Genomic DNA, 72,089 nt, shown 5'->3' with positions numbered 1-72,089 from the left:
CTCTATGCTTCTAATTTGGTTCTGTTTCCTTTAAGCAACTACACTTCTATTAATATTGAGCACTTCTTTATTGTTGATTATAATAAATGAGATATTGCTTTTTTATGAATTGATGTAAGCTTCCTTGAAATATTTTAAACAACGTTTTAATATATGGAGTAATGAAGCAACATATCAAAAGGCAACTCTACAAATATTTTATATATATATTATATATACACATACTATTTTGGTAAAGCAAATACCACTCATCCCAAGAAAATGAATTTTCTTAACACCATGAAGATATAACATTACCATAAAAAAATTCTACATGAGTAGGTTGATTCAAGCAGTAAGCCCAATTAAAATGTTATGCTCTATCACATGGAAGCATTTGCAGCAGTTTCCACACACAGGTTAACATTTCAACTGACTTGTCCGGAAGAATGCTCAACTGAAATCCACGAGCCACATACCTATTCTATGTAGTGGTTACAAAGTAATTGTACTAATCCTACCCAATAATGTCACAATACATTTGAGAAGACTGAATTTAACAACACGTGAAAGAAATTTTGTATTTGACGTGTACAGTGTACATTACACTGAACTTATTAAAACAGATGTTGAAGTCTTAACAGTTACCAACTTAAAAATGACTGCTTCAAAAGATACTAGATTTGATCAGGGAAGTAATCTCTGTAAAAATGTTTTAATATTAGAAAGAGTCGTTGAAATAACAGATATTAAGGGGGAAAGGTAAAATATGGCAAATACCTTCTGTTTGTGCATCAACTGCTTTCCTCCCCTCTGCTTTTACAATTATTCTCAAACCAGTACATTTCCATTTAAAATAATCTGATGAAGGAGGTATAAGGGTCATATCACTTGGCTAAAAATAGGAACAACAGAACCTTTAATTAGTCAGTTTTGTACCAAATGAATCAAATTTGCATAATATATAATTCTGAGTTTTATTTTTGGAGTAAAAAAAATACAGTGTAATTATAGGGTAGGACCTACAAACTAAAGTAATCAGAGCTTCTGTAATTTTCTGAATTCAAAATAGAAATTGGGTTTGTGTTTCTTCTTTCACGCCCATTATTACAAGCATTGATAAACTGTTGAAATAACAATGGATAAAGCAGCTGTGCTGATAACCTTAATCATTTATCCCCACAAAATGATATTTGCATAAGAAGTTTGTCCTTACCAACAGAATGCTGCTGGATGACGAAGAATGATGGACAAACTCCCCATATATGGTTTGCTATTAATCTTTTAGAAACAGATTAAGAAGCTTGAAGTCCTAATCTGTTCTGTTAATGCATTACAGAATGGGATGTAGGCCCTACCATGTTCCGGATGACATTAACAAGAGAGTAATGGCATTCCCTGACTTAGATGGGAACTTTTTTGCCTGTCCCTTCACATTATTTACAGAAGACATGGTGAGCAGGAGAGATCAGGTTTCATACGGGCTTACAACATTGCTATATATATGATGGAGTGTTCAAAATGCATCTTACCATACAATCCTGAAGAGATTTACTCCAGTCTAAACCCATTCATTTCAATGGGCTTAGACTGGAGTAACTCTCTTTAGGAATGCACTGTTAGGGACATAACATTTTGGAGTCTGTGGCTTTGCTATCTACGAAAAGGGGTCAAAAAATGTCCATCTTGGATATGGCATATGAATCCAGAGCTTGTCTGGCTTCTCATCACCACTAGTGAGAATTGCAAATACCAGTGTTCACCGTAATATGAGCAATAAGCTCATGAATTACACTAAGCACATGATTTACTCAACAAAAACAGTTCAGGGCAAATAATGAAATAATTTAATGGCTAATTTTCTCATTCCACTATATAATGCCACAATGGCTGTTTGGCTGTATTCAGCTTGATAGGTAACAAATTATACAGGTCTGACCTAAACAGCCGTGTTATCTAAGCAGTGCAACATTACAAGTGCTGCAGTCTATAAAAGCAGTATTCGCTTATGAAGTGTTGCATAGACTAACACAGCAGAAAAATGTACTTAATAAGCTAAAAATATTTGGGTGACCAAACTTTAATCTAGATGCCAATGGTGTCTGCATCCTACCATTTTAGTTTCAGAAGGACCAAAGTATGCAATCTGTTTTGTTAACGTTGCTATTAATTGGAACCCTGACCTGGATGGCCCAGACTAGCCCAATCTCATCAGATCTTGGAAGCTAAGCAGGGTCAGCCCTGGTTAGTATTTGGATGAGAGATCATTAAGGAATTCCAGGGTCACTGTACACAGGAAGGCAAACCACCTATTGCCCTAAGGGGTCACCATAAGTCGGTTGTGACTTGATCGAACTTTACACACACACATATAAATTGGAAGGAATTCCTCTCCCTCCCGCACACACAAAAAATACCCTGGAGTGTTGTGCTCATATTTCATATAAGGACATCCACAGAATTATTAACTGAACAAGGCTTATAATCCCAGAGACTTACTTTGTCTGGTTTAAATTGTTGTCTTCATTTTTTTAACTATGCGCTGCAGTGTGTTTTATATTGTAAACTGCCATGGACAAATATGTTTTGGAGAGGTAGTATAAAGCGTGTTAAATATTTTCCTATTTTAAAATACAATTCTCTGTTACATATTCAAAGACAAATGAGAATGAGAAATTGAAATGTATTCCAAAAATGCAAAGTTTATATAAGGAAGATAAGCTAAGGAAGCAACACCAAAGACTACCCACTAAGTTTCAAAATGATGCCCAAGGCCACTAAGTTTAAAAGCTGAGCAAGAAATAGAACCTGAGATGGAGGGGGTTGGTTCTATAAGGCAACGTGGCTGGGCTTTTACCAGGATCCCAAGACTGGTAAAAAGCCCACTCTCCAGACAAAAACCATCCTTCTTAGCTTTTATGAAGCATCAAAGGTATAGTGGAAGAGAATTCTTGGTTTGCATTCTGTTCCAGGGTAAGAAATCCACTGGTGATGGCTTCTCACATCAATCCTAACCACTTTCCTAGTGCTTATCAAACTCTTAATACCTGAAGCACAAGTTTTCTTTTTGAGTTAAAATTGGAGGCATACTTGATTTTCTACAACCCCCCAAATAAACACTTCTACTATGAGCTCCTAGAGCAGTTATACCATTTGCAACTCCAGGACAATCTAGTTCTAATCACTCCACAGTGTGCTGAGAACGTTTTGTAAAAACCTGATCCCATAAGCACACAGACTATCATGACCCCCCAGAAACTTCCTGACTGTTGTAAAATTGCGTTGGTTAACAAGGTTTCATCAATAACTTGTCAGCTATTGTACTATTGCAATCACTTGCAACAGGACTGGCTTGTCCACAAAGCTGCCAATGATTACTATAATGCAACAATACCCAATGATGTGTGGATACAACCAAAAGACTGAAGTGGTACCCTACCAAGGCAACATCCTGTTTTCTGTTGCATTGGAAATGGGGTTGGCTAAGGAGGGTCTTGCACCAATAAGTGCCAAACAGAATAATTTCACCACCAATTGAACAATTTATTACTATTTCATTTTATTTGAAATATTTTTAAATGGGATAACCTGTATCAAGCATAATTCTTCCTCTGAAGCAATGCTCTAATGCATTGCCTCAGCTCTGGCAACCCTAAATAGCCATTAAAATGAGAATTCTGTGTTTAGGCTTGAAGAAAGCAGTAAGGTAAACAAACCACCGCTACTGTGTTCCTCTAGTAACACGAGTGGTCCCTATTCCGAACACTCTGACGGGAAACAGAAGGAGCAGCTTATGCAGTCATGGTCTTCCCTAGTTGGATCTGTTATCAGCTACAGTGATTCCTGGCAAAGTACCTTTACACAACTGTCTGGTAGCAAAAAACAAAACAGCAGTCCAAAGGGCACCTTAAAGACTAACAAAATACTATTCCAGCATAAGCTTTAGTTGTCTGGTGTCCACTTCTATGCAAGTTAGAAACTCAACTAGCATGTTTTTGTTTTTCAGTTGCTTGCTTCATTTCTGCTGGCCATGGACATGTCAAAAAGTTGTGCTTACCTAGAAAACTGGCAGCGAGCCTAAGCCCTTTCCAAAACCAAGGGCAACTTTAAACATAAAATACAGGCAGACAAAATTCACATTCCCATCTCAACATAGGGTTACCAGCTCCGTGTTGAGAACTACCTGGAGATTTTTGGGGATGGAGCCTGAAGAGGGTGGGGTTTGGGAAGGGACTTCAGTGGGGTATAATTAGTGTTGCCAGGTCCCCTTTACCACCGATGGGAGGTTTTTGGGGCGGAGCCTGGGGAGAGACTTCAATGCCATAGAGTCCAATTGCCAAATCGGCCATTTTCTCCAGGAGAACTGATCTCTATCGGCTGGAGATCAGTCGTAATAGCAGATCTCCAGCCACCACCTGGAGGTTGGCAACCCTAGGTATAATGCCATAGAGTCCACCTTGCAAAGCGGCCATTTTCTCCAGGGGAACTGATCTCTGTCGCCGGGAGATCAGCCGTAATCCCAGGGGACCTCCAGCCACCACATGGAGGTTAAGGAAAAAATAGCACAGGAGTCTCCAAGTACAAAAGTATCAAAATGCTTATTGGTGTTTAAACATATAACACCTACAGAACACAGTGGGATACATAAACATAATTTTTTGAGAATATATACAATATATGCACGTGTTTGATGCACTATTCCCTAAAAGATGCCTTTTTTCTTGGGGAAAAGGCATCTTTTGGGAAATATTGTACCATCCATGGACTTGTTGAAGATCAATTGAGAGATATATACCCAGAAGATTTCAACACCAATTTGTGTTGCATAGAGAGACTGCATCAAACTCACACGTGTATATATTGTATATATTCTCAAAAAGTTATGTTTATGCATCCCACTGTGTTCTGTAGATGTTATATGTTTAAACACCAATAAGCATTTTGATACTTTTGTACTTGGAGACTCCTGTGCTATTTTTTCCTCAACCTACGGTACTAGCACGGAGGTGCCTTCTTTTTGGACGGCAACCACCTGGAGGTGGGCAACCCTATCTCAGCATAAAAAGACCGCAAGAGAGGCGCTCAAAGTTTCACACAACAAGAGCCCCTTTTCCCCCACCCCCCGTTCCCTCAGGAGAGACTGAAGCTCTTCTCCGCCGTTACCTCAGCTCCCTCCCAACCGTTCCCGCACTGAGGCGCGCGGCCACCGCATCGCTGCAGCCGCTGCTCGGCCATAGCGTTAAGGCAACCGAAGACCCCAGTTTCCGGGCTCCTTTCGCGCTGCGCGGAAGCCCAAGAGAAGGAGGACCCCGGGCCCGCCTCCACTTCCGGAGGTGGGAGGAGCCTGAGCCGGTTGCCGGGGGAACCGAAGCCAAGCGGAAGGCCGAGCTCCGCGCGGCGGCCTTTGCCCTCGGGCAGATCACCCACGGGTTGTGCTTGACTCTGCGCGCCATTGGCCTAGAAATGTATTTCGTTGGGACTAGTCGGTTGTAGAAGGTCATTATTTCTATCGCGCGCCAGTCATCGGGGTGTTCCTGGATGTCCCTTGTCCAGACAATAACAAATTGTCCCAGCGACCATGTGAAATAGTTCCAGGGGGTTACCAGTCTCACAATGCAATCCTGTGCAGAATTACTCCAGTCTAAGGTCATTGAGTGTTACGACTGCCAAATAAAAACAAATCAGTGGGTTCTAGAGCAAATCAAGCCTGAACTGACCCAGAAGCTCAAATGACCAAACTGAGGCTATCGTATTTTGGTCATGCCATGAGACGACAAGAGTCACTGGAAAAGACAGTCAGGCTAGGAAAAGTTGAGGGCAGCAGGAAAAGAGGAAGACCCGACAAGAGATGGATTGACTCAATAAAGGAAGCCACAGCTTTCAATTTGCAAGATCTGAACAAGGCTGTCAAAGACAGGACATTTTGGAGGACTTTCATCCATGAGTCGGAAGCGACTTGACGGCACTTAACACACACACACAAGGTCATTGAAATGAATGGGCTTAGACTGGAGCAACTCCCTTTAGGGTTGTACTGTCAAAGTGAGCATCGGGGTCGTGCCCCAGGTGATCTAGGAGCTTTAACAGAGTGAAACAGAAGTCCAGTGGCATCTTAAACAGTAATAAATACATAAAATTCAGCATAAACTTCATCTGGTGAAGTGAGCACTGATTTGGGGAAGTATGTGCTTTCTGTAGTTGTTAAGGTAGCACTGAACTCTTATTTATCTTTGTTAAAGATTCAATATTCCTGGAATTCTGTCAAGGTGGAACACAAATGTTTTTGGAAAGCGGAGTGACTTTTGGCACCAATTTGTACAAAAACAGGATAACAATTGTTCCTACTTGTCTTCTAGCTAGCAGCTGTAGATTCAAGGGAAATTGGTTGGGATACTTGGGACAGGAATTCAACAGGTGCAGCTTTTTCCATTGCTAAATAAACAGTCATGTAGCATCCTGTGGCATAAACACACCAGATCACAAAAAGTACACAAACTAAATTAGTTTTTAAAGTGCCTCAAGGCTTCAGTGGTGGTCAGGAAGGATCTCAGAACCTGCAGAATGTGCAAAACCATAGTGTTCAACAAGGCATTTTTAGTATCCCTCTTATATCCTGTGATCCAGTCTCTGTATTGTTTATAGTACACCTTGCCTTAGATAGTTTATTGTTGGCATTGTTCTCTTTTTCTGTAATTCCTAGTCCTATTACTTTGTTCATTGTTGTTTTATACTGTTTGATTGCTCTGCTTTATCTTGGTAATCCACCTTAAGCCTCAGCAAGAAATGTTGAATATTAATGAATAAATAAATAAAACTGACATCAGTGAGACTTATTTTTGAGTCCATATGGCAAAGGTTGCACTGTAACTGTAACAGAATTTCAGCAATGCAAATTCCATGTAGGAGTAAAAGAAATAGCATAAAAAAATCAAACAAGTGCATGAAACTCTTTTGAAAGCTAAATAATTCTATGGCATCTCAAAGTATAATGAAATTAATACAGTAGCAACTTTTATGAACCAGAATCTACTTTGCCAGGTGCTTGAGAGCCATTGTGAGAGCCAGCCTGGTATGGTGTAGTTAGCAGTAAGAGCATCAGACTAGGGTCTGGGAGACCCAGGTTCGAATATCCACTCTGCCATGAAATGATGGAAGCTTGCTGGGTGCCCTCATGCCAGTCACACACTCTTTACCTCACAGGGCTGTTGTGAGGATACGGTGAAGAAAGAGAGAAAGTTGTTAAGCCACTTTGGATCCCTTTTGGAGAGAGAGAAAAGGTATAGGTAGTCCCCTGCGCAAGCACCGGGTCATTACTGACTCATGGGGTGACGTCACATCCCGACTTTACTAGGCAGACTTTGTTTATGGGGTGGTTTGCCATTGTCCTCCCCAGTCATCTACACTTTATCCCCAACATGCTGGGTACTTTTGGAGAAAAAAGTGGGTTATAAATGAATATAGTAAGTAAAGTGTTATGTTCTATTGGCAGAGATTTATACCCCAAACAACAGGAGGGGTGGGGATCTCAGGCTCATGAAATGTTATGCCAAATAAATGTGACTTCTTTAAGATGTCACAGGACTCTTCGATACTCAAAGGCTCCTAGTTATTTGGGCTGCACCACACTAACATGGCTACCCCTCTGGGATTTGTCCCAAATATAAACACACTTTGCTTGTGTCCCAAACTAAAGCAGCTTCTCTTTACGGTAACTAATACTTTGAAACGTGAATCTAGATTCAGATGGGTTGTCACACCATTTTCATGGATGGGAGCCCTGCACAACCGACAGACAGAAAATCAAAAGGGTACAGTTTTCTCCAGCACGGCTACGGTGCTGAGATAGGCCGCTATTACTCCGCTGACAAGCTGTTAAAGGCACAAGTCATCTGTCCCTTTTAAAAAAAATAAATGCTTATTTCACAAAGATAATTCACAGTGGGTAGCCGTGTTGGTCTGTCTGCAGTAGTAGAAAAGGGCAAGAGTCCAGTAGCACCTTGAAGACTAACAAAAATATTTTCTGGTAGGGTATGAGCTTTCTGTCTGCAGTAGTAGAAGTCTGTCTGCAGACTTTCTGTTAGTCTGTCTGCAGTAGTAGAAAAGGGCAAGAGTCCAGTAGCACCTTAAAGACTATTGGACATGTTATGGTAAAACCTAAAACCAACGATTCATTATCAGTCACACACAATTTCATTTGCAAACCTAAAGAGTCTTTAAGGTGCTCCTGGACTCTTGCCCTTTTCTGTTATTTCACAAAGGCAGATTTCTCAGCTCTCTTCTGCCGCTTTCGTCATACGGAATGCCAATATTAGAACCCAGGGAATGTTTTGCCAGCATCCAGGGCTGACATCTGTCCTTCATCCCAATCTCTCTTGGGAAGCGCATCTGTGCGTATTTTGGTTCAGGCAGTAAAAGTCAGGCTGCCGCAGGGCGGGCGTCTATTCCCCCCCCCTTTTTTTTCAGGCAGCGACAAAGACAGCCCTGGGGTCCGGAGGAGGAGGAGGAGAAAGATGGCAGCCTCCTTGTGGCTGAGCTGCAGCAGCGGCGGCAGAATGATAAGCCTGCTATTAGGCAGGGGTTTAACGCGGGGGGCTCTTGCTTCTCTGCCTCATGCGGTGGGCTGGAAGTTTCTGCACCAGACCGCGGAGCTCCTGGGTGAGTGTTTGACTCGTGATATAATAGAGTCCCCTGTTAACGACCTATTCCTAGGCGCTGGAATTTGGGCTTCCTACGTGAAGACAATGTCATCGAGGATAATTCACAGTGGGTCGCCGTGTTAGTCTGTCTGCAGTAGTAGAAAAGGGCAAGAGTCCAGGAGCGCCTTCAAGACTAACAAGAATATTTCCTGGCAGGGTGTGAGCTTTCGTGAGCCGCAGCTCACTTCTTCAGATGCAGCTAGAATGTGAGTCCATCTGTCTTTCAGTGCAAGTTTCTTCACGAGGTTGATGGATTTCCATTCTGTACGGCTAAATGTGGTGCCTTCCATGTAGATAATTCACAGTGGGTAGCCGTGTTAGTCTGTCTGCAGTAGTAGAAAAGAGCAAGAGTCCAGTAGCACTTTAAAGACTAACAAAAATATTTTCTGGTAGGGTATGAGCTTTCGTGAGCCACAGCTCATGCTGTGGCTCACGAAAGCTCATACCCTACCAGAAGATATTTTTGTTAGTCTTTAAGGTGCTCCTGGACTCTTGCCCTTTTCTACTATTGAAGATAAATGTTAGCGGGTGGGCCTGTGCGCTTGTGTGAGCGAATGAACAAGCAAGGACTGACAGAGCTGTTAGAAATAGGGTCAGCATTTGATGGCATTAACAAGGGCAAGGAAGCATATAGTTGATTTTTTTTGTGTGTGGCAATGCAGTAGAGGTTTGCAAATGAAATTGTGTGTGACTGATAATGAATTGTTGGTTTTAGGTTTTACCATAACATGTTCAATAGTCTTCGATTAACGTAGATACGATTCTAGCTTTTGATTTAACTGCAGTAGCTGTCAGTGAATGACTTCTAGTCTGGACTCCAGTTCCATGATTGGTAGAAATTTCTATTAGAGCAACCGTTGTAATTAGAGACTGGTAAATGCCCATAAAATCATTAGTTATGTTTTAAAGGTAATGTATACTTCAAGCAATCTATTTTATTAATTTATTCCAGCATTAGCTTTTTTCCGTTATACTGGAATAAATGTGGTTAGTCTTAAAGGTGCCACTTGATTTCTGATTTATTTACATACTTTGGGTCTGGGTTGGGTTCGAATACACTTTGCAGAATGACACAGCTGTGGCTTGAAATCAAAGTTGACTAAATATTAATGCTTATCAAGGCAGATAGAGGGTATAAGTTTTGAAAAATTGCTGAAGGAAAAGGAAGGGGTGTTCTTTTTGTCTTTTTTCTTTTGTGTCATTTTCATGAAATGAATGGTTCCAGTATTTAACCTTCTGTAATGTACTAAACTGAACAATAACATTTGCAAAACCAATTTGATAAAGTGCTAGTAACTTGAGGCAAAGTGTTTAAAAGAAATTAAATGGTTTAGATAAGTAATTTACAGCTCATTTCAGAAGGGGGGGCGAAGCTCCTTAGGAGCCGGCATGATCCCACACTTCTGTAGGTGCTGTCTTATCACACAATAAGATGTCACCTACGCTGGCATGAAGGCAAACACGCCAGTGTTCAGGCGCTGCCGGCCCTCACCACCAGTGCAGCCTTGCTGGCAGGCTTTCCCACAAGGGAAAGCCCGTACCGGTGTTTGGGGGGGCATTCCCAGGGTATTCCTGGGGCAGGACCTGCCATTAGGCAGCTTCCTCACCCCTTTTGCCTCCGGGAACGCCCCCTTGTGCTGCAGTGGTGCTGTGCCACCTTTTTTGGTGGCGCAGCCCCGTTGGAGGCAATGGAAGATTCCCCCCTTTTTGTTTGTTTTTTAATTTGCTAAACTTCTTTTTTTGCTTCTGTAGCAGCCAGGAAGCCTCTGAGGAGGCGCCGCAACTGGGCTGCTCCCGGCCACCAGAGATCTGCCTCCCGTTCGTGATTGGGCTGCTCATTCTGACTCTGAAATAATTATAATATCTCCTCTGTTTTATTTATCTAAAACATTTTGATGCCACTTTCCCACCCAAGGCAGAGAACAATCAGAAACACTAGAACTTGCTTTTTATGCATACACACACTAAAAGCAACAAACAAAACACATAAACAGGAAGCCGGACAAAAAGAAAAGTCTTCACCTTCTGGCACACAACACTGAAAGAGGACAGATGAATCTCCCTGGAGAGGGAATCATGTAATTCTGGAACCACGACTGAAAAGGCCTGATCTCAGGCTGGCAACTTTCTAGCTTCAGACTCGTGGCCCCTGAAGATGACTGTAGTGGGAGAGTAGGTTCTTGTGGGAATAGGCTTAAGGTATGCTAGTTGCAAGTCATGTAGGCTTTAAAGGTCAAGACCAGTACTTTGAATTGGGCCTGAAGCAGATTGGAAGCCAATATAGGTGGACCAAGACTGGAGTGATATGATTCCTATGACCTATTCCAGTCAGCATTCTGCGTCAATCTTTCTGCCAACTAGGAGCACATCTATTTTGTTTAAACAGTTGTCAAAGGAGTTGTTAGGTAAAATATATATTGTGACCTAAGTAATTGGACCAAAGTGGTATGAATTAAATGTGTGAATAATATAACATTTCAATTCATTTTATTGTGCCTTTGCTGAATACCATGTAGCAATTTGGTGGTGGGACAAATTTCAGGTTAGGCTTGAGGCGAATCAGCTTCACCACAAGCACAATTTAAGCTGCCATCTTGGCTACGTAAATATGACAAGGGAGGCTCTGGGAAGCTCAGTGACAGATGTGGGTTTGCTCTTGCAAAATGTGTTAAATGATGAGAAAATACCGCCTAGTAGACTGTGTGCCTCCTGATCTGGATAGCCCAGGCTAGCCCGATCTCGTCAGATCTCAGAAGCTAAGCAGGGTCAACCCTGTCAAGTATTTGGGTGGGAAACCTCCAAGGAATACCAGGGCCGTGGCACAGAGGCAGGACATGGCAAACCACCTGTGTACTTCTCTGTCAGGCTTCAGTACCTCGGGCCCCTGTTTCAAACGATGCATGGCAATCTTTGCCTTCTCCCCACTATGGGGATCCTCAAAACGGCGCTGCAACGCAGACATAAATTCCGGCAGGGATTTCAAGACCCTGGGCATAGTCTCTGTCGCCGTTACTGCCCATTCCACCACCTCCTTCTCCAGTAGGCTGATCACGTATCTGACCCAGGCTTCTTCCGAAGGAAAGTTTTCCCCTTGATCCTTCATGAACCTGGACACTTGGAGCAGAAAGTGGGGTAGCTGAGTGCTGGATCCGTCGAAGGACACTTTCAGATCCCTGGTGGTAGGGCGCCTGGGCGAGGGTGCCTCTCTACAGACGGGTGGTTCCGCGGTGGCTCGGGGTTGCTGTGAGGGCTGTCCGAACTCTCTCACTGCCCCCAAAACTGCAGCCAAGTCCTTCCGCAGAGCATCTAGCTGCGCCTGCATGTCCCGGTTCTGTAGAGCCAACGTCTTGTTCTGTCCATGTAGCAGGGCAACTTCCTCCGCGGCGATGGCGACTGGGGTGACCGGAGTGCAAGTGATCAAGGGTCCCTCCACCCCTTCTCCAGGAACGGCCTCCCGGTTTTGCTCTCCCCCTTCACCGTACCAAGCAGTTAGCGGTCCCCGGTAAAATCCGCCCCATGGTTCAGATGCTGCCCGTTCGTTGGTCCTGATTCTCCGTCGTTGCTCGACTTGTGTAGGCAAGGAGGCCCACATCGGCACCTCAGAAAAATCGGCGGGCCCAGCCGGGCGCTGCTCTGGGGTCGCTGTTTCCAGGTCAAAATCAATAAGGGAGGTTGCCCCCCGTCCGTCACTCTGACAGAGGTCTTCCCCCGTTTTGAGCGAGTGTGCGGATTGTGCAGACATACTAGTACTAACTATCTGCTAATACAAAAATAAAAAAGAATGCTAAGGAGATTCTAACCTACTGTCAGGCTTCAGTACCTCGTTGCATTCCAGCAATATAAACGTGAAGTTTATAAACTCCAGACGTTGCAGAGAGTTTAAAGTTTTATTAAGAAAGTGAATGTGTTCAGTAGTCTATACAAACTTAAGGTTAGAATGCCGATGGGAAGGATACAGGCTAACTATATAGAGAGCACACAGTAGAATTGATTGCACGCAATCTTTGAAATGCAAAACATCAGGTTTCTTTCAAGCTTCTGGAGGTGCCAGGGTTCTGGCAGAATTGACACCTTGAGAACAGATAGTTGATTTACTATAGGAAGGCTTTGAAGTGGAATTGTTACTGTCGCCTGCCTTCGTCCCCTCCTCCCAAACTGAAGGGAACTTTCCCACGAGACCGGGGGAGGGGGGAGGACACGGAGCTTGCTCATCCCGGGTCCCACTGGGTGCCCTCGCTGACATTCTCTTGCCTTGAAAACCCCACTAGGGGTTGCTATAAGTAAGATGTGACTTGACGGCAGAGAGAGAGACTGTGCCTAAGCCGAAATCATGTAGTTGGTGTCTACGTAAAATAGGAGATCAACTGCACATTTTTAATTTTACATGTATATACCATGAAACACCCTGACCTGGCTCAGGCTAGCTCAGTCTCATCATATCTTGGAAGCTTAGCAGGGTTGGCCCTGGCCAGTATTTGGAAGGGAGACCACCAAGGAATACTAGGTTTGTGGTGTGGAGGCAGGCAATGGAAAACCAGCTTTATTAACCCCACCAGGAGTCACCATAAGTCCACTTTGACTTGATGGCGTGAAACTAAAACAGAACCTTTAAAATGTGAACTTTATTGGTTCTATATCCTGCCTTTCCACTAGTTTGCTTAAGGTGCCTAACAAAACCACAGTCATTGATTCAATTTGTTTATAACCATTTTATAACCACGAAAACGAGCTTTTAAAACATATTCTAAAACCAGTTAACGACAACAATTAAACAAAACAACTGAACAATTAATGGTTGGTTAATGGTTTTATGAAATGAGTAGAAATTTGAGAGCTACCACTTTCCTGTGCTGGAAGCAGTTTGTGATGTTGAGTGGTTATAGTCGGAATGGCCAGTGCAGCTGGAATGACTATTGTAGCTGGTTGTTAAAGCCTCCTTTTTGCTTCTGGAAGATGTTGTTTTTCGTTGTTAGTATCAGGGATGGCAAATGGAATGTGTTCTCTTCACACATACCCCCTCCACACACACACACGCTGTGACAAATAATGTTCCTGTGCCAGCATCAGGGATGGCAAAGGGAAAATATATTTTGCCCACTCCCTCTCCTCTAGCTGTCAGTATTCTTGTGCCAGAATTGAGCTAAAGCTTAATGTTGACTGAAAGCCTGTTTGTCTATGTAAGAGAAAGAAGGGTGGTGGTGGAGAATCTGACTTTTGAGACACTTATAAATATTACACAAGAGAATCTGACTTTTGAGACATTTATAAATATTACATCATGTGGTAATATGATAAAGGTGGAATAATTATAACTGTCAAACAGCATGAGAACGTTAAGCAATTTTAAGTTGCATTGACTTTAACAGAACCAAAGATTTGTACTTTAGGGTCTCATATTTTTCTGTGTAGCTTACACATGCTTAACTTTGGCTGGGAAGTGCTGTTATTTTTTTTCAGTGTCTAGAGGAAAGCTGTCCTGATCAGTAACTACCAACTTCTGGAATGTTCTAGGCTTTTGGCCATTGTCAGTGTTCTTGCATGTTTACAGAGGCACAAAATCACAACTACCTTCCTTGTCCGTAATTTTGTGGTGTAGAAGGAATGGTGGCTACAAAGCTAAAGATTTTGGATCATGCTATGTGGTTACTGAATTGTGGCTTTATTTTAATTGTAATTACTACTAGTTAGTATGCATTCTTGTTCAGAAAATATATAAGCCGAAATCTGATTTTTAAATCACTCATGAGAGCACTTTCCTAGGAGTAAGCCTCACTGAATAATACTTCAGCGTAAACTGGTTTAGAATTGCTTCCTTGAATTCTTCTTGGTGGTTTAAATCAATCTACTGTGAGCTAATGTTTTGCTCTTGTGGTTGTTTTCACTTTCCAAAAGTTAGACATCATTGAAGATAGAGTAGGCGCTTGTGATAGTTGTGTAACTTACATGTTTTTATTATGTATACATACATACATATATATATAATTAAGTGACTTGTTATTCAGGCTGTAGGGTACCCTCCTCACTAACTACTTTATGTGCTGGGACTAATTTTCTGACAAGTGCTAAAACTGGTTCCAACAGTACCAATAGACCCATAAACAGTAAAAGCAACAGATTAAAAAATTTATTGACCTCACAAGTGCAAAATAGCATAGGCCATCAACTATTACCTTACAAGATAAAAGAAAAATACCTTGGAGTTCTTCAAAGTGCCCTGTGTGTATATTCATATGCTGTCAAGTTGCAACCCAGTGATGGTGACCCCGGCAAGGGGCTTTCAAGGCAAGTGAGAAGCAGAGGTGGTTTGCCATTGCTTTCCTCTGCAGAGCCTCGCTTAGTGGTCTCTTATCCAAGTACTGACCCTGCTTAGCTTCTAAGATCTGACAAGATCAGGCTATACCATGTCACCTTCTCTCATCAATGTGTCCTACAGCACATAAAAACCAAGTTTCTTGCATACATGCACATATGTTGCATTAGGTAGAAGTTTTGTGATTTGGTATGCTGGCGAAACTGTCAAGGGCACTTGGAGATAATAGAGACGTGATCACCCACAAGGAACAGCCTGATTTCACTAGTATTTTTTTTAATCAGAACATATTGTGAAATGTATTTTGGAACATTTCTTCCTTTCTTGCCTAATGTGTAATGATCCATTTTAGTATTTATCTTCTCATGTTGTAACTCTGAGAAATTGCTTCACAGGCATGATACTCAGCTTCATTTTCCTTGACAAATGGGTATAGTTTAAGAAATATTCTCACTACGAATCTACTACAATATAAAAGTAACACCTGAAATAAACCCTTAATGCTTATTAGGTTTTTATGATTACTTACTAATATTATTGACAAGCTGGATTAAATGGGAAGGTCAGATCGGAAGGTGAGAGCCAGTGTGCTGTAGTAGTAGAATGTCGAAGTAGGGTTTCGGAGATCCAGATTCAGATCCTGATTTTGCCATGGAAGCTTGCTGGGAATTCTTGGGCCAGTTGCACTTTTTCAACCTAACCTACTTACAGGGTTGTTGTGAGGATAAAATGGAGGAGAGGAAAACCATATAAGCTGCTTTGGGTTACCTTTATGGAGAAATGCCCGATATAAATGAAGTAAATGAGAGATTCAAAACTGATAAAAGAAAGTATTTCTTCACACAACGCATAGTTAAATTGTGGAACTCCCTGCCCCAGGATATGGTGATGGCTGCCAACTTGGAAGGCTTTAAGAGGGGAGTGGACATCTTTGATGGACCTTGGTCTGATCCAGCATGGCTTTTCTTATGTTCTTAAATAAATAAAACCTCTTAAAGCTGATTCCAGATTTGCCTTAAACAATGCTTTCAAAATGACATTCTCAATAATATTATTGGTAATAATTTGTCATCTGTGATGTTAAGTTTTGGTATTAGTCTTACAGTTTGGTGTTATAGTTCATGTTATCACAATGGATATAGTTATGTTAATAGGGAACATTGGGAAAGGAAACTTTGTAGAGGATTGTTACATGGAATAGCCTTGGCATGTATAATCCCATTGTGTGGCTGCTGACAGTCTTTTATAAAATCAACAGAGTGCTTTGGTTAATCTGTTTAAATGGATGTCAGAGGAGTTGTAAGGAAAAATATATATTGTGGCCTAAGTAATTGGACCAAAGTGGTATAAATTAAACATGAGTGAATAACTTAACATTTCAATTCATTTTATTGTGCCCTTACTGAATACCATGTGGCAATTTTGTGGCAGCACAAATTTCAGGTTAGACTAGAGGTGAATCAGCTATACCACAGGCACAATTTAAGCTGTCATTGTGGCTATACAAATATGACACCTCTGCCATTTAATCCGCATAGGTCCTGAGAAGGAAATTTCACTAAGTTCATTGTAGAGATGTCAACTTCCCGATGGGGCCTGGAGACCTCCCAGAGTTATAACTGGTTTCCACACTGCAAAGATCAGTTCCCCTGGAGAAAAGGGCAGCTTTGAAGGGTAGACTTTATGGCATTCTACTCTACTGATATCCCTTTCCCCCCCCCAACCCTGCCTTCCCTAGGTTCTACCTCCCTAATCTCCAGGAATTTCCCAACCCGGAGTTGACAACCCTAGTTCAGTGGACATTACTCTTGTGCTAGTGTACACAGGATCGTGGCCTAAGGAGGCCTATATCCCATGCATGCTTACATGTAGAAAGTAAGTTTTTAATTGAATGTAGGGGGACTTTTGTCTTCAAAGCCATGCTTATGTTTTATCTGTTCATTACAATGTCACACTAAGATGATGACACAATACTGTTTTCAAGATTTCTTTTTATCTCCAGGTACCCCTGCTGTTAAAATCCTCATGCCTGCACTGTCACCCACCATGGAAGAAGGAAACATAGTGAAATGGCTGAAACAAGAAGGTGAATCTGAGTTGCTTATTTCCACTTGGGAATGCTGAGAATTTCATGTTTTTCACTTTCAATTCAGTCTGTTCCATCATTGTCCATCCCATCAAAAAGGATGACCATAATCACTACATGACCATGTTATTAGGATTTGTATATGCTTAGATTTAACAGGAAAATTGCTAGCAACCTGTTAGTTCTCTGTGATTGTTAGCAGAGCAGATTGATTTTAAACTAGAGCAATTGAAATTGCCGAAAAAAACTGCTGTTAAAATCAGGTTGCCCATTTGTATTTCAGAAGAAACATATGTATATTGGTTGGTATGGCTTTTAAACATATTGATTCCCCATTTTATTTCCAACCAGGCGCTGTATTTCAGGGTCTCGTGTAGGGTTGCCAACTCTGGGTTGTGAAATTACTGGAGATTTTGGGACGGAGCCTGGGGAGGGTGGGGTTTAGGGAGGGGAGGGACCTCAGCAGGATAGCCATAGAGTCCATCTTCCAAAGTAGCCATTTTCTCCAGGGGAACTGATCTCTGTAACCTGAAGACCAGTTGTAATACCGGGAGATCTCTAGCTACCACCTGAAGACTGGCAACTCTCGTTTCATGAGTTTCTTGGTGTTATGTTTGTTAGCAGGGGGAGCTAGAAGTTGAAGAGGCTTAAGAAATCCCAGGCCTTGCTTCTGTCTTACTTGCCCTTTCTTATAGCGGCTAAAGCCGTGCTTTCTAAGATCTAATGGCACAACAAACAAATATCATTTGCAAGCCTAGTTTAAGCGTACTTTCACTTCTGACAGGCAGACTTCTTTTTGGAGTAAGATCTAGATTCACTGGCTCCAGGTGCAGGTCTCTAGCTGTGGAGAGCTCTCAGAGGCCAGAAGTATTATGGCTGCACTCTTGGCCTTTCCAAGCTTCTTCAGGCCTAAGTAGGGTTGCTAGGTCCCTCTTCGCCACTAGCGGGAGGTTTTTGGGGCGGCGCCTGAGGAGGGCAGGGTTTAGGGAGGGGTGGGACTTCAATGCCATAGAGTCCAATTGCCAAAGCAGCCATTTTCTCCAGGTGGACTGATCTCTATCAGCTGGAGATCAGTTGTAATAGCAAGAGATCTCCAGCTAGTACTTGGAGGATGGCAACCCTAGGCCTAAGGCTCTGCTTTGGACTTTTAATGAATATAGTTGTTCTACAAAAGCTGTTTGCAGGGCTGACTGATACTTGGTCTGTGCATGCAGTAGAACAGAATCAGGGAAAGCATCTTGAAACACTAAAGTGGATTGTATTTCTTCAGTATGGAAGTGAGGGGAGCCAGTTTTTTAAATCTTCCTGTGTTAGAAAGTCTCCTTGCAGACAGAAAACAAGCCAGTCAGTGCAAAAGGTTGCATTCTAACCTGCTCCCTGCTGTGCTGGTTTTCGGTATCAGGTTTTCTATGTATGGAAGCACTGAAATGTCATTCCGTGCGCTGAAGTGCTTCTGTCACCACAGGATTTTTCCCCTGCTTCAACACTTCATGCTGCTGAATGTGTAGACCAGATCTCAGTGGCTGAAAGGGGTGCTCTCTAAGAGCAGGGATGAAGAATAGAGTCCAACATAGTTTTTTTTTTAATTTATATCCATAAAAATACAAACATACAATACATAACAACAAAACTTTTCAATTTATATCCATAAAAATACAAACATACAATACATAACAACAAAACATAAACAACATAATACAAACATAATACCTGAAGTATACAAAAATAAGCTTTAACTGGATGAACATACAAAATTTTGTTTCCCTCTTGTAATCTTTCCTGTATTATGCTAGTCTAACTGTATGACACTGAATATACTGCTTTTTATTCCATCATTCCCTCTCGTGGTATATGTACTTTACACTAACATACGGTAATAAAATTATCTGTTACTGAATCATACTAACTCATTTATAATCACTTACAAGCTTATTTATCATCACTAATTTCCATTCTGTACTTTCCCAATATAGCATTATCACTAAGCATTTTCATTTCTGTTTATACATATTTTAGTGAGCCCTGTGGTGCAGAGTGGTAAGCTGCAGTACTGCAGTCAAAAGCTCTGCTCACGACCTGAGTTTGATCCCGATGGAAGTTGGTTTCAGGTAGCCGACCCAAGGTTGACTCAGCCTTCCATTCTTCCGAGGTCGGTAAAATGAGTACCCTGCTTGTTGGGGATAAAGTGTAGACGACTGGGGAAGGCAATGGCAAACCCCCCCCCCCAAAAACATAAGTCTGCCTAGTAAACGTTGGGATGTGACGTCACCCCATGGGGTCAGTAATGACCCGGTGCTTGCACAGGATACTACCTTTACCTTTATTAATATACATTTTACGAGACATATGCATAATATCATTTCCATTTTTTTAACTCTTCACTGGGTATTTTATTCACATAATTTGTCAGCTTGGCCAACACTGCATACTCTGCTAACTTATCTTTTCAGTCTTCTGTGTCTGGACAGTTTTCTGACTTCCACTTTGTGGCAATTTCCACTCTTGCAGCCGTGGTCCTGTATCTCCAATATAGCTTTTGAGAGTTTCTGGGAATTAATACTTTGGACATATTTAAACAGTAGTCTATCAAAAATTCCAGACTGTCACTATTAGTTAATAATTTAATAATACCTATCTTTCGTGCTGATGAGTTCTTTTAAAAATGTATCAGGTTCCTGATGTACTCTCTAAATTAGGAAAGGCATAATTTTTCTTTAAAAATTCCATAATGACTAACTTTCATAAAAAGAAATCGTGGGATATTCGTCATCCACTGCTCTTATGGATTCTTGTCACCCATACAGAAGTGCTCTTTTTATTAAGTCAGTACTGTTCAACTATTTTTTTTAAGGAAAGCTTAATTGAAAAAGGAAAAGAAATATAGTCCAGTGGTCTGAACTCTATACCTGTGGCAGAATGTTCATGACATTATTTTTTAAAAACAAAAAGACAGCATTTTTTAGACAAAGGGATATTGTAATTGCCACTCTGATGTGGAACTAACCAATAGTGCAGTGGGCTTAGAAGGGTGTAAAACTGTTTAGGATTGCACCGTCATTGGCCTACATGGAAGAGAGTTAAATTTGGTTGGAGCAGGTGAATGGACAGCTGTGTCTACCGCATATTATGTATAGTTTTTTGGGGTGCACTACAATTTGTGTCAACAGTTTTCAGCGCCTTTGGATTTTTTTCTTAAATTTAAACAGCATAAGGCAGGGGTCGGCAAACTCATTAGTCAAAAGAGCCAAATATCAACAGTACAACGATTGAGATTTCTTTTGAGAGCCAAATTATTTAAACTATATAGGTAGGTACACTGTTTAAGACTTAAAACTTTAATTAAAGTTTATTAAGTTAATAATTAAACTATAGGTACACTGAATAAAACTTGATATCATACTTAATGTGTGTGTGTGTGTAAAGTGCCGTCAAGTCGCAGCCGACTTATGGCGACCCCTTTTGGGGGTTTTCATGGCAAGAGACTAACAGAGGTGGTTTGCCAGTGCCTTCCTCTGCACAGCAACCCTGGTATTCCTTGGTGGTCTCCCATCCAAATACTAACCAGGGCCGACCCTGCTTAGCTTCTGAGATCTGACGAGATCAGGCTAGCCTGGGCCATCCAGGTCAGGGCATTATACTTAATAGTGATCTTATTTATTGATAAAAATTAAATTGTAAGTCCCTGCCATTTCCCCCTCCCCGTCCGGAGTCCTCGTCTGGAGGCGTGGTCTACCACCATAAAAGCCTATTGGTGGACCCGGCCTCCGGCTGAGTCCCATTGGGAGGCCAGGTCTACCCATTGGCTTTCTTGACAGTAGACCTTGTCTCCGGAGGCCCATAGAAGCCAACTGGTAGACCTGGCCTCTGAAGGGGGACTTTCCCCCCCTCCTCGGAGTCCAGGTCTACCGCCAAGAAAGCCAGTGGGTAGACATAGCCTCCCAATGGGACTCAGCCAGAGGCCAGGTCTACCAAAGGAAGCCCGCCCTGCCCAACAGTTGATAGGTGGGGGGGCCCAGGAACCTCCGAGCCGCCCACCCAGCAAATTCGCGGCTAGAGGGGAGGCTTTAGCCTCCCAACCATTGAGGGCAAGGGAAAGGGGGACCCGGCCATTCTCCACGGCGGGGGGGGGGAGACAGCGCGCCCGCTCTCTCTCTCTCTCTCAGGCGCGCCAGCTCCGCAGCCTGGCTGCCGGCGCGAGCGGGCGCAAGAGCAGGGGCTCTGAACTAAGTTCGGAGAGCTGCACTCAGTGGGCCAAAGAGCCGCATGCGGCTCTAGAGCCGCAGTTTTGAGACCCCTAAGGGATAAGGGAAGTACCTGCTGAATTGTCTTTAATTTTTACAAGTATATTTCCAATCAATATGATTGCTAGGGGAAGATGGTATTGCTAGTGAGGTCTTTCACACAACACAGAATGGAAGATTCCAGTTGTTTGAAGCTGTTTGTTTCACTGATCTGACTAGAATCATTTTGGCATACTTTGTACATTATAGTTCCTATCCCTGAAAAAGAGAACAGATTGCTCTTTCCTAGTTGTAGACCTGTTATTTTAATCTACCGGTAGTCTGTTGTCAAATTCTTACTCCATAAATGTGTACAATGAAAAGCCACAGGCAACATTTTTTTTCCTGAAGAACCGCATGCTCTGGTGCTGGCAAAACTGCTGATATTGTCTTGTCCTCACCCATGTAATTTACAAAAATGCAACAATGCTGAAAGACTGACTGGCTGCTGCTTTCTAAAACGTTACAGCTGTTTTCAAAGCACCATTAACAGAGAGCTTTTCTGGGAAACACTGTTGACCACCAACCTGGATTTCTGTATGCTATTCTTAATCGTTCTTTCCTTTGACACTTAATCAAATTTAACATTTTTTTCAACTAAGAATTTCCTGACTAGTAAGTGTGAAAAAGTGTAAGTCATTATTTTTGCCCAAAAGCCAGCCACGAATACTTGGCGTTTAGATTTTTGCATTACCTAGTTGTATCTCATTGGAACCAGGGCAGCTCATCCACTGGGCGGGGGGGGGGCATCCACTAGCCTGACTGTGGTATCAGGGTCTGTCCAGGAAAGTAGCTGTTCACTATGTGTGGAGGGGTGAGGAGGTGGGTGATGGCCATGTGGGGTGAGAAAAGCTGGCACCAGCCCACTGTTGGTAGATGAGAAGGGCAGGCGGCACACAGCCTGGCAGAGGTGAGGAGGGCAGATATCATCTTGCTACCTCCCTGTTGCATAGTAGGGGAGCTGCTTGGGTGCAGTAGCCGAGGCACCCAAAATTATTGGGCCAGCCCTGGTTGATAAATGGTGATTATCTTCCCAAGTGGGTTTTTTAAAACTGAAAGGTATGTTTGTTTTTCCTTTTTCTGTTTAAGTTGGGTCAGATTCATTTTTCAAATGTTGTAAAGCGCTTAAGGGGACCTTGTAAAAAAAAAGTGGCTTACAAATCCAATAAGTGAAAAATAAATGGAGCCACCTTTTACAAATCTTAAATATATGTTATTTAATATATACTTTTGAACTAGCTGTTATGAAGTTGCTTTAAATAGTTGACTTAAGGGCTGAGAATACCTCTAAATTAAAGAGAGCTGATCCACTTTATTTGTATTTCAAAAAGAAAGGGTACCATGGAGCCATGATATCTGTTCTACTGAGCTTTTACATGCTGCATTAAAGGGCTTCTATTATGATCCAAGAGACCAAATATCTTAGAATTCAGGCAAAGTCTCTGAAATAAAAATATATCTTATCTATCCAGTTCCTTGGGCTTTAATAAAGTAACCCAGGATTTTTCTTACAGGTGCTTATTGGACAGGTAAGTAGCCTTTTATTCATTCTCCTCAAGCGCAATGTTTGCAGAGACCAAATATTGATTTGAAAGGAGTTTGCATGCGGCAGCTGTTTTCCTTGTTGCTAAAGGCAACGAAGTTACATACATCACACTGTCTCTCAGTTTTGTCTATTTGTGGTTGCATAAGCATAATACAGGAAGCGAAGACAAAGCTGTGTGTGTCATTCCAGTGACAGGGTTATTGTATATTGCCATGTTATTGCTCAGTGTTCAAGCGTTCCATAAAGAAAGCAAAAACAAATCCAATTTGGGGCTTAGATAAGTCACTTTGTTTCCTTCCTTTAGGCTAGCCTTTTTCATATTTTAACAAAAAACTGCATTGCATACAAGCCTGCTATATAGGCGAGCCTTTGTCACTTTAGCGCTCTCTAAAGAAAAGGTATTGGATTGCCTTGGCCCCAGAACCATTCAGGAATCTTTCCACTGTAATCCTGTTTTAATGGCAGACATCCAGCCAGTCTTCGCTTGACAAAAGCGGTTGGGTTCATAGGTCTGTTATCGCGAGGCAGCAGATGCGAATTTGATCTTAAAATGGGACAAAAAATGCTTGTAACAATGAATCCACTTTAGAGAGGATGTGCTGTGTATAGAAATTGTTTTCTACCTTATGCAGGTTTTCATTTCCAAAAGAATTCCTTGTTTCAATTGAAGAGATACTAAAAACAAAAGAAGTGAGCTTACAAACATTCCTCAAATTGGTTCTTGTTTGTGAGGGAGTGGGTGGGGGAGGGCTGCTCACCTAGTAACAGATTTTAAAATTAAAGTCCTAGTTATCGGAAAGCTCTTTTTAGAAGCTCCAAACAGTTTATCACATGAATCTTGCTTATGACTGAGTCAGGGCACGTCAGACTGGGCCATCTCTGGGCATTTCTTGTATCCTTTTCTGCCATTCTCTGGTCCTTTGCTGTTCTCAGGCATCTCTGTGGTCTTACTGGTCCAGTCTGAGAATATGTATAATACATAGTTCAATATTACTTTTATATAAATATATATTCATTTTATAGGAGAAACTGTGACTGTTGGAGATGCGTTGTGTGAAATTGAAACAGACAAAGCCATTGTTACCATGGAGTCAAGCGATGACGGCATCTTGGCTAAAATAATGGTAAAAACAACATTCTTTACATGTGTTATGACTTTCTGCCAGATAGCTCACCAAACAATAGAGTTTCTGCTGTATCTCTTTTTGCATTATTTTTCAAAAATATATACATATATGCACATGCAAATTTGTTTTATGAAATACATAAACCCTGCTGCGGTTAATTTATTTTTAACTATCAGGACTGAATTTTCCCTCTTAGAATGTATTGACAAAAGAATTTCCTTTTATATGATCTCCAAATGTACCACATTTTGACTAAGTATATAATAAATTAACAGTGTCTTAGAACAAAAAGCAGCCATTTGATAATACTGGGAAATAACACACCATGGAAATGGACTTACAAGTGGCTTCAGTAATTAAACCAGTGATATGTATCCTAGTATGTGCATCTGTAGGGCCGCAATAAGCAGTCTGGTACATACGCTAGCGAGTGTGGAGAACTTTAACTGAATCATTCAGAAAGGTGATTGTTGATGAGGATGAGAATATGCCTGGTTTCACAATTATTGTTTTCCCTAGTGCAGCTTATCTTTCCCCAATAATTTCAACAGATTGTTGTCAGTCACTGAACAGCTGAGCTACAGGGAGGAGTGAGTATGATTATCATAGAATCATAGAGTTGAATGGGGTCGTACAGGCCATCTAGTCCAACCCCCTGCTCAATGCAAGGTCAGCCTTAAACCATCCCTGGCAAGTGTTCGTCCAACCGCTGCTTGAAGACTGCCAGTGAGAGGGAGCTCACCACCTCCCGAGACAGCCAATTCCACTGCCGAACTACTCTTAATGTTAAAAAAAAAAATTCCTAATGTCCAGCTGGTACCTTTCCAGCTGGTAGCTTTCCACCCATAATTTATACCCATTATTGCGAGTCCTGTCCTCTGCTGCCAACAGGAGCAGTTCCCTGCCCCTTCTCTAATTGATAGCCTTTTAAATTCTTAAAGAGAGCAATTGTGTCCCCCCTTCAACCTCCTCTTTTCCAGGCTGAACATCCCCAAGACCCTCAGCCTTTCCTTGTAGGGATAATCAGGCCCCTGATCATCCTCATTGCTCTCTTCTGCACCTCTTCATTCTGTCCACATGATGATGTGCAGGTTAGAGTAGCCAATGACACGGGAGACATGGGTTCAACTCTTCACTGACCTGTAAGGCCTGCAGGGTGACATTGTTATGGGAGCAACGTATCTGCTGGGTTCAAGGTAGCAAGTCATTCTATTAGAATATTTTATTTTTATTCTGGGGTGCCAGTAAGACCAGTGGCATCAGGATGTAATTGACATGCTGGCCTGGCTCATATTTGCTTTCTTATAGTTGTTATGTAATTCTTTCTGTTACAAAATATCTTATTAGAAGGTGTATATCTTGTAGTATTTGCATTTTCCCACCACATTATTGCTGTTAGGGAAAAATTGACCTTTTTGTATCATAGGTTGTTATAATCTGGTTCAGATTACCGTATATACCCATGTATAAGCCGACCCGCGTATAAGCCGAGGTGCCTAATTTCTCCCCAAAAATGGGGAAAAATTAGGCACCCGCGTATAAGCCGAGGGTCGGCTTATAACCCCCCCCCCCCGCAGGCTTACCTGACAGGGCTCTCCAGCGGCGAGGCCCCAGGCCGCTCCCGGCGGGAGGAAGCGGTGGCGAGGCCCAGGGGGACCCGGAGCAGCCTTCCTGCGGCTGCAGGAGGCTGCCCAAGGCCCCTCCCGCCCGGGAAAGATGGCGGGGGGGGGGAAGGGCCGGGGCAGCCATCCTGCGGCTGCAGGAGGCTGCCCAAGGCCCCTCCCGCCCGGGAAAAATGGCGGGGGGGGGGCGGGAAGGGCCGGGGCAGCCATCCTGCGGCTGCAGGAGGCTGCCCAAGGCCCCTCCCGCCCGGGAAAAATGGCGGGGGGGGGGCGGGAAGGGCCGGGGCAGCCATCCTGCGGCTGCAGAAGGCTGCCCAAGGCCCCTCCCGCCCGGGAAAAATGGCGGCGGGGGCCGGGAAGGACCGGGGCAGCCATCCTGCGGCTGCAGGAGGCTGCCCCAGGCCACTCCCGGCGGCAGGAAGCGGCACGGGCCCGGCGGCGGCGGCGACAGCGGTAAGTTTCCCCCCTCCCTCCTCCCTCCTTCCTCCTCCCTCCCTCCCCCCGTATTGACCTGCGTATAAGCCGAGGCCGGCTTTTTCAGCCCATTTTTGGGGCTGAAAAACTCGGCTTATACGCGAGTATATACGGTAGATGAGCTGTAAAAATGTATTCAGAATAAGGACAGTTGTTTTTTTTAATTTATGGCAACCCCTAGTGGGGTTTTCTGGGCAACAGAAGTTCAGAGGTGGTTTGCCATTGCCTGCCTCCGCAGTATGACCCTGGTATTCCTTGGAGGTCTCCGATCCAAATACTAACCAGGGCCAACCCTGCTTAGCTTCTGAGATCTGTCCGGCTAGCCTGACGATGTCCAGGTCAGAGCATAAGAACAGTAACTTGTGGCTTTATCATTCTTTGTTATAGCCACCTCTTTATGTTGCAGGAGAAGGAAGCTGAGTAGATAACAGCTAACCAAGCAAACCAATGTGCAGAAGCACTTTGTCAGCATATTTTACACTAAGGCTGCCTTTAAAAGTCTATTATGAAGAAAGCTAATGTTGCAAATTAAAATTCCATTAAGGCTGTGTCACGATTTGCAGTCCCTTATGTGTATTCATGTCACATCACTGATCCTGATGTTGAACTTGCTGTCAGCTGATTCTTTACATTTATGCTTTTTTTTTCTTTTTTGCAAATGAGTTCTAAGATACCAGCCTGAGTAGTAAACGAACAAAAAAGTGTAGGAGCAGAAAAAATAAAGGGTCCAGTAGCACCTTCAAGACTAACAACATTTCTGGTAGGTTATGAGCTTTTATGAGTCACAGTTCACTTCTTCAGATACTTTTATTGTATCTCCATTCCTCTATCTGAACTCCCCCAAAGTGTTCTTGGCTTTTGGATCTTAAAGTGGTCAGTTGCTACATTCTTTGACTTCTGACTCTCTTGCCAAAGACCTATTGAAGACAATTATCAGTAAGAACATCCTAAGATCACTTAGTATGCTTTTACACTAGCGAGAGGCTCCGCCTTACCTTCAGCTATTTTACAAGGCAGATTTAAGAAGCTACCAATAACAGAATGGGTATGTCCCTGTAAGTCGGGGGAATTATAGAGCATGTTTTGCTCAGGTGCTTCTTCTACGAGGAAGTTAATCATTCCCCTGCTCAGCCAAATCACAGTCAGCTCAGATGAAGGGAGAATTAAGAGTCTTCTCTGGGAAGGGAATGCCCAGATGGCAAAACAGGTAGCCAAATTTTGTGCAATTGCATATAAAGTTTGACGTCTAATATTGGGAAATTGAAATTAGATTAAATCATAAATTGGTCAATTTTAGTCTATCATAAATTATTTGGAAATTTTAATTAAGAAGGTTTTTGGTTGAACAGATATAATTTTTTTACCTTTTGTATAAAAGATCCATGTGTTTTACTGCCTTTTGCTGTATCAATAAACATGGATCTGAATCTGATCACTTAGTATGTTTAAGTCAGTTCAGCTTGTCTTAGGTTGTTTAAAATAACTTTCTTTCCAGGGTCATTTGTGTCACAGCTTCTGTTGGCTTAAATAATATAGATGGTTAACTTGAGGTGTACAAACAGCCTAGTTTTGGGGGCTATGGGTATAGATTTTGGAATAGTTGTTAAAGAATATCCTCAGCAACTGCCTTCAGCTTTAACTTCAGGAGTAAAACTGAGTACCGTATATACTCGTGTATAAGCCGAGTTTTTCAGCCCAAAAAAAGGGCTGAAAAGCCGAACTCGGCTTATACACGGGTCAATACGGTAGGAGAGGGAAGGGGGGAGGAGGGAGGAGGAGGGAGGGAGGAACTTACCGCTCGCAGCCTCGCCCGGGAGCCTTTCTCCTGCCGGCAGGGGCCTTCCTGGGCCGGCAGAAGGTCCCTGCCGGCCGCTCTGCCGCCGCCCAGGCGGCAGGGAGCCTTTCTCCTGCCGGCAGGGTCCTGGAGGGGCCGGCAGGAGGTCTCTGCCGGCTGCTCCGCCGCCGCCCAGGCGCCTGGGCGCCTTTCTTCTGCCGGCAGGGACCTTCCTGGGCCGGCAGGAGGCCCCTGCCGGCTGCGCCGCCGCCACCCACGCGCCCAAGCGCCTTCTTCCGGCCGGCAGGGGCCTGGAAAGGCCTCCTGCCGGCCCAGGAAGGCCACGCCGCCGATTCGCCGCGTCTCCCGGTAAGTAGGGGGTTCAGGGGCTCTTCCCCCTCCCCCCTTTGGATGGCACTGGGGTTGGGGTGGGGTGGGGTGGGGCGGGAGGGCCTGGGAGGCCGGCGGGAGGGCGACCTGGGGCAGGGGCCCTGTGCTCTAAAATGGCGGCTGCCATTTTAGAGCGCAGCATTGCCGGTAAAGGGAATTTCTTATTGACCCTCGGCTTATACGTGGGTCAATAAGAAATTCCCTTTTCTGGCCTCAAATTTGGGGGGTCGGCTTATATTCGGGTCGGCTTATACCTGAGTATATACGGTATTATCAACAGATGAAATGGTTAAAATCATGTCTGAAGTTCTTACCTCTTTTGACCTAGGCAGCATTATATGTATATATAAATGAATATGATAGCCAGCCTCTCTCTCTCCCCCCCCCCCCGCCCCCGTGATTTAGAAGGAAGAAGGAAGCAAAAATGTACGTCTAGGCACACTCATTGGCCTGCTGGTAGAAGAGGGACAAGACTGGAAGCAAGTTGAAATACCCAGTGACATAGCTGATGCACCTTCCTTGTCTCCACAAGCAGCAGCAGCCCCTTCACCTGCCGTTGTATCACCTGTGCCTAAAAAAACAGAACACCAACCTGGAAAACTACGGTGAGTTTTCAGTATTAATTATGAACCAATGTTTTCAGTCCCATGTAAGACATAATAATTCATATTTGGGTTTTTTTCACTGGAGTAGCTGGCATTGTGAGCCAAATGTTGGAGAAAGGGGGCCCTGGGTTCTGGTGTCAATTTAGTCATGAACCCAATTTGCGTGGCCACAAGCAAGTAATTGTGTCTCCACAACTGCTGAGAATTGTGAAAACTATGCAGTTATTTCCATAATTTAAAATATTTTCATTGAGGTCCCCAACTAGTAATAATTTTGGCTTCTCTCTCACTGCCCGCCCCCCCCCCCCACCAGTAGATCTGGTTACAGCTTACCTTCCATTTGGATTTAAAGTAGATGTTCCAGCGATTTCTGCCATATGAAAACAGAATGCTTGGTTAGTTTACCACTCACTTTAAAGCATTTTTTATTATTTGTGTGTCATGTTATTGGATCTACATACACTGCCAACAACCTGAGAAGTTAAAAGATTTTTTTTTTTTATGAATACATATCTGTGACTTGCTGGAAAAATGTGTTGAGTACATAATCAGACACATAGCTGGTTGGTCCGCAATAGTTTTTTTTTAAAAAATATTGTCAGCATTTCAATTGTCCAAGTGCAATTAAGGAAGATCTGTAAAAAGCATCTTAAATAATTAGGGTGAACAGTGAGATTCCAAAGAATGTTAGAACACAGAGATTGCAACTATAGAACCATTGATGCAAAATGAAGCCAGCCTTGCTGATTATTTTTTTCATTCTCTGTCTTAGGCTGTTTAGATGCAACAATTGCAATTCAGAGGTGATGCAAAATCTGAGTGTATGACAGTCTTGTTCTGGCACAAAAGGCATCTACAAGAAATCCTTGCAAGAGGGAAGCATTCAGTGGAGAATGGGGAAAAGCCTGGCAGGCTTCAGCTACCTTAATAGTTCTTTTGTTATACCTCTTACGTTAACACTTGTGGGGAATTTGCTGTCATTTCCTTCTAAACCTGCTCTGTCACAATTAACTGAATATTGCTGTACCTCTTGATGCTGATGTACTACTTGTTAAAAAGGCAGGCAGGCTTTGGATCTTACGAAGTCTGAATTAACCTGCCCACGTGACAAATTGAATTGCTAGGACTGGTGCAGCAAAGAACGTGGCAAAAGATGCAGCAGTTTCATTTAAGACTTGGATTTCGAATGGAACTCATTTCTCAGGCATCATGTGTTGTTTGGGATTTGAACATAATGGAACTGCTTGATATTGAGTTAGCCCGTTGGTCCATCTTGTTCGTCTAGAGTGTCAGCAGCCCTCCAGATTCCAAGGCAGGAGTTTTACAGGCTTGCTGCTTGAGATCTTTTTAACTCGAGGCATGGGGAAATCACATCTGAGATCTTCTGTAGGCAAGCATTTTGCTGCTAAACAAAGGGCTGTTCCACGCAGATGCGTGTTCATATCATCAGCAGAAAGGTTTAAGCTGTGTTTGCAAGATATAGTCCCGTTCAAAAGAGAGTGACAGTATGCTTGCTGCTTCAAGTATGCTTGCTGCAGTTCTTGATTGGACTGGACACTCTGGATGCTGACTTGGGTCTTTAATGTGTCCTGTGATCCACTTTACCACATTGAGAAATAGGAGATCTAGAGCAATAGAGGCACCTCTAGCTTTTTCTTAATTGTAACTAGAATGTATGCATATGCACAGAATCACAACCAGAGACCCTGCCCTACTGACTTACCTATAGTATGTAAGACATAAACTCCCTTACTGAGCGTGCACATCTTTTCTATGTGTCTTTTTAATTCATTACTTTTGTTTCTTAGGTTCCGCTTAAGCCCTGCTGCCCGCAATATTCTGGAGAAACATGGACTCGATGCAAGTCACAGCACTGCCACAGGCCCTCGAGGAATCTTCACTAAGGAGTATGTCCTCTGTTCACTTCTCTTTCTCATCAAAGTTTCTCAGGAAGGTGTATGAACCTGTGGTCTCTTGCCCTGGCTCTGAGTGCTGAAGCCACAGCTGCTCCAAACTTCAGGCAGGCAAGGCGCACTTCGCTTGATGGATGAGGGCGAGAGCTCTCCCTTTTTCAAAGGCCTGTCTCTCCAGCCTCTTGTTTGTCTCCGGGGGAGTGTACTCACAAGCAAACATTGTTCCACCCATCAGCTTTATAAAATATATTAAAGTTTATTTAAGAGACAGCTAGACAAAACCAAAATACCCTTGAATTAACTACAATCAAAGGAAACATAAAACTTCTTATTCCTTAACTATTGGGAGCCAGCGTGGTGTAGTGGTTTAGGGCAGTGGAGTCTGATCTGGAGAACCGGGTTTGATTCCCCTCTCCTACACACAAAGCCAGCTGGGCGACCTTGGGCAAGTCACTCTCTTTCAGCCTCACCTACCTCACGGTGTCTGTTGTGGGGAGGGGAAGGGAAGGTGAGCTGGTTTGAGTCTCCCTGGTAAGCTGGTTTGAGTCTCCCTGAAGTGGTAGAGAAAGTCGGCATATAAAAACCAACTCTTCTTCAATCTGAACTGAGCCGGCTGAAGCTCTCTAATCAGTTTACAAGGGCCATAATAGCCAACTGGAGCACTCCAGCTTTTTATTTCCATCAAAGAATGGTTATGGAACATTTGGAAAATGACAGAAATGTCTGAAACTGCACAAATCAGGGAGGGAAGGAAGGAAGGACTTTGTTCATTCCTAGTTACTTTTCATCACTGTTGTTAAGCAAAGGTTAGCTTTGATTTAAATAATTTTGGCTGCTCTGTGATACAAAATAACAGGGATGAACATATTCCTCCTGCTTCATCCTGATTAGAATTTATTCTGTCTTTAACCCAGGGGTTCCAATCCAATGATCGCTGTTAAATTTTGCAGAACTTCAAGGAGCAGAACCAAAGCATTAAAGAGGCAATACTCTTACACATTTTTGCACTGTCTGTGCAGACCAGGGGCAAAGGGGAAAAATTTGGGTCCCGTGGCTTCCACAACCCCAAGAATTAAGGTTCCTTGGACAAGAGCACCCATGTGCTGCAGTATAACAGCAAGATTAACAAAATAGCCAAAGCTGCTTCTAAACTAGCTCTTTGCCATTAAATATTAAAACTAAAAATATAAGATTTTTAGTATCCAAGGGGCTAATGAAGTGTATCCCTTTGTTATTTCTGAAGTTCAGAAAACTGCATCTACTCTAATACCAAAGGGGGGGGGGATGAATAAAAATACAGGTTGAGTATCCCTTATCTGGACTCCTTGGGACCAGAAGTGGTCCGTATTTGAGATCTTTCTATATTTTGGAATGTCCGGTCCTCAGCCTGAGGCAGAGGGAGTGAAGCAGCTTTTAGCAGCCGTGCCAGTGGTAGTTTCCTCCTCCCTGGAAGGAAAGCTGGCTTCCCTTTCCCCCCCTCCTCACCCTTTCCCCCCCTCTTTCCTGTCTCTTCTGTTCCCAGAGCACCAAGGAAAGGGGGGGGGTGCTGCACTTTCTCCCTCCAGCTGGCCTGGCTGTCTCTCTTCATTTCCTGCAGGTAAGTGGGTTTCCATGGCTGAAGTCGGGAGAGGCCGGGCGGCACAGATGTGCCTGCATGCTGGCTCAAAAGATCCAGTTTTTGGATCAGTCTGGATATGGGATGTCCAGATAAGGGATACTCAGCCTATAGTAATTTTAGTGCACTGCCCATCTAACTTAGATCCTAGATCTTGGTGATCATGCAAGTTCCAGACCTAGCAATCTGTACAAGTATATCTTGTGAGCTTTAATGCATACATGAAATTGTTGTCTGATGAACCGTTTCTCCTTTTCTTGTCAACGGAATAGGCAATTCTTTGCATTTGCATTCCTTTTTCATGCATGGTCCTACGTCTCCGTTTAAATGATTGAGAAAGCCCTTGCAGGTGGTGGAGCATGGTGCGTGAGTGTGTGTCAGCCTTTGTGCCCATGTGAGATTCTTTGTTTTAAGCAATCATTATGATCTATCCATTTCTGATAATGAAACCTCTCTGTGTAACATAAGGAGTGAAAAATTACAAGGGTTCCTCATGGGAATAGATACTATCCCCTTCTTTAATAAATTGCCTGCCTGTCAATACATGAACACAGTCTGCAGAATTGTTAAGCTTTCCTGATACACTCTGAAACCCTATATTAAGTCAAGGTTTATATTTGAATGGTTCAGTATACATTGTATGTGTGTGGGGGAAGTACAGCTTCTATTTTGTGCACATAGTGGCCTCATTAACAGAAGCTTAGTAATTATTTAAGTTCAGCTGTAATTTATAGTATGTAACTAGTTCATGGCTGCTGGGAACCTTCTGGGTCACTGACAGTGCAATCCTGTGGAGAGTTACTCCAATCTAAGCTAACTGAAATCAATGGGGTAACGCTGCATAGGATTTCTCTGTGAGATATCTAATTGATGCTTCCCTGTAGCCATGGAAATGAACCACAGATTTTGTAAGGAAGAAAAATAGTACAGCTACAGAAAAGCCTTTAAAGAAACCAACATACAAAGCATTTTGGAAAAGGAAACAAATATAATTGAAAAGACAAAAAGTAACCGACTGCTTGGGTTAGAAAGTGTGGAATTATGGAATGACAGTCCCTGTTTCAGTACTTGGCAGGAAGTTACTTGGCTTCTTTAGACAAGCTGCTGTTCTCTCAGCCTCAGTCTCCCACATCTGGATTACGGAGAAAATAATACTGAAGTGTCTTATGGGATGGGTGTCAATATAACTAAAGCTCTTTGAGTGCTCTAAAGTGCTGTATACATATTTGGGGTGTTTCTGCATTCTTAATCTCTTCTGTAGATTAATCAACATATGTCACTACTTTGCATCTTAGTTTTAGGCAAGCAAATGCCTGAAATATTAGAGTTGACCAGAAATGAAACATTGTGGTGCAAAAAAAGAGATCAGTTTGGGGATGGCTAAACCTTTCCACTTACCTTTTCCCATTAATATGATATTTATTTCCTGATGAAGAAGACATTCCGATTAGATTGCTGTCTCCTGATGGCGTTTGTGAGAATCGTTAGTCACCCCAGCAGCGAGTGAAAACAGCAGAGACATCACGTATAAATAAGTGCTCTTTTATTCACAGTGTCAAAGTGCTCCGCAAAGCACCTCCTTCTCTTAACCCACACCAACTATACACATATAGTACACATATATACATATCTGGCACAGTTTCCCAGCCAATGAACTGTTGGCTGCCTAGTTGCCAGGACTATCTTGCTCAGTCCAGTTTTGGCCAGATTTTCTGCTCAGTCATTGAGCGATCATGTGACACCACCTATCACCTGGCTGTCACTCAGATCATTGCAATCTGCTTGCTATGTGCAGTCTTAAATGTCAACATCTCCATGTCCTAAAAAATTAACAGAAGTACTTGTATGTCTCTTCATTTTAAAAAACAGTATGATCGTAGTCTTGTTTTCTTTATATTTTAATGCTTGGTATATTTCATTTTTTAAAAATTCTGTGGTTCTCCTTGCCCTATAAGTCTAGTTTGTGTATTTGTTGCTGCAGCATATTTCTGCTTTAAAGTCTGGTGTTTCCCTGATTCATATATGTTGGAATTAGTTTGTCTATCACCCTGTTAGATATTTGTGCCCCTCCAGTGTTAAAAACAGAAACTTACAAAATAAAGTGCCTAATCTGTAAGATTCTCAGACAGAAATTAATTGTGTTAATGATACAGTTGTGTGTGGGGCAGAAAATCTATTACATTTAAAGTTGTGCTGTTTTCTAATGATAAATTTGGCAATGAAAGAACTAAAATGGCTGTGTTGTGTTTAGTGGGAGAAGGACAACTAGTTATACAGCATTAACCAAATGGTGTTAATGCTGTTTTAACTTTTCACTTCCATCCTTCCGAAGTCGGTAAAATGAGTACCCTGCTTGCTGGGGGTAAAAGGAAGATGACTGGGGAAGGCACTGGCAAACCACCCCGTAAACAAAGTCTGCCTAGGAAACGACGGGATGTGACGTCACCCCATGGGTCCGGAATGACCCGGTACTTGCACAGAGGACCTTTACCTTTTTACTGCTTGTGAACACAGCAGGGTAGCATTCAATTAAAATATAGAGAGGTATCCAAAAAGTTACTTGGGTATGCCTACTAGAATTTTTATTATTATTATTATTTTAAACAGACGATCGTGCCATATGACAAACTGCTTTTTGAAAGGCTTGTTTGGGGGGGGTGCTAGGGGGCAAAGGGAACTGCTGATTGAGAAACCCAGGGTCAAAATCTTCTGGAATATGTAGGATTGATTGCAAAGTTCTATTGAGACCAGCCATACTCATAATACAGGCAACTTTTTTGGGGGTGGGGGATGATTTAACAATGATGCTCTTCAGAAACCTGAAAAGCATGCAGATCTCTAAAATCTTCCTATTTCCATCTGGTTTCTGGTGCCTTGAGTTTGTTCTGCAAGATAAGACGTACCGAGGACTCCACATTTAACGTGTTCACCCAGCAAGTATATCTTCTTTGGCAGCTGCAGCTTACCTACAGATTGTGCCTGGGGGCAGTTCATCTCACTGCAACTGTTTGCCGCCCAACTTGAGCTCCAAACCAGCCATACTTGCAGTTATGCAGTAGCCATGGTCGATAGGTTTCATTTCTTTGTGCTTTTTGCTTGTGCAGTAAGGGAAATCAGTTTTCCCCAAGCTGTGGTTGTGTTGGGCTGTTGAAGTGCAGAGGTTGGTCAGTTTTCTGCCTCTTTGCTCTCAACACAATAGGAAGAAACATTTAAATGATCCGCTGGCTGACTGCTATTGATATGACTGTCAGGCAGACTCAGACAAACACTAGATAGTAGGATACTGATTTCCTCAGAAAAATGTATATATTTATTAACTTTATTTATACCCCACCTTTCTCACTGTGACTCAAGGCAGGTTACAGAATAACAGCAGTGCCTTCCTACAGCTTGACATCCAATGAACTATGCAGTAGTACAGAACTGAATGATCGTATTGTTCCTTTAAACAATTGGAGGCAGTATAGAGTGGGGTGGGGGTGTCCTATTTTGTAACTGACAGGTAGCGGTCTTTCTCAGGCAGGCAGCAGGAGTCAAGGTGAGCAGGCAGGCAACAAGGTAGGAAGGAAGGAAAGAGACAGGGCAGGTACAAGACAGGCAGGAGTAAGGCAGAATAGGCACGAGGTGGAATTTGGAGGCAAGTCTTATGGGAACTGCTGCAGTTGCAAAAATTTCAAGGTTCTGCAGGCTGGGGCCCCCTCCCTTTCTGATGACCTGGCACCTAAAGGTTCCTGTGGGGTGCAGGACTTTCCAGGTGATTCCTGGTCTGTTGGCACACTTGGGGGTGGGGTCCATGACTGGTTGCTTTGGCAGGATGGCAGGGTCTGCCTGCAGAGCACTTAGAGGGACCTGTACCTCCAAGCTCAGGGCCTGAGAGGAACTCCTCGTTGCCTGAAGAGTGGGGCACACTGTGACAGGGGAAATTCACTTCGTGAATAGATGCCTCTGACTGTGCCTGCGCAAACATGGAAAGCAACTCAGCAAATAGGCTCGAACTGTTTCTGAACAACCCAAACTGTCCTTTGAATGATGATGTCTGTGATCATCAAACACAGTCATGATGCGAGCCAAGCCAAGAGTTGCTCAAATATTCCATGTACTATGTAGCTCTTTATATTATTTTTTAAACATTGGAATGGTATGTACGTGTGTTTTGTTTTAAGGTGTTGGACCTAATTTAAAATGTGAAAAATAATAATATGATTTTCACTAAGGCTTTTGGATGAGGAAGGATATAAATCTAACATAAAATCAATGAGCAAAATAGAATGGAGTGAAATTGTCTACCTAGGAAACTATGACCCATTATAGGCACCACTTGGCAGTTCTTCTACATAGCAGTAGCATTCAGCAGGCACATGACAGCCATCTGCCTCCTTCATGCTCTTTACAGAGTCTTTGTGCCAGCATACAGATCTTTTTATGTGATTGGTCATAGCTGCTAAGGAGACTGAAATAGTCCAATTCCATTAATAGCTACATTCCTTACAGACTGTAAATCTATTAGCTGTGGAGGAGCGACTTAAAAATTGCCTTGCGACAGTCCTGTTTTGAGAACTGTACTTCGCCTTTTTATTGCCTGAACTAATAATGACTGTGTGTGTAAAGTGCCATCAAGTCGCAGCCGACTTATGGCGACCCCTTTTGGGGTTTTCATGGCAAGAGACTAACAGAGGTGGTTTGCCAGTGCCTTCCTCTGCACAGCAACCCTGGTATTCCTTGGTGGTCTCCCATCCAAATATTAACCAGGGCCGACCCTGCTTAGCTTCTGAGATCTGACGAGATCAGGCTAGCCTGGGCCATCCAGGTCAGGGCAATAATGACTACAGACCTTCAAAACCATAGCAAAAACGGTTTGTTTTGCATTCAAGTGGAAACTGCTATGTACTCAGTTTGCCAAAACTGCATGTTCATATACCTCTGACAGAGATCCCAACTTCTAGAGGCATGCAGAGAAGTGTGAGCGACGCGTTCCTGATGTCCCAGGCAATCTGCACCTCCTGAACCCAACCAAAGGTCCAAAACTGTTTTAAATAACTCTATGCTGTCCCCATCTGCCCTGGTCTTTCAGACGCTAGCCCCAAACATTTCTTTTTATCCAGAGTTTTAATTAAGGGGTTATCTTTTAGTATCATTTTAATAGTCTGCTTTTAGCCTGGAAAGTGTCTTATGTGACTCATTTTCAGTTTCTCAGTGTTATGAGATGTTTTATACTCTGGCTGTGTTTTTGGTGGTTAACTTTTATTGTGTTACATTTTTAGCATGTTTTTATTTTGTAAGACGCCTTGGAACAGGTTTCCTGGAGAAGTGGCATAGAAATTTTCTAACTAACTAACTAAATCTAACAGCCTTAGGAGGCAGCCTGACCCCGCCGCCAGCGTAAGTGCGTGTAAAACTGTGATTACACACACTTATGTTGGCAGCGACCTGTCTGCCATAGTCCATTGCAGGAATCTGATCTCCCATTAGCAGGATTTTTTAAATCCAAGTGGCAGTATTTTGCTCTGTAGTTTCTCAGTCTGATTCTTTTGAAAACTGCAGGTGGCAGTAAAACACAATTTTCAGTGAAATTGAATTCTCAATAAGGGCATCTTATCCAGCAATGCTTTTTGTTATGTGCTGGAAATGGATCTAGATATGAATGGCAAGTATTCATTTGCTAATAATAACCAGGTCTCTACTAGCGTGGACCTGCTTAGTGATATCAGGTTTTATCTTGATTGAGGATATTGTTTTGTTCATGCATTACCACTGTCTGGAAATGCAATATCCCTCCTGTCCAGAACCTAAAAACAAAATAACCCCTACAAACCCACTAAATTTGAAGCAGAATTGGAACATACATACAGTAATATCTTGGGGTTGGGGGAGAACTGTACATGACATATGTCCAGGACATCTGATGACAAGTACAATGAAAGTGAACAATATTTGTATCCTCAGTTCTAATAGTGCTCTGCAAATTTCCAAATTGCCAGAGTGAGTTTGCATGGCATGTCAAATTGGAAATCTATGGCAAAACCCCTATTGATTTTAATGGTCCAGGTCTGCTTCCATAATTTAACCACAGCAGTGCATGTCACAAATAAATTCATTCTTAACCAGCAGCCCTATATTACCCATGCAAGTCAGAGGGGAAGCTATTAAATTTTATGGCAGACTGTGGCATCTAAAAGAAGATATATACATGCTGTATATGTAATTTTCAGTACATTTAAGCATCCTCAGGGCTGACAAATGGCACATCCTGTTTAACCCTGTTCTTATTTATTACTGTTATTAAGATTTTATATAGAGCTATGAATATGTTAATGATTTGGAAGTTACTAAAGCCAGTAACAGTATAAAAAAAAGTTGCTAACAGTTTATAAGGCTGTAGTTGAAGTAGGTTTTCATAGCATTAAATAATATGTGGATGGGGAAAACACTATTAGTAATGTGGCAAGCATTATAAAATCTTAAACTGTTATTCACAGCTGTCTGTTCTTTTTTGTATATGATTGTTACAGCTTTTTAAACTAACAATTTGAAGACTGTATAATTTTATGACTTCATTATTTTAAATAGCCATGGTTTACATTTACAATTTTCTCTGTGTTTTTGCTTACTTATCAAAACAGTTGTGAATGCACAACTGTCGGTGCTAAATCAAACAAGTTCTATTTATTCTTGGATAATGAATGACATCTGAAGTGAGTGTGTTGTAGAACAAAATAAGGAACCAATATTGCAGTTGGCCTTTCTTGCTGAATCAGACTAAGGCCCATCCTTTTTCTAGCTGCATTCAGTCACGTTCAGGAAACTTTGGTCTATGACACGCACAAATACTGAGTTCTTATTCTCAAAGGCTCCTCTCTATCAGCACATAGAGTATGATTGAAGACTTTCTGATTTCTGAAACTTTGAATCAAGCTGGAACTTGATTCCGACAAGAACCTTGGTTAACGTTAACCATGAGTAAGGTGGATTCTAATGTCTTCCTTAACCACAGTTGAGGTGGAACCACTTACACACTCTTGCACCTTGGACGTCTAACTTCAACCCAGGATTTTTTCCTATATCTTTTAGTAATGTGAGTCCAAAATTAAAGCTGCAGTCAGCTTTTGGTTTGCAAAACTGCAGTGTTGTCTTCAGTGATACCATATCATTTGAAATGTATATTTTGCTAAACCTTTCCAATTCACACATTTGTGTGAGGTGGTTGTCTGCATGCAGTAGTTTTATCTGATCATATTCACATAAGAGGGTTGCCCAAATTGGCCACTTTTCTTTATTGGGGGGAGGGGGGAGATATATTGATAAGTGCCATAACAGAGGACATATTTGAAAAACTTATGCAGTTATTCCTGATGTGGTAGCTTTTCATTGCAGTCCCCAGAACATACACATAACCTGCTTGGTAGTTGAGAATCCATAATAACTTCAATTTTGGGTAGTAGGTTTTGAAAAATAATATTTTATGGGGTAGAAAGTTTCTCTTAATTTGTTGTTCCCTTTTAACACAATGTAATGGCTCTTTTGAATGACAGGGATGCTCTCAAGCTTCTCAGTCAAAAACAGAAGGGGAAGCCCATTGAAGCAAGGCCGCTGGTTTCGTCACACCCTGCACAGCCAACTGTAGTGCCTTTGGCCCCACCATTAGCAAGTGTGCCTTGCCCTGCCGTTCCTCCAGTTTCTGTACCAGGACAACGTGCTTCCATGGTAACAACTATTGACAGTATTAATCTGACTTGTATATGAAACTCGCATGTGAATGTGAATTTAAGTGTTCTGTCAGAAAACGGCAGAGAGATTGCCTGTTGTGTTTTCAATAATACTTGCCTTAAGGCTTCTAAAGCAACAGTTAACCTGCTTTAGAAGATGCAGTTATTTTAGATGTATGACAAAATCTGAAGAGAGGAAAGTTGAAATAAAATTCAGAGTTTGATGTCAGAAAGTATCAAAATGATGATCACCTTTGTTCTCACAGATAGATAGATAGATAGATAATTTGCTGCCCTTGGCCAGATAAAACAAGATACATGGACTAAAATGGTCTTACCGACAAAAGTTTACAGTCCGAGTCTTAAGTCACTTAAAAAATAAAAATAATAAAATAAATAACATCCGAGTTACATCTGCCATTTGGACTAAGACTACTCTGTGGCAACGAATTGTCATTGCAGCCGTACAAAATTTTGCTACCTGAGAGATGATTGAGGGATTATCTCCTTGTAGGAGCTTTTCTAACATTTCTCTTTCCTTGACGGGTCCCATTCTCAGTATGAGGGGCTCAATAAACTTACAACGGGGTATAGTGTAATAGTTTCAGTTCAGGAGCACATGTTCAGTGGTTTCTAAATCCCCGGATTTGCAGGGGCATAGTCTCTGCCCTGAGTATCTTCTTGAGTTTCCCCTCTAACATAGCAGAGGGTAAGGCTGCACACCTAGCCAAGGTAAAAGCCCTCCTATATTTGTTTATCTCTAAGTAACAGAGATAGGCTGCCGGTGCAAGGATAAATTTGGAGTGGGGGGAGCCATAAATATGGGCACTCTTGCTAGATCTACTTGTCGCTTTCTCACTGATTTTTCTTAGGACTTCAACTCATTCTGTTGCCAAGGAGCAAATCCTTTAACCCAACCTTTTTTTGAGCCTGCAGGCCCATTTGGAATTTTGACACAGCATGGTGGTTGCAGCAACAAAATAGATGCCACAAAATAGCTGCAGCAGGAGGCAGAGCCAGCCTCAAAATTATTGCCACAGCTTAACTTGTATTTTTAAAGTTTTAAGTTTTAATAGGGATTTTATTGTTTTAGATTTAGATTTTGTGGTTAATTTTATTATTGATGTAATAATGCTTTTGTATGTTACCCGCCCTGAGCTGGCTTCGGCTGGGGAGGGTGGGCTATAAATCACAAAATTAAATAAATAAATAAACTTCAATAACACAGTGCAGATCCTCATGCTATGGTGGCAGCTGCTGCCAAATCAATGATTTAAAAAACCGCACAGCCAGTCAAAAGCTTTGCTGGGCAAAAGCCCTATCTAGCCCCACCCACTTCCTAAAAACACTTGGTGGGCACCAGAAAAGGTGTTGGCAGGAGCCATGGCGCCCATAGGCACCACATTGGAGACCCCTGCTCTAACGTGACAAAGATTCTGGACAATGATTCAGCTCAACCCAGCCCCTTTCTGACTATATATTACTCTTCCTACACACTTGACACTGAGAGACACTGACCTTCAGTGTTACTCCTCTGAAGATGCCTGCCACAGCTGCTGGTGAAACGTCAGGAAAGAAAATACCAAGACCACGGTTACACAGCCCGGATAACCTACAAGAACCAATGAACTCTGTCCGTGAAAGCCTTTGACAATATTTTGTGACAAAGACTGTTTAATACTCAACAACTGCTGCTTCTAGAGAAAAGCAACTTTGGAAGAAGATGTTTTTAGCAAGTAGATGGAGTGGGGAACTTAAGATTTGCCTAGCCCATAATTTTTCTGCTGCAAATCCCCCCTTTAAACTGCTTTTTTTCCTTGCAAACACATCTAGAAACCTGATAAGTGGCAGGCAAGAGAAGTGCTAGTTACCCATTTCCCTCCTGCCACTTCTTTGCTGAAAATTGCTGCATTCCAAAGCTGCTTTTCATTAGAAGTCAGGGTATAACTCTCAAGTCAACAATCGGGCCTTATTGAATCAGGAGAATGCAATTGGAGTAGTGTCTGTCAGACGAAGCCTGTCCAGACGATCATGTCTTTTGGATCTCACAACAGCTTGATACCTAAGGAACTGCATTCTGCCACTGAGTGTTCCAGCCCAATACTGATGTATCTTTATTTATTGGATTCTTTGTTTCCTGTGTTCTCAGCTGGTCCGAACTGCCCTTCAAGAGCTTGTAGCCTTGTCCTACTATTGAAGCAGTTGGTTTAAGTGTCAGTGCCCAGGTTGTACATTTTCTGTACCATCTTCAGATGAAGATTAGACACAAAGCAAATTGATTGCTCATGGGACAAAACAAGTCAAGCCCCCGCCCCCCAAGAAATTGTCCAAATAGTAAAAAGCAGTATAGCTCATCGAGACTTGAAGAAGACCTAGATGTGAAAGATACTGAAAAGAAGATACAGTTCCAAATTTCAAGGCAGGAAATGCCAAAGAAGCAGTAAAAGCAGTCCATTTTCTATCAGCTGAAAGAAATAAAGACATCTTGCTTTAGAGGGTAGCTATTTTGGTCTGCAATAAGAGAGCTCGGTTTGAGTCCTGTATTTGATGAAAGGAGCTTTGACTCTTGAAAGCTTATACCCTGATAATCTTGTTGATTAGGTGCTACTGGACTCAAATCTAGCTCGTTGTGAATGTCTCCCATGAAGCAGTGCTAGTAACAATGTTAAGGTTGGCTGGGGGAGGGCAGGGTAGCAGTATGAAAATAAATAAATAAAGGTACGAGGTGTCAGTTATTTGCACTAGTAGTGCAGAGTAAAAAGAAAATGTGCATGGAATCTAAACAGCAGGCTACACATTTAAAAATGAGAAGGTAGGTGAGATCAGTGCATCTTTCACCACAGATAACAGTCTAAAGTATATGCAGTGACCATTATTTTCATTAATGTATTTTAGAACAAAAGTTTGTTTATGCTTCTCTAGTTAGTGATTCAGCATGTAAAATGTTATTTTGTTTCAGGGTGCATTCACTGAAGTCTCTGCTAGCAATGTTAGAAGAGCTTTTGCTAAGAAACTAATAGAATCTAAAACTACTATACCTCATGCATATGTTGCTGCTGACTGTGACCTTGGTGCTGTTTTGAAGCTTAAGCAAGAGTTCGCAAAAGGTGAATCTATTAACGTTTTTAATTGCTGGGTATAATGCAGTATACTGCATAAACTGGTAATCACACTCTGTTGTCTGTATATTCCATAGTGATAGATATCAATATATATAATCCTCGAAGTGAACAAATCTGTGGATATTCAAATCTGGAGACTGGAGCCATGAACAGATGGGACAGATCTTTCTGCAAACCTGAAAAACACCCCATGTTTGCAGAAAAATCTGAAATTTAAACAAAAATATACTGGTGGTTTAAAAAAACAACAACCCCAAAATAATAGAAGTAGGACCTGATGCTTTAAGAAATAAATGTCCTCTAAGGCCATTGTAGGCAACACAACAGTATTGCCAGTTGAAGCCTTGGTTTCTGTCAAGAAAAGACAGAGGACAGGCTCTTTCAAGGCTTGGTTTGTCTTTTGAAATAGGATTAGTTGGGGCCAGGCTCATCAGCAACCACTGGCAGCTTGCTGCTATTCAACAGTAGCCACCACACGAAAGCCAGTGTCATACAGTGGTTAGAGTTTCAGAATAGGATCTGGGAGACCCAGTTTCAAATCCCCACTCTGCCATGCAAGCTTACTGGGTGACCTTGGGGCAGTCACATACTCCCAGCCTAATCTGCCTCACAGGGTTGTTATGAGGATAAAATGGAGGACAAGAGAATAATGTAAGCCGTTGCTGGTCAGAGTAGACAATACCGACTTTGATGGACCGAGGGTCTGGTTCAATATAAGGCAGCTTCATGCTTAGGGCCTCCATTGGGGTGAATAACGGGGTATAAATGATGTAAATAAACAATAAATATACCTGAAGATAGCGGCCAGCTAAAAGGCAGATTGGCTAGTGGATGGGAAGGAGAGAAGGAAGCAGGGAAAGGAGGAACATAAGAACATAAGAAAGGCCCTGCTGGATCAGACCAAGGCCCATCAAGTCCAGCAGTCTGTTCACACAGTGGCCAACCAGGTGCCTCTAGGAAGCCACTAACAAGACGAGTGCAGCAGCACCATCCTGCCTGTGTTCCACCACACCCAAAATAATAGGCATGCTCCTCTGATACTAGAGAGAATAGGTATGCAGCATCACTAGTATACATTCTAACTAACAGCCATGAATACCCCTCTATGGGGTATTCATATGAAGGATATGGGGGCTGTGAAGAGGAAGGAAAAGGAAATAGAGGGGAGGGGATACATGGGAAAATGATCCCCCCCACACACACAATTCATTGCAGGTCTTTCACATTATTTTCTATTCCATTGATATCTGACTAGGTATTGATAATACTCCATCTGTGCTGTAGCACACTGAACTGATTAAAGAATCTTGCTTTTATTGCATTTCCATTTAAACATGCTTGATTCCTTGATTCTGTTTCAGTTGTAACAACTCTGGAAATGTAGAGCAGCTTCCTGGTACTACTACATATTTTAAATATAGCAATACAGAATAAAATTGCTTCCTTGACTGATTTATATAAAATGCCCTTTTAAAATGGGCTGAACCTTTTAACTGGAACTAGTTACTTCCAGTGCCTTTCCATGGGGGCATAAATTTAAACTGTTAGAAGAAGTGAATGATTTGTGTTTTTAAAAAAGTGAAAAAACAGATGTATCAGGGTGGCACAACATATTTTCAAATAGCATCTTTTAAAAAAAAGTTAGATTAGGTCAGTGGTTCTCAAATTATGGATTAGGAGCCCAAAGGGATTCTTGACTCTCCTGAAAGTGATTATCAGGGCTTGGAGGAAAGAAGTGGAACAGGATGAACTAAGAGAGGAGTGTCAATGGCAGATCTGGATTATCTTTTGCATAATATTTGAAGTGGTGATGTAATTCATCCTGCGTCTAAAAAATGCTGTATACAAATACGAAACATACAAAACAGAATAAATATGTTCATTGTAACCAGGTGCGAAATTCCTACTCCTATTTAGGTTGTGGAAAGGTAAAGTTGTATGAAGTTATTTTCCAAGTGGATCCTAAATAGTCAAGTAAATTTAGAAGTAGGTCCCAAATGTCATGGCCTCACTTTAAAAAGTTTGAGATCCATTGGATCATGATTATTTTGACAATCAAATATGTATGCTCAAATAGGTTTCTTACAGTACAATCCTAAACAGCATTATATCCTTCTAAGTCCACTGATTTAAATGTATTTGGAAGGGTGTAACTCTATTTAGGATTGCACTGTTAGTTTTGTAGCTGTGGTTGTGAACAATTTCACAGATGGTAACTAGTTTAAACTAGTTTCAGGTGGGTATATGTGCTGGTCTGCAGTAAAAGAGCAAGATTTGAGTCCAGTAGGACCTTAAAGGCCAACAGGATTTCCAGGATATAAGCTTTCACATGAACAAATGAAGCTGCCTTATACCGAATCAGACCCTTGGTCCATCAAAGTCAGTATTGTCTACTCAGACCGGCAGCGGCTCTCCAGGGTCTCAGGCAGAAGGCTTTCACATCACCTACTTGCCTAGTCCCTTTAACTGGAGATGCCGGGGATTGAACCTGGGACCTTCTGCATGCCAAGCAGATGCTCTAACACTGAGTCCAAGTTCCTTCCATCAGATACCATGTAAACTATTTTATAAAAGGGAAGTAGGTTCCCCACCCTCCCAGGTACCTAGTTATTTTCTTGCCAGTTTAATACAAGCTTTTATGTATGTGCGATATGTCAGTCTCTTAGAGTTAAACTAAAAATGTACAAGTAGACTGAGCCCACTTCTCTCTCATCCGGCCCCTGGATAATGAACATGTAGGCTTTAAGAAAGGAGTAGATATGTTCATGGAGGAGAGGGCTATCCATGGCTGCTAGTCAAAATGAATACTACTCATGATGCATACCTATTCTCTCCAGGATCAAAGGAGCATGCCTATTATATTAAATGCTGTGGAACACAGGCCGGATGCTGCTGCAGTCGTCTTGATTGTGGGCTTCCTTAAGGCACCTGGTTGGCCACTGTGTGAACAGACTGCTGGACTTGATGGATCAGTCTGATCCAGCATGGCTTATATTCTTAACGTGTATGTATTTTTCATGCACATGTTCTACCAAGAGCCTGTGTGTGTTCTGAGCCAATCAGTCTGTGATGGGAAGGGCTGGGGAACATATGCAAGAATTGAAGACTGAGGACAGTTGATTTGTGTTGTTCTGTGGTGCGGGTCCAGTGTAGTCCTCAGTAAGGCAGGCTACTTAACAGATTCCCATTGAAATGCAGTACATCTTACAGCAAAGGCTGTTACCATATATGGGACGAGAAATGCCTGATGTTCAGGCTGGTTTCAGAAAAGGAAGGGGCACTAGAGATCATATTGCAAATATACGCTGGTTACTGGAGCGTACGAGAGAATTTCAGAAGAAAATCAGCTTGTGTTTCATAGATTACAGCAAAGCTTTTGACTGTGTGGATCATGAAAAGCTATGGCTGGTTTTAAAGGAAACGGGTGTGCCACTACATCTGATCGTTTTGATGCGCAACCTGTACTCTGGACAAGAGGCCTCAGTTAGAACAGACTATGGAGAAACGGAATGGTTTCCAATTGGCAAAGGTGTCAGACAAGGATGTATTTTATCTCCCTATCTCTTCAATCTATATGCAGAACATATCATTAGGAAAGATGGATTAGATTTAGATGAAGGTGGAGTGAAAATTGGAGGGAGGAACATTAATAATTTGAGATATGCTGATGACACTACATTATTGGCAGAAAATAGTGAAGATTTGAAACGACTATTCCTGAAAGTTAAAAGAGAAAGTGCCAAAGCAGGACTACAGCTGAACATCAAGAAAACAAAAGTAATGACTACAGGAGAATTACACAACTTTAAGGTTGACAATGAGGAAATTGAAATTGTTCAAGACTTTCTATTCCTTGGCTCCACCATCAACCAAAAGGGAGACTGCAGCCAAGAAATTAGAAGGAGATTGAGACTGGGAAGGGCAGCCATGAAGGAGCTAGAAAAGATTTTGAAGTGTAAGGATGTGACTCTGGCCACCAAGACTAGATTAATTCATGCTATCATATTCCCTATTACTATGTATGGGTGTGAAAGCTGGACAGTGAAGAAAGCTGACAGGAAGAAAATAGATTCCTTTGAAATGTGGTGTTGGAGGAGAGTGTTACGGATTCCGTGGACTGCCAAAAAAACAAATCAGTGGGTTATGGATCAAATCAAGCCTGAACTCACCCTAGAAGCTAAAATGACTAAACTGAGGCTGTCGTATTTTGGTCACGTCATGAGACGACAAGAGTCACTGGAAAAGACCGTCATGATAGGAAAAGTTGAGGGCAACAGGAAAAGAGGAAGACCCAACAAGAGATGGATTGACTCAATAAAGGAAGCCACAGCCTTCAATTTGTAAGATCTGAGCAAGGCTGTCAAAGATAGGACATTTTGGAGGACTTTAATTCATAGGGTCGCCATGAGTCGGAAGCGACTTGACGGCACTTAACACACACACACACATCATTACAAAGTTGGGGGGCAGGAACTGGATGCCTTGGATGCAGGTGGGGACCTGTAGGTCAGGCCAAAAGCTAGTGGATGACCTGGAAAGACTGCTGGTAGTACTGGGAAAGGTGTCTCATTGAGGACTCTCTAATTAAGCTGCCTCCTCTGCCCTCACACACTTTTTAAAATGCTTGCAACAAAGGTGGATAATATTCATCATCCCCCCCAAAATATCATAGTACATGAAATATAAATATTTGTTATCTACATGCGTAGAATTTAGGTCACTGTTGGGTGTAGAAGTCCTTGGAATCCTGCTTATCCTATTGTTGCTTAATATTTGTGGTTTAAAGTGTTCTGTTGAATGTTTTCTTTATGACAGCATTAATCTAAATTAGCGCTTTTCAGGTTGGGGAATTAGAATTTTGCTAGGCATCCATCTGCTGGACCTTGGATGTAGCTGGGTAATTTGCTTCTCTTTCCTTTCTGTGTCTGTGTGTGACTACTCTTGCAATCCACTGATTGCGCTGATCTCCATTAAATTGGTTTTGATGACCAAAGGGTCATCCAGATGCCGTGTTAGAGGCAAGGGATTTTGATTTAATGGAAGCTTTGCCTTTGCTGAAGAGCTAAGCTGCTTTGATATTGCCATATTCCCAACAGCAAAAAGAATCAACACAGTCCACCATAAGCTTCCTCACATGAGTGGATTTGCTTGCATAAGTGCCTTTTGGATGAAGAATTCCAAGGTTACCTTTTAATAAGCAACCTTGGCCAGTGCAAAGGCCAAAGTCTGCCATTAGAATTCTAAACAGGTACAGCTTATTCATATGATGATCAAGCCTTTTCAGTGTGAGCCAACCCCATTGGGCTTTGTGTTTTGTTTTTGAACGTCTCTTCACCAGTCATTTAGTCTTGCAATACAAATCAGAAGCTGAAAATGGGGAGCAGGGAGAGAGGGAGAGAATTCTTCACCTTTCAGATTTCTCGGGCTTTTTAATGCCTTATATGAAAACAGAGTTTGATAGCACTGCATTAAAATTAGTTTTCCTTCCCACTAATGTGCCGTCATACTTTATTAGGGAAGATAGGAAGAAAGCAGCTTTTACAAAGTCATAGACTCAAGTTCCTAGAAAGGTGAAAGTTACTATGCAGTTCCTCAGTGTTCCTCCAGTGTTCTTTTTCTTATTCCTAAAAAGTATGGGAAATAGATGGTGATTTGCTCAAGTGTAAGCTTCCTTAGATTCTCTTCTGTTGCTTCTTTAAAAAAAAAAAGATGGTATCTTCATTCCTTTTTGAAACATACTGGCAAATTAATTTTCTTTAATAACTGCTTAAACCTTAACAGTGCAATCTTAAGCCAAGTGACAACATTCTGAGCCTATAGACTGGAGTAAGTCTGTATAGGCTTGCACTGTAAAAGAACAATCCTGATCAGTTACATTGAAGTCAAAGTCGATTTAAATCAGTGGGCTTAGACTGGAGTAACTCTGCGTAGAAATGCACTGTTATTCTTCTTAAGCAAGGCCAGAATGTTTATTTTGACTTAAGGAAGATTCATTGCAGTTCTCCTTATTGCCTATAAAACATATGGCATAGCAGTAATGTGTTCTTAGTTGCTATTCCCATTCTACTTTTGTGTATGCCACAAACTAGGGTTTGTTTATTTGGAGCATTTTTGCCCCACGTTTCTTTCAGTACAGTTTACAAAGGTTAAAATAAGAGAATTCCATTTTAAACATGATTCCAAAATGTTGTCTTTAATCTTTGCAGCATTGGTGGGTGACCATGGGAAATAAAATAACATAAAGGCAAAGTCCCCAACCCAGCCTTTAGATGGTCTCTTTATATCTCACAGTGCACCTGGCAGATATACATATCATCTCCTTCAGAAGATTTTAAAAGTTACTGGAAGAGGGCTTCTCAGTTCTTTAAAGTAGACCCAACAGCTGCTCCACCCTCTGCCACAGTCCTCTGGGGGGGCTGCTAGGGGAGAGGCAATTTGATAAACATCCTCACTGCAGCCCTCCAGGGGTCCTGCTTTTACAGATCGTCTTTTTAGAAGCTTCTGAGAGATATCAGTGGATTTTTAACCATTATTTAATCCTGCTTTAGAATCCTGGGTTAGGGTCAGGAACAAAAACTGGTTCGTTAAAGGGCTCAAATTCAGATTTTGCAATGAACTGGTTAGATCAAACTTTCTATAAACCAGGAGGTCTCCTGTCTGGGTTCCATGCACAAGGAGGAGCATATGAGCCTGAGGATTTCATTCTTGTTCACATTCCAAGAAAGTATTTTTCTTGATGCACTTTACTTTAGAGACCAAGTAACAAACTGCAGTGCAGTAGCAGAATTGGGGAGTTGAGGCTTCTGGAAAACTGAAAAACATCATTGCTAGAGGCATGCACTTGAATATACCCAAAACAAACCCAAACACTCACAAATTCTGGGAGTAATGAAAATTTATCTCTCAGAATTTAAGGAGTGTTTTGCATTTAGGGCCCATGCTTTCTACCTGGCCTCTCTACTGCCCATAAGAAATAATGGTTCCAATATTCACTGTGGATGATAGACCTGGCCTCTCTGCAGTCAATAATTAATAATGGGTCCATTGTTTCATATGTGTGGTAGACCTGGTCTCCAAGGCTAGGGGAAGCTAGGTCAACCTGATAAGCTGGAAGTCCATTTCAGAGGCCAGGTCTTCCCATAGAAAATAATGGCTCTTTAAAATGTAAAGGGAAGGGGATACCACCAAACATCTAAAATATAAACCCTGAAAAAAATCCCGAGACAGTAAGGTAGCCATTGTTCTGGATTGGTAGTAACTATATGGAATTAGTTTCTCTGAATCCATCCATTGTAATAAGCAGAGGCAATTATACTAACTTTAAAAGCAAATTAATTTCCCTCCTCGGCTATATATTTTCAGGCATACCGAGTGGCATAAATCTAACCTGTATTTTGAAACTTTTGCGGTGAATCATTAAAGTCCAATACAGCAGTAGTAAAATATGGAAAGAGTTTCTGGTTATTCGTGTAAAGCAATAAAAAATATCACACGTGCCTTTGGGATGCTCCTACAGGAAGCCTGAAGATACACTGCATTGGTGTCCTGCGTTGTTCCCTCTGAACACATTTTTGTTTGTTTGTTTGACTTTTATCCCACTCTTTCCCAATAGAAGTCAGGCTCAGAGAAGCTAGCAATATTCTGCATCATTAATAAAACAAGATCATACAAACCAATGTAGAATTATAAAAAGCCCAAAGCAATATCTCTGAAATACTTAAAAGATGACGTCCTCAACTGTGCTTTAATAAAGGGTGAGCAAGCAGCAGCAGCAGTCAGTTTCAGTGACATGACAAGGCCCAGCACAGAACCACCCAACAGGGGAAGCACAATTCCTGGAAGGTTCCAGCAGGGAGGTCAACTGCTGTAAACCGTCACTGCCTTCAACCATAGGCCCAATGGAACATCTCTGTGTTACAGGTCTTGCAGAACTGAATCAAGTCCCGCAGGGCCCGGGTCTCACTCAAAGGAGAGTTCTACCAGGCTGCTGCTAGGGCCGAAAAAGCCCTGGCTCTGGTTGAGGACAGCTGGATATGTCTCGCCTTGTATGAATGACTTGTATCCTGTCATTCTAGTTTCCCCTCTAAATGTTCTGATACTTCAGGGTGAGCATAGCCTTTTACCTGCTACTTGAGGGAAGGAGAGTTTCATAATGTCTCAGCAATACTGGGACATTCATTGTTGTATGTGCTGGAAAAATCCAGACCTCTCAAAGTCACTGCATCCCTTCAGGCTAAATAGTTAATTAAGGGATTTTTTTTAAAAAAGGTTTTGCTTAGATGTTTTAGACTTTCCAGTCATGCAGTAAAATTCCTGCCTGCTCTCTGTGATTGTTAGCCCAGTTTCAAAATGTGCAGATGCCGCCACCTCAATAATCTGAACAGCATATCGCCCCAAAGAGCTCTTGTATAGAGGCATGTTTCTTGCACAGAGGCATGCTAAACAGAACAACAACAGAACAACAATACAAAATTATTTAAGTACATGAGGAGTAGGAAACCAGCTAGGGAAGTGGTTGGACCATTGGATGACAATGGGAGTAAAGGAACAATAAGGGAGGATAAAGCGATTGCTGAGAAACGAAATGAATTCTTTTCATCTGTCTTCACTGTTGAAGATATAGGGCAGATACCTTCTCCTGAACAGCTGTTTTGGGGAGGGGAGAATGAGGAACTGGGGCAAATAATGGTAACAAGGCAGGAAGTCCTAGAACATCTAGACAAACTACAAACTAACAAGTCACAGGGACCAGACGGTATTCATCCTAGAGTTCTTCAAAAACTCAAATGGGAAATTGCTGAACTTCTAACAATGAGATGTAACATGTCCCTTAGATCAGCCTCTAAGGGACATTTATAACACCCATTTATAAAAAAAGGTTCCGGTGGGGGCCCCAGGAAATTACAGGCCAGTTAGCTTAATGTCTGTTCCAGGTAAATTGATGGAAACCATTATTAAAGATAGAATTGTCAAGCACATAGAAGGGCAAGCCCTGCTGAGCAAAACCCAACATGGCTTCTGTAAAGGTAGGTACTGTCTCACTAACTTTTTAGAGTTTTTGGAAAGCATGTGGACAGGAATGAGCCGGTAAACACTGTATTTGGATTTCCAAAACTTTTGTCAAAGTCCCCCTCCAAAGACTGCTAAGTCATGGGATAGAAGGACAAGTCCTCTTATGGATTGAGTGCTGGCTGAAAAATAGGAGTAGGAATCAATGGTCAGTTCTCACAATGGAGGGATGTGAGCAGTGGGGTCCCTCAGGGATCTGTGTTGGGACCGGTGCTTTTCAACCTGTTCATCAGTGACCTAGAGTTGGGGGTGAACAGCGAGGTGGCCAAGTTTCAAATGACACCAAATTATTTAGGATGGTTAAAACAAAATCAGACTGTGAAGAGCTCCAAAAGGATCTCTTCAAACTAGAGGGGCATTAAAATGGCAAATGAGATTCAATGTGAGCAAGTGTGTAAAGTGCATATTGGGGCAAAAAATCCCAACTTCACATATACACTGATGTCATCTTTGCTGACAGCGACAGACCAAGAAAGGGATCTTGGGGTAGTAGTGGATAGCTCGATGAAGATGTCAACCCAGTGTGCAGCTGCTGTGAAAAAGGCAAATTTCATGCTGGCCATAATTTGACAAGGAATAGAGAATAAAACTCCTGCTATCATACTGCCCTTATACAAATCTATGGTGATGCCACACTTGGAATACTGTATACAGTTCTGGTCACCACACCTAAAAAGGATATTGCAGAGCTTTAGAAAATGCAGAGGAGAGCAACCAAAATGATCAGGGGGCTAGAGCAGCTGCCCCATAAGAAGCGGTTAAAGCGCTTAGGACTGTTTAGCTTGGAAAGAAGGTGGTTAAGGGGAGAGATGAGAGAGGTCTATAAAATTATTCATGGTCTGGAGAGAGTGGACAGGGAGAAGCTTTTCTCCCTCTCTTATAATACTAGAACGCGAGGTCATCTGCTGAAGTTGGAGGGTGAGAGATTCAAAACAGATAAAAGAATTTGTTCACACAACACATATTTAAATTGTGGAACTCCCTGCCCCAGGATGTGGTAATGACTGTCAACTTGGAGGGCTTTAAGAGGGGAGTGGACATTTTCTTGGAGGATAGGGCTATTCATGGCTACTAGTAAAAATGGATACTAATCATGATGCATACCTATTCTCTCCAGGATCAGGTGAGCATGCCTATTATTTTAGGTGCTGTGGAACACAGGCAGGATAATGCTGCGGTTGTCTTGTTTGTGGGCTTCCTAGAGGCACCTGGTTGGCCACTGTGTGAACAGACTGCTGGACTTGATGGGCCTTGGTCTGATCCAGCATGGCCTTTCTTATGTTTATAGCTGAACTGATATACAAGATAATCGTTTTGAGTCCTTCAGTTCATGCATCATAGGACAATGAAAGAAACAATGCAATTTGTCTTTTGTGTTTATTTGTAAACCTTCATGAGATCTTTATATGACAGTACACCAATACTTAACACAATCAGATTGCCATTTATGCACCGAACATTTTGCGGTATGTGATAAAATTATGGGCACTGTGATGTGCTAGTATTGTTACCACAAACATTCAACATCAGTTTACAGATTTTTGCACTACTCTGTAAACTATATTTTTCCATAAGTTTCTGCTAAATTAAGTTTATTTATTTTATTTTTCTGTAACGCTGCTTTGTAACATCAACTGTGTTTCAACAGGCAGGTGTGTGAAATTATTTATGTACCATAGTTTGTGGGGAACTCTTATCACTTTCATCTAGAAAACTGTTCCATATGGAAAACCATACTTTATAGATTATTTAATACAGTTCGTAGTGTTACAGAATGCCCTGCAGGTCTTCATATATTATTGAAGTAGCTCTGAAGCCTCCAATGTAGTGTTTTTAAAAAGGAAGTGGATTTTAATATATTCACTGTAAATGAAATATTGACAATAAAATTGTTTCTCCTTCTGAATGATTGGCGCCCCCCTCCCCATTTTAAGCCTCAGCAGTATTCTGTGTATTTATCTTGAATAAATTATGTGATAAACTAGCATCTCACTGAAACGGGAACCTTGCCTGCTTGGCAATAATATCTAGCAAGCATATTTGTAGCTTGCTGTTATGACCCAGTGCATCAGCCAGTAAGGCCTCTTGGGTCTTTCTTCTCCTCTTTGGGTCAGAAACGTGGTTGATTAGCTCCACCTATGCGCACTCCATATTCATGCACACTTCAAAGCGGGGTGTGGGTGAGGATATATTAAGGATCTTAGGTGCAGTTTATGGCGCAGGTCAGAGGCAAGCGCAGCTGATATTGGGCTGATGGGCAGGAGTCTAGTGAGCGGTCCAAAGTGCAAAGACCAGACATGAAAAACGCAACCTAAGGAAGGCAGGATAGAATTCCAAGAAGGCAGGCTCGTTTAAGGAATGGAAGCTGAGCTGGGCTCAGTCTGGGACAGGTTCTCACCTTCTGATTAGTTGTCCTGACTTGAGAAGTTAGCTAGCAAGCCTATGGTTTATGGGGTCTGTAATTGGTTCCTTGAGCCATGTGCTACAACCCAGTCAGGCGATCTTAGCCCAGGATACACTGTTGTTTTTTTGCAGCTGCAGCAGCTAGCACTGTGGTGTAGGTTGCAAGAGCTGGGCCCAGGTTGGTGGCAGTCTTGTTTCATGTCCCACCCTTGTGCCTTAAAGTGTAGAAAGGCTAATAGTTCTCATGGTGAGATGAAATTTTGCCTGTCATTGGGACAGGATGGGACTTCATGCCAACATATCAGAGTGGGTCTCAGCTACTACTAGGGATGGAATTCAGTTCACCTTGAATTCCAGTTTAGAGAAATCATGAAAAAGCTTGCTTAATCTGAGCTCTTGGAGAGCTTCGGATTCTCTGGTACAGGCAAGAAGAAGGAAGTTTCTTGTAGTATCTATCTCCACCTCCTGTCAGTGCCTAGAATGGATAGCATTGAGAGCGCCTAGTAATGTTCTTGTTAATGCTACTATAAAAGTATTTGTACTTTAAAGATAATTAATTTAATTTTCTTATGCTTTTAACAGTATAATTCTATAAAAGCACATTCTGCTGTTTGGCTAATGATTTTTTTAAATGCAAGTGTATTAATAATGGAAATATGCAGTTTCACATAATACAAATTGCAACATTTTAACTTCTCTCTCTCCCTCACCCTCCAGATAATATTGAAGTATCAGTAAATGACTTCATTATCAAAGCGACAGCAGCTACCCTCAAAGTAAGTAGCTAACTTTTAATAAAACATTGTAGATTGTACTTTTTCATGGCAAGTAATGGTGTAATGAGTTAAATCTTATCTTAACTGAAAGTAGGCCTTTTCAAATCTGTTCAATGAACACAAAAGTGGTTCATGTATTTTCTGTACTTCTGAAATCACAGTATACTTGAAAGAAGATTTCTTAGCCCCTTAGATATTTTCTGCTGCTTCTGTGGTTTTCCCATGTGCTGGTTAGAAAATGTATATACAGTTTTTATCCACATGGCACCTCCTCATGGTTATTAACATCACAGGTATAACTGCCAAGTGTTCTGATAACCTTAATCATTTAATCTTGGATAGCTGTTGGGTATTGATTTGAGCATATAGCAGCCCCCACACATCAAATGTTTATGTGACTCTATTGTGAGTACATAATATATTTAATTGATCATGACGTCAACATTTATTTGTTTATTTAGGATATTTTTATGCCGCCTCTTCAGAATTCTGCTCAAGGTGGCTACAATTAAAGCATCCCAGTATAAAAAGAAACCATTAAAAAGCAAGCCATGGATAGAAACTGCATTTGAACTATCCACAAAATAGAAGCAGAATATTAAAAAGGCTGGTAAGATAAAACTCCTAAATAAAAGGCTGAGTAAAATTAGACCTGGTGCCTAGTGAGTCTAAAGGGAGAGGATGTTCCACAGGCGAGGGGCCACCATGGAAATAATCCTTTCTCTGGTCACCACCGGCCTCACATCTGAAGGCAGGGGCACAGAGAGCGTGGCTTTAAAGAGTCACCGTACAGCTGCAGTGCGCAAATATATAGCTATAACAACAAAGCAGATACAGTGAAGATATGACTCCCTAACCATTTCTAAATAGGCTATATGTGCTCCAGTTGCTTTATCTATAGAGGCTTATAATTGTTCTGTTGTATTAAATGTTAGTACTTGATTGCATTTTTATAAATCTAGTCACCGAGGGAGGTGGGCAGACTATATAGCAAAATGCTGTAATTTGCTCTGCAGAAAAGCTTTTGCCATCTAAAATTGCTGTACAATAAAGACCTAGGCAAGTCTGTTAACGATAGGTCACTTTGGAGGTCATTAATTCATAGGGTCGCCATAAGTCAGAAGTGGCTTGACAGCACTCAACACACACAAAGGAAAAAACTTTTTGGAACGATTAATATTGCCAATTTATTTTATTTGTGTGTTCACAAATTTTTTAAAAGTGTGTATTTTTGCAACTCTGATGTTTAGATATTATTGGAAGAGTTCACCCATACATTGCAGAAAATAAACCAACAGAACCTCTTCAGAATTATCCCTTTGTAAACTAAACTACATATATAAATTGTTTTCAGAACACAACTAACTTTAAAGATGTCTCTGGTTTGTTTGTTTTTTGTTCCTTTGTGTCTGTGTGACAGAGGAACAACATTGCATTTTATGCAAAATGTGGAAAGGTTTGCTCACATCGAGCTCATGATAGTAATACATATCTGCTTGCTCAGATACCTACAGCTGCTCCTGAAGCAGCAAACAGTAACACTGGCTGTTGCTGGGATGCCACACACAAAACTCTAGACCAGTGGTTCCCAGTCTGGGGTACACGTACCCCCAGGAGTACAAATGAGGATATTTAGGGGTACGCAAAAAAAATTGAATAATGGCAAGAAGAGGCATTTGAAATAACAGCTACTATATTAATTGCAAACATTTTGGTAATATGAGGGGTACAGTTTATGGAAATGGGTTGCCAAGGGGTACGCAAGTGAAAAAAGGGTTGGCAACCACTGCTCTAGACCTCTGGACAGTTTGTCCCAGTGGCCTTTTATTGATGAACAACACACAAGGCAAGATGGATCCTTGTGACATCTGAAGGTTAATGATCATGTGATGGGAATTGTCCCAAACTACCACCTGTGACTTTCCAGTGAGATTAGAACCACTGTAAAGCAGTTCCTCTGACTCACATAGCCAGCCTAGACTAATCTCTCATGTTGAGCCTTCCCAAATGCTGATGCTGAAGGCTGCAGGGCTTAAGTGGACAAAAAGCCATGGGGCCTAGGGAGCTGCAACAAGGAGGGGAAACCTGATTAAATTGGTCTGTTCCATTAGCCCACTGATGATGATGCAAGAATTTCTGTTAGCACAGGAACAATGCCAGCCAGGTTCCTCGGCTTCACTGCAGCTGTCTAGCTGTCTAGCTTTTTGTCCATGCAACTCCCCCCAGCTTCTAAAAGCAGCATTTTGGAGGTCTCAAGAGCCACTGGGGGCGGGGGCACAACTACACATGTGTGCCTTTTAGGATCCAAGTGAATGTCCAAGTCAAAAATCTCAAATTGAACACATGAACGCATGAAGCTGCCTTATACTGAATCAGACCCTTGGTCTATCAAAGTCAGTATTGTCTACTCAGACCGACAGCAGCTCTCCAGGGTCTCAGGCAGAGGTCTTTCACATCACCTACTTGCCTAGTCCTTTAACTGGAGATGCCAGGGACTGAACCTGGGACCTTTTGCATGCCAAGCAGATGCTCTACCACTGAGACACAACCCCTCCCCTATTTTTATCCTATTTTATATTTCTTTGCAAGAATAAACAAGTATAGGCTTCTTTTTGGAGTGTTTTACATCGTTCCCAGTTATAGTTGCTATTAGTATTTAAGGGGGTTAACAAAAATCAAGTAGTATTGCATGTGGCAAGTTAATATTTAGCATTGTTGCATTAAGCCTTATCACAGCTGTGTGATGGAAACATTTCAATCTAATTTTAAAACGTCAAATTTGAAATTAACAAGTCTCACATTTGTCAAAAATTTAGCTCTTCTAAACAGTTATCGTTGACACAGATATATTATGGGTTCCCTCTCCTTTTTAATATTCAGCATTGTTTTTCTCCTATAATTGAAATATGGACAGAAAATCCTTATGGTTGGGGTAAGCTGTCTTAATTCTTAGTTCCTACCGTAGGTATCCAAAGGTGAGAGTTGATATCTGAAGGGATATGCATTCTGTTAATAATTCACCAACAGTTCAGCAACTGTACAGATCTATCTTTCCTTCTGGCTGTCCCCAGCTGTACAGTTTCCATGTTTACAATATACATTCATGCTTTGTGACAAAGTAGGCATGCTTGAATACCATCTAATAAAATAAATCTATTCAAAGATGTGCATGGCAAATCTTTTGTCATTGTTATTAACCTTGTCTTGGTTAAGCTAAACCTTTGCACAGATGTGAATGCCTATCTGCCCATAAATTCTAAAGGGTTTTCCTTATACTTGGTAATTGGTTGCACTATTATTCTTTTAACAGCTGTGTCTCATTCTGTCTCCTTCTTCCAGAAAATGCCAGATGTGAATGTGACCTGGGATGGAGAGGGCCCCCAGCAGCTGCAATCTATAGACATCAGTATTGTTGTGGCAACGGACCAAGGTATCATTACACCAATCATAAAAGATGCTGCAGCCAAGGGACTTCAGGAAATTGCTGCTTCTGCAAAGGTAGGTCACCATTACTTGATAATCTTTAGGAGTTGAATAGCTGGCACAAAGATTTACAACCAAGTATACGGTGTGCCCAAAAAAGCCCCCACAATTCCTTCATGCTTTCAAGCTGTTCTCTGCTGGATATGAAACATCTGTGACGATGTCCCATTCCAAAGGAATTACTGTATCTTATTTTGTTTCCTGGCAAGCATTCAGGGATTTTAATTGAGATTAAAGTCAACAAATACATTTAGTTTTAGTTTCTGCCCTACATTTATTTAAAGTTGCTAAAAGAGAGATTAATTCTGAGTGCCGTTTTCAGCAAAAACACAAAGAGGATAATACTAATTCTCAAAGGCAAAAAAAAAAAAAACCTCCTTTCTGACAAGTACTGACTTTTTTCGTCATTCCTTTGTGTATTTTGTTTACTGCCTTTTAAAAGCATCGCAGTCATTGCAGGCACTGCTGAATATCTGACATGCTAGAGTCCTGCCCAGGCGATAGCCAGTTACCTGCTTTCTCATATATTAATCGATACACACAATTTGAAATTATGACATTATAATAATTGGCAAGTTGTCTTTAAATTGTTTAATGGCCTGTTAATGCATTCTTGACATGGAGCAGAGAAGCTTTTAGAGTTATAGAATCATAGAGTTGGAAGGGACCACCAGGGTCATCTAGTCCAACTCTCTGCACAATGCAGAAAATTCACAACTACCTCCCCCCCCCCCATGAAATGTTTACGCTTATTATTTTATCTAGCTGCCACAAAGGATTATTTTACAGCCGGTATGACTGGACAAAACAATCCAGTTTAATATTTTGATCTCTGAAAAAGTGTGCTTGCACACAGTCATATTTCTTTAAAGGCTGTATGTACAAAGTTTCATACAAGCAATTATCTTTGTTATTCTGCAGATGGCACTAAAGAGAACAACATTTTTTCAATCCAAGCATTAGGCAGTATAGATTGTTCATATCCTTTATGACTTCTGGGATTGTTGCTAGTACTAGTGAAAGCAGAAATAGGCCTCAGATATTTCAAGCCATACAACACTCTCTGTGGATTTATCTTTTTCAAGAACAAAAGCTAAGCACAGACTATGGTGCAATATTTTACATTAGTGAAAAATATAAAGGAAAATGCAATCTGGTTTTAGTGAAAATGCAGATACAATTTGGGACTATGTTTGGGATATAAATCTTTAAATAAATAGGGGAAAGAAGGTGTATAAAGTACTTAAAGAGCTACATCATATGAAATACAACATGAGAATTCAGGCAAAAGACACTGCAGAGGTGGCAATGAGCAAAAAACAAATTTGATTTATTAGAAACTTATCCGTTAAAAAAAGCATTTCTCTCTTGATTAAACAAAGGGTCACTGTAAACAGAACACCAGAAAGTTCCACGTTCAAGTGAGATGAGGCCAATTCAGATTAGGATTTCAGCACAAGGGGTTATTTCTCTCCCCCCCCCCACGTGTATGTGTGTGTATGTTTAATCGATACACACAACTTGTTTATATATACACACATACTACCTCTCCTGATTTTTTCAACCAGAAGCACCTTTGCGAAGGTGCTGTTGGCTGCGTTGAGAAAACATGCAGGTCAATCAACATAGGCTTGAAAGTATTATATGTCTCTCAGCTCAGATTGTCTGGACCACTGGTGAAATTGTAAAGACCACTTTACATCAGGGAGAATCCGTACATTATTAAGTAAGTGAAGGTATAATATCCATAATGCCTCAGGAGGATAAAGTATTCACATCTAAAACATCTTATCACATTTTACTTCTTAACAGTGATTTTAAAATGTTTATTTATTTATTTATGCATGTTTATTCAGCTTTTCTCCTCAAAATATTGCCAGATCTTCGCTCTAGTAGACTGGTTAATAGTGTAATTCAGGAATATTAATCAAGCAGAGTTTAGCATCACAATAAAATTCTCCAGCAGTATCAGAATATTAACAAATACAATTTAACATGGAAACTGGGATGGGGGCATAACTTTAACATAGAAGAAAAATCTATTCTACAAGACTTTAATATGGAAAAAAAGTATACACTGGATAGAACTCTAGAGGCCAGCCTCTGTTTGAATGGATGACTCTCTGAATTTTCTTTTATAGAGGGTTCAGGCAGGGATAATCATTCTCACTGCTGGCTTTTTTTTAATAGTATCAGAAATATTCACAGTTACTGTAGAAGTAATAGAACCAATAAAATGCACCAGGTTAGTACAACAAATTCAAAATATCACTATGCCGGTGAATATGTCATGGTTGTATATTTGCCTGTTTTGGGGTCAATTTGGTCAAATTTAAGGGTACAAAATAAATAGCAGTACATTAGAATTGTTAGCAACAGATTTAATCGACAGTACTTAAAGACCAATAGAGTTCTCAAAAATGCAAGAAGGAAGATACTTACTGTGCAATCTTGAAGGGAGAGGAACTCCTTAGGAGCTGGCGTGACCCGCGCTGGCGTAAGTTCCCATTTAACCCATGATAAGGGGCCCTTATGCCATCACAGGTGTCATCCACGCCAACCCTGGGATGCCACACCGCGGGGCTTGGGCACAGGTGCTGCCTCCGGGCAACATTCCAGAGGTGCAAATTCCTGCGCCGGCATCCTGGAAGGTGTCCCTTGGGCACTCCTGGGGGCGGAGTTGCCTTTAGGCAGCTTCATAACCCCTCCCCCTTAGGAATGGGCTGCCCGAGATAAAAATTCAGACTAATAATTGAAATCTATTTTACAGTTGATATCCTCAGAGACAGATGTTAATTTATTTTGAAAGGTGGGTATCTCTAAAACCTTACAGTGCATTCCTAAAGAGAGTTACTCCAGTCTAAGCCCATTGAAATGAATGGGCTCCAGTCTAAGCCCATTGAAATGAATGGGCTTAGACTGGAATAACTCTTCTTAGAGATGCATTGTTAAACAGGCAAAATAATTTTGATTCTTGTACAGATTTTGTTTTACAGCCTTTGCTTATTGAAATAACATAAGTGAAATAGAAGGAATTGGATTAGTTGGCAGAAGATTTTATTGGGCAAATAACTACTCTAGAGCTGCAAAGATGTGTAATTAAAAATCCCATTAGCGAAGGTGGCTTAGCTTTCCTTTCCATTACAGTGTCGATTGTCAGCATTCTTGGGGGGGGGGGCAACGTAAACAGAAATACTATATTCACGGTGGTCTCTAGATGCTGTTTTCTAGGTATGTTAAAACTGTCAGACAAATTTAACTTTGTCATAAGTCTCTTGTTCTTAAGATTTCAACAAGGATAAATATGAGCAACTTTTCTAAATTAAATAGACTATAAGTAATTAGATATAAAGATCCCCCCAATAATAATCTATTAATTATAACAATCAGTTTATTGACTATAAATTAATTCTTTGGCAGATATTGACAATAAATGTGTCATTTCCCCAATGTTATTCCATTAAAACATTATATTTGAATGGAGTAACAAAATATTCAGTTAAGGAATATCTCAGTATTTGAAAAATAAATACTTGGAAATGGTGGAAGAAGAGAGACTGTCACAGAGGAGGAGCCATGGCTCAGTGATAAAACATTTATTTTGCATGCAGACGGTCCTAAGTTCAGTTCCCAGCATGGCCAGTTAAAAGGGATCAGGAAGCCCCGTGTAGTTTTCTCCACCATTTGAAAAAGGAAGTTGTCAGCCAGGCAGTTCAGGAAGTTGAGTGATTGTGGACTATCAGAGTTTGTCTCCCAGCAAAATTTCCCAGCACGGAAATTTAAGTTACCCATAACTTACAAGGTCATATTGTTCGAAATTATTTCTGTGTAGTATTGCATCCTTTGAAGACTTAAGTAAATCATACATACTAGCTTTAAATAATTACTGGGAAAAGTTGCAGTCTGAAACCATAATATGATGGGATTGCTTTCAAATAAAACTGTTTTGTAAAGAAGTGATTGACAGTGTTGTGGCAGACAATCTGCCAGAAAATCTATAGGCTACCTTCTCAGGCGATACTCATGAGTTACTAAAGAAAGACCATCTTAATTTTGCTCAGTATTTATTAGCAGCAGCATGGGTATAGGTAAGGAAACTTTGGAAGGCTAGTAAGGGCCTTGGCATTAAAAGCCTTTCAAAAGCTCCGGGACCTAGAATTAATAAGTAGAAAATGACAAAGCAATAACTTGTTTATGATGAATTAAAATGAGACTTTTTATTATTTTTGGAATGACCATGACCACGCTGAAGGATTTTCAGGTTTAGAAATGAACGTGGGTAGAATGATTGCTTTTTATACGAACTGTAAATCAGATTGAATTATGAAGCACTGTGAATTGTGTTGTATTTATATACTAAAAGAAGAATGGAATAGCCCCTATATGCTTCAGGGGAATGGGTGCGCATACTGTATGTACACTGAAACAGTTTTTTCTTTCTTTCTGAATTGTTAAATTTCTGTAATATCTGTATTTTGAAGAACTGGGGCAAATGTGGCTTATTTTGGTTTGAAGTTCCGCTTCATCTAGTCTTGCTATTAGTATGTTTCTGTTGCAAAAGCAAGTGTTTTTTCTCTTTTTTCTTTTTCTAAGATAAAAAATATGCTGCTCTGTAAAATACAACAGAGCAGTTTGCATCATTTTAACTTGTGAAGAGTCTTGTCATTTTATTGCTAGCATCTCTTCAAAAGGGAAGTGGAGCGTAGCCTGAAATGAAAGTTTTGTGGATTTCTTATACTAGCAGGAAACTGTAAAAGTTAACAACCTAGCTGTCATAACTCTCTAATATGTACGAAGAGGTGATCTTGACAGAGGGATATATATAGGCATGTGTAGTAAAATGTCTTAATTCCCAAATATCTACTAGGCAAGTGTCTTTCCATAAAGATAATGGGTGGTTGGAGAGCTTTTCTTTAGTCATCCCTAGCTCCAGTTCCAGTCCCATCTAAATACCACTGGGGCATCCATTTAATAGCAGAAGTATTTCTGTCAGAGCCATTTCTAAAATAAAAGTTGCAAATTTTTTGCCATCAAGTCAAAGCTGACTTATGGCGACCCTGTAGGGCAAGAGACATTTGCAGGGTGGCTGTGATTGCTTGCCTCCGCGTCACTACCCTGGTATTCCTTGGAGGTCTCCTATCCAAGTACTAGCCAGGGTCAGGGCTTGAGAGTGTGTGACTGGCCCAAGGTCACCCAGCAAGCTTCCATGGCACAAGTGGGGATTTGGACGTGGGTTTCCCAGGTCCTAGTCCGACACCTTAACCACGACACCATGGTGGCTCTTTACAAGTTGTATTACCACCATCAATATTATAAACACTTGTCGATACCAATAGTGGCTGGTAAACATAAAATTGTGTTATCCCTCTCAGTATTGCCTTCACCTGAGTCCTTGCAAACTGGGATTCTTCCACTAGATTGGGTGTATTGTTGCCTTATCAGAGAGAAATATGGTATTAGACTGTGGGTTAGAGCCAGCAAATCACTTTCATGCAAGGATCACAGATCTTCCCTGCTTTCTTCTCCCCACAGCAGTCCCTACTGACCTCAGGAAAGTTGATTCCTAGGAATGCAGGACCTGTGTAAAGTAATAGCCCCCCCCCCCAGGTCGGTGGCTTTAGTGTGGAGAGAGAAGAGACAACGTCACTCTACCCTCCTACCTTCAGCAGAGCTCCACTGACAGAAGGTGGGAAGGGAATTTTACCCCCTTCACCCCTCATCATCACTGCAGTACACTGACCCTTCCCATTACAGTGGGAAGAGACTGCTTGAGGAGGGGAGAAGATCTGCAACTGTCCGTTCCTTCTGCATTCAGATCACTGGATTCAAAGTAGTAAAGCAGGGGTGGGGAACCTCAGGCCCGGGGGCCGCATACGGCCCCCGAGGACATTTTTTGTGGCCCTCGGGAGCTCCGGGGCCCTGCTGCAGAGGCGGGGCGCAGGGCGGCCCTCCCAGAGGGAGCCACGGAGCCACGTGCTTACAGCAGCGCTGCAGCGCCCTTTGGACCTCCTCTTGCCGACTGTCGGCTGTTGAGCAGCGAGAGGGAGGGGGAAAGAGGCTGGTGGCTCCCGGCAGCAGAGCATGCATGCAGGAGCCGATCGGGCTTCGGGGGGAGCCTTTTGTGGACTGGGGAGGAGAGGGCATGGAGACTGGGGCCCGGTCGCATGGGGCTCTGCGTGTGGGGGGGGGCAGGGGAGGCTGGGGCCCGGTCGTGCGGGGCCAGCGTGCGCGGGTGTGTGTGGAAGGCTTTTCTCTCTTCCTCTTTTTCTGTCACTCTTTCTCCTTTCTCTCCCTCTCTTTCTCCCTCTTTTTCTCCCTCTTTCTTTGTCTCTCTCCGTCCTTTTCTTTGTCTCCCTCCGTCCTTTTCTCTGTCTCCCTCCGTCCTTTTCTTTCTTCCTCTCTCTCCCTCCCTCCCTTTTCCTCTTTCTCTGTTTTCCTTCCTCCCTTGCCGATCGACTGTGGTCTGTGCCCCCCTGGCACCTCATTTGCTCAGGCCCACTGCTGGCTGCCCTTCAGCCTGGGAGGGGGGAGTGGGGGCACCCCGCAGGCCTTCTCTCTGTGGCCTCCCCTGGGGTTGCCAACCTCCAGGTGGTGGCTGGAGACCTGACAACCCTAGTCTCTTCCCCCCTACCAGGAGATCTACACCTGGTATGGCCCCTGAATGATGTCATAAATGTGCAAATGGCCCTTGGCTGGAAAAAGGTTCCCCACCCCTGTAGTAAAGTAATAAATCTGTACTTCTCTACATCAAGATGTACTTGGTTTACAACAGTTGTCTTTATCAGAACTGGACTACTTTATATATAAGGATTCTGCATATGCAGAGTCTCATTCTAAACTGATTTTTAATTATCTCTAAAATATATATTTAGATCTACAGAATCCATGCTCTGAACAGTCAATGAATATCTCATTTTTAATTGTGTTAGATGTAGTGATGCAATTTATGAAAGTTTTATGTGTCCAGGTATGCCTTGTGAAATCACTGAAAATTATGGTTTTGTTACTTCTCAGAGGCAATGATTTGTCACTGTGATCCTAAACTATAGACACTTGCTTAAACTCATTTTCAGATGGCTATTGGGTGGTATTTCCTGGCAATGACAGAATTTGTGGTTTCATTTTAATATTTACTAATAAATAGAATTTTTGAAATATATTATTTTTCACTGATACAGAGTATGAAGGCGATCTCTTTGCACTTGTTGCTGAAACACTGAAAGACCAAGACCATAGATGGGGGCATGCTGGATATGTGTTTCATGCATCCTCCAGAATCAAGCAATATTTGCAGAGAAAACATGCTCAGAGTATTTCTCTGTTGGGGTCTTCTTGTTGTTGGCATGGCTAGTTGTTGAATACAAAAAAAGCTTTCCATAAGGCAAAATGTTGACTAACACAATTTGCAGTATGCAGTGAACTTTTGAGAGCTGAGCTGAGAAATTGCCATGGAAGATCCAGAGTGATCAAACCTCCGGTGTGGGAATATAAGCCTGTTCACTGAAGATACAACTTGGAGTACTGCTGTCACAAATTGTAACAGCTGGCTGAATCCCTTGATAATGATTTAGGAGAACAGCTGCCTGACGGAAATACTTGTATGAGCAAAATATTTTTTAAAGCATTTTAACGTTACTGTTACTTTTTCTTCCACGTTGCTGAAAATCATGCTTATTTATATATTTTGGGTTTTATTTAGGCTCTATCAAAGAAAGCAAGAGATGGAAAATTGCTACCAGAAGAATGCCAAGGAGGATCTTTTAGGTATTTTAATTCATTATTGTATAACTTACCTCTTCCCACAGAATAGCTGTGTGAGATGGGCTTGTGGAATTAAATATTTGTTCTCTAGTACAAGTAGAGCAGTTAAATTCTGGTTATCGGGCAGCCCAGTCGTAAAGGGGGGGCATATCCACAGCAGCCAGGAGCAGTGCAGCTTCCCGGCCATCACAGAGGCAAAGAGTAGTTTAAAAAAAATTAAAAAGCTAAAAAAGGGGAGAAATCCTCAATTTCCTACAACAAAAGGTGGTGCAGCACTGCCACAGCTCCTCCCCCTGGAAGGCCCCGGGAATGCCCCTGCTTCTGGGAAAGCCCCTCCAGCGTGGCTGCACTGGCAGCGAGGACTGGCAGCTCCCAGACACTGGTGTGTTTGCCCCTGTGCTGGCATAGGTGTCACCTTATTCTGTGATAAGGTGGCACTACGCCAGTGCCAGGTCTCCTAAGAAGCTCCGTCGTTCCCCCCCCTTCAGGAATGGGCTCTTAAGCTTCTTATACTCTTAGGTTGTATGCAGGTTTATGAAGGGTCATTGTGATCTTTTCTCCTGCGGAATGAGCTTTGCTTTCCCCTGACTTTATTCCTCAAAGGAGAGGCAAACTTCCTCCGAATCCAACCTGCTTCTCTCCCACATTTCACATAGGCTGTCCAATTTTTTTTTGTCACTTTCCCAGGCTTCTTGCATGTTGCTATGATTAACTAAAAATTGGTTCTGTGTGCTTTTAAAAAAGAAGTGGGTGTTTTAGGTGAAAAGACTTGGGGGGAAGCTCTAAGAAGGAGAAGGGCACTGGACAGCCATTAAAATATGCATCTAGATAATACACAGTTTGCTGTTTGTGCTCTTGGAACTCTCCCCCCCCCCACCCCCAGTTAATAGTCTTTCCAGACTTAGCGTAAGTTTGTGTCCAAATACGCTTGAGACCATCCAGACTTATCCCAGGCATTTGTGTAGTAAGTACGTTAGTTTATTGTAGATGATGTAGAAATCTGACAATAAGAAATTCATGAGACTTAAGTCATTAAAAAATGGTGAAACATGAAGGAGAACAACAAAGAATGCTGGGGGAAATTCAGGATGTGAAAATCTTTCTTGTATTCCTTATAAGCCCTCTTAGCTTTGTAATGGTGTATTAAGAACCCCCACCCCGGGAAGCAGTCCTTTTAAAACACACAGAAATGAAGAGTGCCCATTCTAAAGCAACATGTTAACCACTAAATCACAGAGCCATACTGAGATCACTCAAAAACCAATCTCTGTAGGTTATCAGCCCTCTGACTGAAGAGAAGTCAGAAATTTATTTATTCCTGGTGTCAAGAGGAAACCTTGTATCCCAGCCAAAGATCACTCATGTTTATCTTTTAATATTTTTTATTAAAATCAATCTAATCACTCTAGAAATGATTAAATATGAAAGAATTTCTGGGCAAGCACCCAATGAGTCACAATTATCTTTCCAAGGATGTAACAGTCAGAACTTTGCCGAAATGGTAAAAATAAATTCTCAGGCCTGCTTTGTTCAGCCATTGACAATCAGGGTCTGTGACAGCTGTATTTATCAAAAGGTTGTTGCTCTTGCAAGCTGCGTGTCTATAAGGAATTAATTTCTTCTCATTCCTCTTACCACTAGACAATGATCCTAGTTGTGTTGTATGAGTGACCATGAAAGGTTATGTGTATGGTAGTGGTGGTAATGGCTGTTGTTTGGAGCACACACTACACATTCCAATATCATGTTATATACATACCCCCCTTTTTCTGTGGGATGTTGGGTAATTTGTTTTGGAAAATTTCATTTTGCGCATGATGTTTGTGCCTGTTATTCTTCATAATTGGTTTCCCGCCGTTCACTCCTGCCTGCATGTTTAAATTCAGTTCATAGATGTGAGAGCACCATAGCATACATCCTGATGTGTCTACCTAGTTGTCCTGGAATAAATTGCACGTGCCTATGCTGCGATGGCCTGCTGGGCTAATATCCTTCTATGCACCAGACTGCCTGGTTGCTGGAGAAGGGCTTGTCCGAGGCCATGCACTGGTCACAATAGAACATCTTATCACACATGTTTTTCTGTGTGCATTGTTGCTCCAACGCAAAAAGTTGGCAATGTGGAACTCACTGGCCTTCTCTCTTTCCAGCCACACCTTTCCTCTCACCTAACCCTGGCCTTGATGCATGTATCTGAGTGACATACATTTATAAGCAGAATCTAACTTTGTGTTAGGAGCAAGAGCACAGGGCAGTAACTAGCTGCAAGATAAGCAGTATCCTCAACTACTGGCCATATAAAGAGAAACTGAACACTTCTCCAATCAGTTATAAACCTATGTACTGTTCACCAATATGTCTACAGACCCATAATTATGGAAACCTAACATCTCTGGCTTTATGTATGAGTTTCATCTGTGCAGGATCATTGTTCCTTGAGTTCAGGTCTTATCATGGGCAATTGGTTACTGTAACCATGTTCTGATGTGTGCTCCTGATAAAGATATCTACGTAAAATATATGATACATGACAATTGGAAAACAGAGGCCAAGAGCACAGCAGTGTTTCTTTTCTTTAAAAACTTAAGACTAGAAAATACGTTCTTGATTGTAATCAAACAATTCAGAACATTTGTAGGGCTAATGAGAGTCCAGCAGAACCAGAATACAAGCCCCAATTAGCAATAACAGCTTTATTGGATGGAAAGGATGAATGTTGCTGACATCCATGGCTATTTCCTAGATTCCCCACCCATGAGTGCCATGTTTATACTTACCCTTTGATATATTTTCTCTCCCCCTCCCACCCACTCCAGCATTTCAAATCTTGGCATGTTTGGCATTAGCAGCTTCATTTCTTTTGTAAACCCTCCTCAAGCCTGTGTCTTAGCTGTGGGACGAACTCGAACGGAACTTGGGATTATGGTGGATGAAGAAGGGAATGAGAAGCTTCAGCAACACCAACTCATGACAGTGACTCTGTCAAGCGATGGCCGAATGGTGAATGATGAACTTGCTTCAAAATTTCTAGAGAGCCTTAAATCTAACTTGGAGAACCCAGCCGGTCTTGCCTTGTGTTGAAATGATGACCCATTGGTAGTGGTCTTAGCAAAAGTATGGAAACGGGATAAGAAAAGGAAACAAAAGGAAACCAGGTACAAAAATAGGAAGATAAAAGCATAAAATGGACAGTGAAACTATTTATTTATTTGAGTTAACTTGAAAGACTTCTTTAAAAAAAATACAAGATTCTCTCCTTGGCTTTCATATACTGATATATTGTTAAATGTATTGAATCAAACTTGTTAAGAGCAATTGCACAATGTGCTTTAATACATAAGTTTTTTCAGTTACCCGAATGTGTATATGAAAAGTAGTATAAGTAGTAAAAGAGCGCAAAACCCGTCATTTCCTCCAGAGTGAAGAGACCAGAGAGTGTATTCAAGCAAAAGGATATAAATCTCACCAGCCTTAGAAACCAGTCTGTATCGTTGATTCTGCTGTTTGATACAGAACAAGTGTTTCAGTTAAAAGAAAGTGTTTTGTTAGAAGATGAACTGTGTTATCTACTCTGAGAATCCTGAGAACTTTGCTAGCAACTTTGTATGAGTTCTCAGTACACTATAGATGTATTGGATATCAGTAAACAGGAAATAAAAATTAGAATGCTGATTGAATTTGTGAGTGAATGTAAATGGGGAAAATGTGCATATACATATTTTATAACAATCAATGCCTAGTGCTGACTTTGAATTGCACATAGTATTAAAAACAAAGAATTTAAGTATTATTGCACATTATGTCAACCTACGATTCCTTGGTAATCGTTATAATTCCAACATTTCCCTACAGGTATTGCTCACGGTTATGCTCCAGTTGTCTTTTGAAACCTGTTGAAATTTGACAGATATGTGTCTGTGTAAAAGTTCAAGTTTTATATCTGGTTTTATAACACACAACATTACTGATTTGGTTTCCTCCAAAATGAAATGTGTGCATTTGGTTGAATTGGCTTTTCCAATTTTTTCCTGAGGAGGACATTCAAACCAAAGCAGACCCAGAGGGTGTGCGACTTGCATTTCTGAGCATCGTTGCTATATATAATATATGTGTGTATGTGTGTTCGTTTTACCCAGCAGTATAAACCTTGTTTTACAAATATATTATACAGCTTTTTCAGTTTTGTTTTTACTCTCATGATTTGCCAGAGTAACTAGCTAGATAGAAAAATCTTTTTTTTAGGTTTGCACAGCAGACCGAACTGGGTAGTATCAATACAATCACATAATTACACCATTTACTTCAGTATTTATTCATTCATTCAACTTCTATCCCGCCCTTTCCCAATCAAAGTCAGGCTCAGGGCAGTTCACAGCAAAAACCAACAACAATTAAAATCATATCAATACAATTTCAAAATCTTCAATATCTATTAAAATTCCAACGACACCCTTAAACCATATAACAATAGCGGGAACCAATCAAAGAAGGCAAAGAATAAGGAACAACAGGGAAGGGAAGAGGAATTCCTCAATAGGGAAGGGAAGAGGAATTAAAAATAGGTAAAATATAGGTAAAAGGGAGGGGAGGGCGGCCAGCTAAGATGTAGACTTAGAACAGTGTAACTCCACTTAATATTGCACTGTGTATAACTGGAAATATATTCTCAAACTTCCTTGGCAACATAGCTACTAGATTTGCCGTTATTGTGAGAATCCCAAGATACTTATTTTGCTCAAACACTTTTTTTCTGTTATAAAAGTCTAAAAATAGTAACTATACAAACTGCATTCATACTAAAGCGATATTTCATTATTTATATATATATATATATATATATGTTGTTTTTAATGGATATTTCTAAATATTTTGTAAGAAATCCATGTAATTCAGCTATCATTCTATTGCAGATCATGCTTGTTCATTGTATAAATATCTTAAATTGTCGTTATACCTTCTATGTATTAAGGCATTTCCTACACAACAGTTTCTGATATGCTGATTGCATTGTTGTAGAAGCTAATTCATCACACATGTAATTCATCACCTAACAAAATTTAGATTGGTCACCAAAAAAAAAAAAAACTTGTGGAATTCATGCAAGTCCTACATAAAAGCGACTGCTGTACCCCAAGGTCCTTTATAAAGTTTTCTTTACAGAGGGAGGGGGGAATTCTACAAAAGATTTAAATTTACACAAACAGAATGAACTTTCTGACAAACATTTCCTGTGCCTAACCATAATGCTTTTGATCTCTAAATACGCATATTTTCTAGTGAAGTATAGCCTGTGTTTACACACTTCCTGGTAATTTTCAGTTTTGAAATAAGAGAGCTAGGCTGGCAATAAGAAGC

General features: G+C 41.6%; 1 protein-coding gene across 1 annotated transcript; it reads left to right on the top strand.

The window, feature by feature from the left end:
- Window positions 1-16,980: 16,980 nt before the first annotated feature.
- Window positions 16,981-69,830, top strand: PDHX (pyruvate dehydrogenase complex component X). Its single transcript, XM_056851017.1, has 10 exons — window positions 16,981-17,071; window positions 23,921-24,021; window positions 28,690-28,889; window positions 30,698-30,796; window positions 39,947-40,118; window positions 43,080-43,227; window positions 55,432-55,490; window positions 58,830-58,988; window positions 66,673-66,737; window positions 69,551-69,830. The coding sequence occupies exons 1-10, from the start codon at window positions 17,011-17,013 to the stop codon at window positions 69,813-69,815; spliced, it is 1,329 nt and encodes a 442-aa protein (XP_056706995.1). The 5' UTR covers window positions 16,981-17,010; the 3' UTR covers window positions 69,816-69,830.
- Window positions 69,831-72,089: the final 2,259 nt, after the last annotated feature.

This window comes from Euleptes europaea, chromosome 6 (assembly GCF_029931775.1).
Source record: "Euleptes europaea isolate rEulEur1 chromosome 6, rEulEur1.hap1, whole genome shotgun sequence".
Classification (NCBI taxonomy): domain Eukaryota; kingdom Metazoa; phylum Chordata; class Lepidosauria; order Squamata; family Sphaerodactylidae; genus Euleptes; species Euleptes europaea.
The sequence above is the reverse complement of the archived record's forward strand: the minus strand, read 5'-3'. Positions and strand labels throughout refer to the sequence as shown.

Excerpts from the sequence above, each read along its gene's own strand:
- PDHX (XM_056851017.1), top strand. The coding sequence starts at position 17,011 with ATGCCTGCACTGTCACCCACCATGGAAGAAGGAAACATAGTGAAATGG. Across the intron at positions 28,890-30,697 it reads CACCAACCTGGAAAACTACG|GTTCCGCTTAAGCCCTGCTG; the intron begins GTGAGTTTTCAG and ends TTTGTTTCTTAG. Across the intron at positions 30,797-39,946 it reads CGAGGAATCTTCACTAAGGA|GGATGCTCTCAAGCTTCTCA; the intron begins GTATGTCCTCTG and ends TTTGAATGACAG.